Raw genomic sequence first — 68,025 nt, 5'->3', positions numbered from 1 at the left:
CGCGGCCGGACGCGCACGCGCGCCGGTCAGGCATGACTCGCGAGACGAGGGCGAACAGGGAGACAGGACAGCGATGTATTCGGATGTCGGGTCAGGATTTTGGGAGATCGGGCAGGGAATGATTTTGATTGGATTGAGCTCAACGATTGAAAAGAGATTTTGAAATTATTTTTAGCGCGTGATTTATTTTGGTAATTTTTTCGGGATGTCACAAACCTACCCCACTTAAAATGAATCTCACCCTCAAGATTCGGCTGGCTTCTAAAGAGGTGGGGAAACTCCTTCTTCAGAGCATCTTCGCGTTCCCACGTAGTTTCTTCTACTCCGTGTCTGCTCCACTGAACTCTGCAAATCCGTACTTCGGAGTTTCTTGTCCTCCTAGTGACAGTGTCCAAAATCTTGACAGGTACTTCCAGGTATCGCAGGTCTGGTTGTAGGTCTATTTCTTCTTCTGGCACATGCTCTTTCTCAGGTACCCTCAAACATCTCTTTAGCTGGGATACATGGAATACCGGGTGTATATCTGACATTCCTTCTGGTAGCTCCAGTCGGTATGCTACGGCTCATTGGTGTGGGGGCGAGGTGTCCTTCAAAAATCCGGTACAGATAACGGAGTGCCTTCCAGAACGGCCAAGGGATAGGTGTCTTGGTGCCCAAACCCTGTGGCGGTCACTCGCCATGGCTGGATGTCGGGGTAACGGTCACTTCTGGCGATGACCAGGATCATCCTGTAGCGGAGAGTACCATGGTGCTCGTACTCTCTGCTGTAGTACCTTGGGCGTTCCGTAATGCCAAGGCTTTCCAGGGCGTTGATCAAGAGGCTGGGGAAGCCAGGTGCAGCTTGGCAATTGCCCTGGGTCCATCCTTCCTCAGCCATCTGAAAACAAAGATAGGGTGAACAAATTTTGCATAAAAATGGTCTGTGAGGTTAAACAGGGAAGGACATAATGGGAAAGGCTTGGAAAAGGGGTCTCGCTCCTAGGGATCACGTCCTACGGCCAACCTACGGCTCTGATACCGCCTGAAGCGTCCCCTCATAAGAGAAGACTTAAAAGTGATACAATATCAGTCCCAGGAGGCTGATAACACTTTTATTACATCAGATGGTACATCACCGTACAACTCTACGAGGTAATGGGTAGTGAAGCGACACTATCGCAAGGATAACCACTAAAACCCACACAACGATATTAACTACGAAGAGGTCATCAGAGTCTTGCGCCATACGGAGCTTCCTGCGGATGACTCTATCCACAAGCAAGGTTGGGTGCAGTACGGAACCTCTACTCAACGTCTTCGAGAACGAAGTCTGGATCTTCCTCTGTAAAAATTAAGAATGGGGTGAGTACAAACGTACTCAGCAAGTCCAACCACACCCACGGAGAGGGTATAAACAGAATATAATGCACAGGGTAAATCAAGGATAAGGCTAGGGTTTAATTTGCGTAAAGCTAATTTTTGTGCAGGGGTTTATTTGAAAGAAAGGGGTTTTCAAAAGCCATTATCTTGCACTGAGTAATACGTAGGGTTGATCCACACAGGATCCCAGTTTTAAGTTGCTACTGGACTCCTCATCCGCCGTAGCACATGGCACAGCTGCAGGATACTTTTCCAAAACAACTCACGCCAACCCATCCATTCCCAGAAGAAACACTAGTTGTGTGACCAAATCGTGACTCGCCCAGTACCGTGGGCACGGCTATTTGAATAGATTTTAACTCTGTAGAGGTGTGCAACTTTACCCACAAACGGGGTACCACAACACGATCACTTTAGTGTCGGTGCAGATCCCAACAAATCCATTACCCACCTTAGCTAGACCTGACTAGCCAACACGGGATCCACCAAGGGGCCATCGATGAAAGGATCTTAAGATGCCTAGAGGGGGGGTGAATAGGCAATCTGCAATTTAAAACACTTAAACAAAAATGTCAGATGCAGACTATCCCGGATACTCTGGGTATATGCCCGGATACTCCGGGTTTGGTGGTCCGGAGTATCCGGAGCTATATCCGGAGTCTCTGGGTTTGAACGACCTGAAATGAAACTGCAAGAGACTCTGTAAGAGCCTTGAATTTTTCTCTCTCAAGTCTAAGCAATTCTTCTTGTGTTTCAAGAGTCTCATCCGCTTCATCTAGTTTCATAACTAATTTCATCATTTTAGTTGCGGCCCCTTTACCATATTTCTTAACTAGTTTAGCAACTTCTACTTTATTATCCATTTCATCGTCCGATGAGATTGGAGATGTTACCTTGGAGTTTTTAGCCATGAGGCACATGATGGGATCTTCATCCTCATCGTCGGTGAGATCTTCAAACAAGCTTGGAGGATGTGGATATGATGCCTTGAAAGCCATGGTTGCAACATCTTCTTTCTCGGACTCACTTTCTTGTTGTGAATCTCATTCTTGACCAAGATGAGCTTCTCCGGCTTGCTTCTTGTATCTTGAACTATCTCTCTTGGATGTGCTTTCTTTGGTGTTTTTGTTCTTCTTCTTCTCTTCCGGGCAATCGGCAATGAAATGCCCAACTTTGTTACACCCAAAACACGGCCTATTAGATCTTCTTCTTGGTTCATACTTTTTGTTCTTCCCAAAGTTTCTAAAGTTTCCTTTCTTCAATACTCTTGTGAAGTTCTTGATAAAGAAAGCCATTTGCTCATCATTAAGCTCTTCATCATCATCACTACTAGTGCCTTCATTTTTGAGGATTGGTTTGCCTTTTCTTTGCCTTTTGACTTAGCTTGAAGTGCCAACCCACTATTCTTGGCCGCTTGTTCTTGAAGCTCGGCTAGATCTTGGTTGATCTTGACACCCCACTTGTCACCACCAAGAGATTTGATTTGGTTTGTGATCTTCTTCATACGGTTATACATTTCTTTCACACCTTCATCCTTCTTCATGGAGAATAAGCTCAATTCATCTTCCAAAGTTTTGATTCTTGATTCACATACTTTCCTTGACCCTTGATGGTTCACTAGAAGAGTGTCCCAAGCATCTTTGGCGGTTGGTGCATCCTATATCTTGTCAAACTCTTCGGGACTCACGGATGTGTGTAGGATGTTCAATGCTTGGAAATTCCTTTGTAGCACATATGTTTGAATCGGTGTTGGAGTTTCATCTTCATCCGGAATTTCACACCCAACTTCCACAACTTTCCAAAGATCCTTGTGGATTGCATTCATATAACCGAACATCTTAGTCTTCCATTGATTATATCTGGTACCATCAAAGAAAGGTGGCTTGCCCATATGAATTGATGCATTGTGCTCACTAGGTAGAGAAAAAGTGTAATCATGAGCAACTCTTCGATAATCACCTTTGCCTTTTGACTCTGATGAGATGCCCTTGTTTGAAGAGCGTGAGACTCTTCTCTTGGAATCGATGTCGGAGTCATCACTAGAGTCAATGATAACTCGGGAGCTAGTCTTTTTCTTCCTTTGCTCCTTCTTCTTTTTCCTCCATGCCTTCCACTCCTCATAAGACATCTCATCGTCAGATGTCTCTTCATCACTTTCATCTCCACCATTCTTTTTCTTATCTTTCTTCTTGTTGTTGGATGGCTCTGCCTTCTTATCTCTTTTATCACCGGTATCGCCTTTTTAACCTTCATCAACCGGATTCACCGAGTTCTTTTCATCATCCGACATCTTGACCTCTCCGGACAGTTAAGCCCTTTGAATGGAGAGCCAAGCTCTGATACCAATTGAAAAGATCTTAAGATGCATAGAGGGGGGGGGGGTGAATAGGCAATCTACAATTTAAAACACTTAACAAAAATGTCAGATGCAGACTATCCCGGATACTCCGGGTATATGCCCGGATACTCCGGGTTTGGTGGTCCGGAGTATCCGGAGCTATATCCGGAGTCTCTGGGTTTGAACGACCTGAAACAAAACTGCAAGAAACTCTGTAAGAAAAGTAGATCGAGCTAGAGAATGAGTACCAGGGGTTCCTTAAGGTTGATATCCAAGAAACAAAGTTCACTAGAAACTCGTGAGTGAGTAGATCGAGCTCAAACCCTAGAAATGAAGTCTCACAAGCAAAGGGCAATGAAATCAAGTAAACTAACACGAAGGAGATAAGGATTTGTTTCCCGAAGTTCACACCCGAAGGTGCTACGTCTCCGTTGAGTAAGGATTCGAGAGACGGTGCTCAAGAACCCCTATGCTCCTCTTCCAAGGGCGAGATCACCTCTCAAGCCCAAGGTTACTTACTATGGATTCCTCGGCGAGGAATGGAGATTACAAACTTCTTGTGCAGCTCACAATCTTGGTTGAGCAATCACAAGTATGCCTAGCCGTCTAGGAGCCCAAGGCTCCAAGAGTAACAAACTTGAATCCGCGGGCTTGACCAAAACCAAGTGCTCAAGAGATGGAAATGAGGCTCACTAGCACTAATCCTTGCTCTTGCTTGCTTCTCACTCAAATCCCTCAAGGGAATCACTCAAGAATGGAGAAAGGGGAGTGAGAGGGCTCTTTCTTGGCTTAGGTTTGAGTTCAGCTCGTCAAAGTGGCAAGAGAGAGGGCTGAAGGGGTATGGAGGGGGTATATATAGTCTTCAGCCCAAAAATAGCCGTTGGGCGAAAGGGTACCCGGAGACTCCGGGTATATGCCCGGAGACTCCGAGCAACACAGGTTTGTCAGCTCGGAAACGGCACCCGGACACTCCGGGCAAAGGGGTCCGGAGTATCCGGCCCTATACCCGGAGTATCCGGGTATGGCAAGGGAAAAACTCTGGTTTTTGCTCCTTTGAGTTGTTTTGTGGCTCACAAGTGTTTGTCGAGGTTCTCTTGAGCACTAGTTTCAAATCAAAGCCTTTGAATTAAGTCCCTCTTGATAGTACGGCGTCCCTATACTCAAATTTCAAATTTAAAATCTAATTTCTTGAGTAAACTTGAACTCCGCTTTTTCATTTCCTTTTTGAGGGTCGTATATCGTCACTTGATTTACCTATACATGTTCACCACCTGCACACATGCTCAATTACACGATTAAATGCACATGTGTTTTGTCATTAACCACCAAAACCCACTTAGGAGCCTAGATCACTTTCAATCTCCCCCTTTTTGGTGATTGATGACAACCCACATGTAACTCATTTGATAATCATAAAGCGATAAACATCTAGCATATAAGAGGTCCCCCTAAATGTATGCCATGAACTTTAAATTTCAATTTTGACTTGACATGTCAACAATTGGCATATATATCGAGAGAACCACAAAAGCTCTTATAAGTTTTACAGTGGGGTGAACAGGTGAGTGCCAAGAATATGTGTGATGCATATGACATGTTATCCACTCAATAAAATGTGTATCTGTCAGCTGGACCCGGAGACTCCGGGTATAGGTCCGGAGATTCCGGATAAGGAATCCGGAGAATCCGGCCTGTAGCCCGGAGTATCCGGCCCTTCTGAGCCAGAACACACAAAAAAAACAGAAAAACAGCAGTCAGTGAGCTCAAACAAGACACATACTAGCAGAAATTTCTTAGAATAAACCCAAGTTCGATAGCTAAGCACAGAGTAGCACACATTACAAGGTTCTCACACTACATAGTCCTTACAAAGGATCAAGGAAGTTCAAAACGTAAAAAGAAACGACATGAGTTCGAAACAAAGGGATACAAGGGCGACACATGCCCAAATGAGTACATAAATGGCCTTTCACTCCCCCTTTGTCATCAAGTGCCAAAAAGGGAATGAAAAGAAGCATGAAGTTCATCTACTCATCATCTTCATCTTGAGCGGCATCCTCGGAGGTATCCTCATCTTCATCGGAGTCGGGGTGCTCACGATAGCCTATGGGCTCATCTTCTTCGGTCTCCTCTTCCTCATCAAAGATCTCTTGGCCACTTGGAGGACCACGGCGGGAGGAAGAAGAAGCACGGCGATGAGGAGAATGGGGCTGATGACGAGCACGTGGAAGTGGAGCATGAGTAGCGGCAATAGAAGCCTCATCGGCGGCATCCCACTCAGCAAATGGATCATCAAAGTCCGGGAGCTCGCGGTGAGGATCCAAAGGAAGTCCCAAATGACCCCGAATCTCATTGATGGACCTTGAGTTCTCATGCACATCATTTGCAATATTCCTACACATTCCAAATAAGCTGCGGAGGGCCCTCTTCACAAAGGAGTCATGATGACGGTGACGAGACGATGAAGAGGCACCCACAGAAGATGGAGCAGGATCATGTCTTGGGTTCCTTGTTGCACCGGCATGAGCTGGAGGAGGAGGTGGTGCATCACCTGAGCGGGCACACAAGTGAAGAGGCTCATGCTTAACTGTCTTTGGAAATGTGACCTTGGTCACCCTCTCTATCATATACATGATGTATGGTGCAGCAGGAAGGGACTTCTTGGCCTCAATCATAGTCCTTCTTAGCTCATTCCAAATGAAGTCCATAATACAAAAAGGTCTACCACTTGGCAAAGTCCGGGCTAGAAGATTCACTGCATAGTATCTAAGTGCCACGGGATCACCATCCTTTGCATCAATGGTTGCTCTAAAGAATTGATTCATTGCATAGTAAACCGGCAAGAGATGATTTGCCTTTCCTTCTTGAGCACAAATAGGATTGTAGAACAAGGTGGGTACTTGATATGACTTGAGTTGTTCCTCAACATGAATGGGATCTCTCTTCTCATCCTCAGTACCAAGTCCAAGTAACCTAGAGAAGGTCATGTAATCCACTCCATATTTTGGTCCTTCGGTGGTCCAATAAAATGCAATCTCATTTTCATCATAATATAAAGAAGAATGAAATTGAGCAAGGATCTCCTCATTCCAATCATAGCGAAAACCCATAATATCATAGAGACTCATATCCTTGCACTTTTCCATATCCTCATTAAAGAATGGATCCTTCATATTCTCATAATATTTCCAATCCACGTACTTGCAATGAACAGTGGGAGCACGAGACTTACGCATCACAGCTGAAGAATAGAAGTCTTCATGAAGCTTGCACCAAAAGAGCCGCTCAAGACCTTCACTCTTGTCATATATGTAAACTTTCTCTTTGCGTGCCTCCCTAAGTGCCACATCTTGCTTGTAATAGTTTCTTTCCATCTCTACTGTGAAGCCAGGCACTATCCCAGGTCGATGAAGCCTTGGAATGTTAGGATAAGTGCGCTGCCCGGGAGAGTACTCTACTACCAAACGAGGAGGGGTCTTAGGACATATGTCATGAGCAATACCCTTACTTGTTGGATTCGGACGGGATGGAGGAGCCGCGGCTCAGCTTTGCAAAATGTAATGAGCTTTCCTTAGCTCCTTAGAACTGCTCCCAGCGGGTTCCTTCCCGGCACGATGACGTGGACGCAACTCCCTTGGAGGATTTCGAGGGGCATCTTCCCTTTGAGTGTGAGGATCATGACGGCGCTTTTGCCTTCTTTGTTCCGCATCCTCCAAGGATTCACCAGCACATGGCCTCACCATGCCTAAGGATGGATACGAAAGATCAAGACCAAGCTGGATAGAATTGGGAAGAAAAAGATGTGCTGGTGGTGATCAAGTCCGGAGACTCCGGGTATATCCCCGGAGACTCCGGCCCAGAGGGTCCGGAGTATCCGGGTGTATATCCGGAGTATCCGGACATGTGCACCTAAAACCCTAAGTTTAAAAAATATAAGGATTTGACCATGGGATTTGAATGAAACTTGAGCCAAAGGTTCCTACACATGCTAGGAAGAGATGCCCTAAAGATTTTTCAAAGAAACCTACGACATTGGGAGATCGGGCGATCCGAAGTTCAAAATACCTTTGAGACCGTTGAGAGCGCGGGAACTTCAAATCCAAGGCCTCCCCGGAGTTTCCGGAGGGGAGAAGGGCCTTCCTTCAAAGATTGACGAGTTCGTGATGCTTGGAAGGTAAAAATCGCCCCTAGGACGTGACTGGGAGAGTAGAGAGAAGGGGGGGGGCGGCTGTGGTAAAAAGACTGAAGGGAACCGTTTACCCCGACCCTCCCCGCGGTATATATAGTAAATTTCAAATATCTAGAGTATCCGGCCTCAGGGCCGGAGTATCCGGATAGTCCGGATTTTCCGGGCCCTGCGCCGGAGACTCCGGCTCCCCTTGAGACTAAGCAGAAAAGAACTCCAAGGAACTTGATCTAGATGGATTTGATATAGATAGATTTTGAGGATCTAATGGTGTGAGAGAAATTACTCAACTTGAGATCAGCCAACATTCAATCAAGGAGAACAATGATCTCAAGTGAGCAAAGTGAATAACCAATCTTTTTTTATAAAACAATGGTCACACAATTTGAAAGATTTCAAGATCTTTTTTTTAGAACCACTTAATCTATGATCACTCAAGTGTATGCAGTAATTCAAGCTAGGTTACGAGAATCCAAGATGTTTAGTTCACTCCTCAAAGCACAAAACATTGACTCATCTAGAGGCTTAGTAAAGATATCGGCAAGTTGCCCATCGGTGCTTACATGTTGTAAAGCAATATCTCCCTTAGCCTCATGATCCCTTAAGAAGTGATGACGAATATCTATGTGCTTTGTTTGGGAGTGTTGTACGGGGTTGTTTGCTAACTTGATTGCACTCTCATTGTCACAAAATATAGGAATTGCATCAAAATGACAACCAAAGTTACTGAACGTTTGTCTCATCCACAAGAGTTGTGCACAACATGCACCGGCGGCGACATATTCGGCCTCCACCGTGGATAAAGCAAGCGAATTTTGCTTCTTAGAGCTCCAAGCTACTAAGGACCGACCAAGAAATTGACAAGTCCCCGTAGTGCTCTTTCGATCCACTTTGCAACCGGCATAATCCGAATCGGAATAGCCAAGTAAGTCGAAAGATGAGCCCTTAGGATACCATAAACCAAGGTTAGGGGTGAAGACCAAATATCTTAGGATTCTCTTAACCGCCATCAAATGACATTCTTTCGGATTAGCTTGAAATCTTGCACACATGCACACACTAAGCATAATATCGGGCCTAGATGCACAAAGGTAAATAAGGGATCCAATCATGGAGCGATATACCTTTTGATCCACGGCCTTGCCATCTTCATTGAGATCAAGATGCCCATTGGTTGGCATGGGAGTTTTGATGGGCTTGGCATTTTCCATGTCAAACTTCTTGAGCATATCCTTGGTGTACTTGGTTGGACAAATGAAAGTGTCATCCTTGAGTTGCTTGATTTGAAATACGAGGAAGAAGGTCAACTCACCCATCATAGACATCTCAAATCTCTTTGTCATAATCCTACTAAAATCATCGCACCAAGTTTTGTTAGTAGAGCCAAATATAATGTCATCGACATATATTTGGCACACAAAGATATCTTTATCAACTTTGCGAGTGAAAAGAGTAGGATCGGCTTTGCCTATTTCAAAGCCTTTCCTTAAGAGAAAGTCCTTAATGCATTCATACCATGCTCTAGGGGCTTGCTTGAGCCCATAGAGCGCCTTATGGAGCAAGTAGACGTGGTTTGGGAATTTTGGATCTTCAAAGCCCGGTGGTTGCTCAACATATACCAATTCGGAGATTGGTCCATTAAGGAAAGCATTCTTCACGTCCATTTGATATAGCTTGAAATCATGGTGAGTAGCATAGGCAAGCAAAATACGAATTGACTCAAGCCTAGCTACGGGTGCATACGTCTCACCAAAATCCAAACCTTCGAATTGTGTGTAGCCTTGAGCAACCAACCTTGCTTTGTTTCTGGTCACCACGCCATGTTTATCTTGTTTGTTTCGAAAAACCCATTTGGTTCCAATGATATTTTGCTTGGGTCTTTCTACTAAGGACCAGACTTCATACCGAGTGAAGTTGTTCAATTCTTCTTGCATAGCCATCACCCAATCTGGATCATCCAAAGCTTCCTCCACCTTAAGAGGTTCCAAGGAAGAAATAAACGAGTAATGTTCACAAAAGTAGCCAAACGAGATCGAGTGGTTACCCCTTTACTTATGCTTCCAAGGATATTATCCACGGGATGATCCTTTTGAATTATGTGATGAACTCTTGGATGTGGAATGGAGGATTGATGTTGGATTGGTTCAGCGTCTCTATCATCTTGAAACTAATCTTGATGTTGAGTTGATGCCTCGGCTTGAGTAGCCCGGATACTCCGGTCTGGAGTCCGGATACTCCGGTCATTTTGTCCGGAGTCTCTGGCTTCATATCCGGAGTTTCCGGGTTTTGCAGCGGTTGTAGAGGTAGATGGCCCTTGAAACATCATCTCATCATCATTATCATTGTCCACTTGTTCTTGAGGTTTTATCTCACCAATCGCCAACTTCTTGATAGCTTGACTTGATGATTCTTCCATTCCTACAACATTATCAACTTGCTCCCCTTGAGAGCCATTAGATTCATCAAATGTCACGTCACACGCTATTTCAACACAACCGGAGGTTTTGTTGAAAACACGATAGCCATGAGCATTTGAGGCATAACCAAGAAGAAAACCTTCATCAACTTTAGGTGCAAACTTAGATTTCTTGAGCTTCTTGTTAAGAATGAAGCACTTACTTCCAAAAACTCTAAAGTAAGACACATTAGACTTTTTACCAAGTAGAAGCTCGTATGCCGTCTTGTTCAAGATCTTGTGAAGATATAGGCGGTTGATTGCATGACATGCCGTGTTGATTGCTTCCGCCCAAAATTGATCCAAGATCTTGTATTCATCAAGCATTGTTCTTGCGGCCTCGATGAGAGTTCTATTTTTCCTCTCAACAATTCCATTTTGTTGAGGAGTGTATGGAACCGAGAACTCATGACCAATGCCCTCTTCATCTAGAAACTCTTCTACATTAGTGTTCTTGAATTCGGTGCCGTTGTCACTTCTTACTTTCTTGATCTTAGTCTCGAATTCATTTTGAGCTCTTTTTGTGAATTTCTTGAAAGTCTCTTGCACTACACTTTTGTCATGCAAAAAGAACACCCAAGTGAAACGAGAATAATCATCAACAATGACAAGACCATATTTGTTACCACCAATGCTAATGTACGCCACCGGGCCAAAGAGATCCATGTGTAGAAGTTCAAATGGCTTGACGGTGGTGATGATGTTCTTTGATGGATGTGGAACACCAACTTGCTTCCCGGCTTGGCATGCACTACAAACACGATCTTTCTCAAAAGAAACATTTGTTAGTCCTAGGATGTGATCCCCCTTTAGAAGCTTGTTGAGATTTCTCATCCCAACGTGAGCTAATCGGCGATGCCATAACCAACCCAAGCTAGACTTTGTTATCAAGCAAGCATCAAGTTGAGCCCTTTCTTGGGAAAAATCCACAAGATAGAGCTTTCCCTTGAGCACCCCCTTGAAAGCAACGGAGTCATCGTTTCTTCTAATGACGGTTACACCCTCGTTAGTGAACAAACAATTGAAGCCTGAATCACAAAGTTGTGAGATGGACAACAAATTGTAACCAAGTGACTCAACTAAAAGAACTTTTGAGAGAGAGAACTTTGAGTTTAGGTTAATGTTACCGGTACCAAGCACTCTTCCTTTTTGATTTCCCGCAAAAGTAATGAAATGATCTCCACTTGATGCGGTTATAGATTCGAACATACTCCTTTCTCCGGTCCTATGATTTGTGCATCTACTATCAATCACCCAAGTTGATCCACCGGAGGAGTATCCCTACAAAACAAAGTTACTCTTTTCTTTTAGGTACCCAACAATACTTGGGTCCTTTAATGTTAGTCACAAGAACTTTGGGCACCCATACAAGGTTTTTCACTTTTGTGTTCCATGTACGGTGTCCTACAAACTTGGCAACCACTTTACCACGGTGATTCCTTGTCAATACATAATCGGCATAAAAGGATATATGAGATGATTCTTGTGCCTTGATCTTAGTTGGATTAGAGGCCTTGAACTTGTCTTCTTTGAATGAGGATGCAACAATCTTAGCACCCTCATTTCATGTTGTGCCTCCCTTGATGAAGTTGACATGACCACTTTTTTGAATCACATCATTTGTCTTGTGAATGAGAGTGGTCATGTTCACTAGACCTCCTTGAGCACCCAAGGCGGTCTTGTTCTTGTTCTTGGTAAATGGAATAGCATGTGGAGTACCTTGCCCATTCCTACCAAGTCCCTTACCCACTTCAAACCCAAACTTGCTCATATATCTTGACCCAAATCCCTTGGTGTGTTTCTCAAATTCACCTACCCTTGTAAAGGGAATTTTCTTTGGGACTTGAGTATGTGATGGAGCCTCTTCTTGCAACAAATGAGTGAGTCTAGAGATTTCTTCTTCATTGCATTCATCTCAATATGGTTAGTAGCACAAGTTTGAACTGCTAGAAACTCTGTAAGAGCCTTGAATTTTTCTCTCTCAAGTCTAAGCAATTCTTCTTGTGTTTCAAGAGTCTCATCCGCTTCATCTAGTTTCATAACTAATTTCATCATTTTAGTTGCGGCCCCTTTACCATATTTCTTAACTAGTTTAGCAACTTCTACTTTATTATCCATTTCATCGTCCGATGAGATTGGAGATGTTACCTTGGAGTTTTTAGCCATGAGGCACATGATGGGATCTTCATCCTCATCGTCGGTGAGATCTTCAAACAAGCTTGGAGGATGTGGATATGATGCCTTGAAAGCCATGGTTGCAACATCTTCTTTCTCGGACTCACTTTCTTGTTGTGAATCTCATTCTTGACCAAGATGAGCTTCTCCGGCTTGCTTCTTGTATCTTGAACTATCTCTCTTGGATGTGCTTTCTTTGGTGTTTTTGTTCTTCTTCTTCTCTTCCGGGCAATCGGCAATGAAATGCCCAACTTTGTTACACCCAAAACACGGCCTATTAGATCTTCTTCTTGGTTCATACTTTTTGTTCTTCCCAAAGTTTCTAAAGTTTCCTTTCTTCAATACTCTTGTGAAGTTCTTGATAAAGAAAGCCATTTGCTCATCATTAAGCTCTTCATCATCATCACTACTAGTGCCTTCATTTTTGAGGATTGGTTTGCCTTTTCTTTGCCTTTTGACTTAGCTTGAAGTGCCAACCCACTATTCTTGGCCGCTTGTTCTTGAAGCTCGGCTAGATCTTGGTTGATCTTGACTCTCTTCAATTGATCATGGTGAGCTTCAATTCTTCCAAGGACATTCTCGGCGGTGAAGTATTTGAATCCTCTTTCGGCTCTAATCAAGCTAGGTAGAGTAACATCCCTAGCCATATACACGGTGAAGAGCTTGTCCACAATCTCACGGTCACCCCACTTGTCACCACCAAGAGATTTGATTTGGTTTGTGATCTTCTTCATACGGTTATACATTTCTTTCACACCTTCATCCTTCTTCATGGAGAATAAGCTCAATTCATCTTCCAAAGTTTTGATTCTTGATTCACATACTTTCCTTGACCCTTGATGGTTCACTAGAAGAGTGTCCCAAGCATCTTTGGCGGTTGGTGCATCCTCTATCTTGTCAAACTCTTCGGGACTCACGGATGTGTGTAGGATGTTCAATGCTTGGAAATTCCTTTGTAGCACATATGCTTGAATCGGTGTTGGAGTTTCATCTTCAACCCGAATTTCACACCCAACTTCCACAACTTTCCAAAGATCCTTGTGGATTGCATTCATATAACCGAACATCTTAGTCTTCCATTGATTATATCTGGTACCATCAAAGAAAGGTGGCTTGCCCATATGAATTGATGCATTGTGCTCACTAGGTAGAGAAAAAGTGTAATCATGAGCAACTCTTCGATAATCACCTTTGCCTTTTGACTCTGATGAGATGCCCTTGTTTGAAGAGCGTGAGACTCTTCTCTTGGAATCGATGTCGGAGTCATCACTAGAGTCAATGATAACTCAGGAGCTAGTCTTTTTCTTCCTTTGCTCCTTCTTCTTTTTCCTCCATGCCTTCCACTCCTCACAAGACATCTCATCATCAGATGTCTCTTCATCACTTTCATCTCCACCATTCTTTTTCTTATCTTTCTTCTTGTTGTTGGATGGCTCTGCCTTCTTATCTCTTTTATCACCGGTATCGCCTTTTTAACCTTCATCAACCGGATTCACCGGGTTCTTTTCATCATCTGACATCTTGACCTCTCCGGACGGTTAAGCCCTTTGAATGGAGAGCCAAGCTCTGATACCAATTGAAAGGATCTTAAGATGCATAGAGGGGGGGTGAATAGGCAATCTGCAATTTAAAACACTTAACAAAAATGTCAGATGCAGACTATCCCGGATACTCTGGGTATATGCCCGGATACTCCGGGTTTGGTGGTCCGGAGTATCCGGAGCTATATCCGGAGTCTCTGGGTTTGAACGACCTGAAACGAAACTGCAAGAAACTCTATAAGAAAAGTAGATCGAGCTAGAGAATGAGTACCAGGGGTTCCTTAAGGTTGATATCCAAGAAACAAAGTTCACTAGAAACTCGTGAGTGAGTAGATCGAGCTCAAACCCTAGAAATGAAGTCTCACAAGCAAAGGGCAATGAAATCAAGTAAACTAACACGAAGGAGATAAGGATTTGTTTCCCGAAGTTCACACCCGAAGGTGCTACGTCTCCGTTGAGGAAGGATTCGAGAGACGGTGCTCAAGAACCCCTATGCTCCTCTTCCAAGGGCGAGATCACCTCTCAAGCCCAAGGTTACTTACTATGGATTCCTCGGCGAGGAATGGAGATTACAAACTTCTTGTGCAGCTCACAATCTTGGTTGAGCAATCACAAGTACGCCTAGCCGTCTAGGAGCACAAGGCTCCAAGAGTAACAAAATTGAATCCGCGGGCTTGACCAAAACCAAGTGCTCAAGAGATGGAAATGAGGCTCACCAGCACTAATCCTTGCTCTTGCTTGCTTCTCACTCAAATCCCTCAAGGGAATCACTCAAGAATGGAGAAAGGGGAGTGAGAGGGCTCTTTCTTGGCTTAGGTTTGAGTTCAGCTCGTCAAAGTGGCAAGAGAGAGGGCTGAAGGGGTATGGAGGGGGTATATATAGTCTTCAGCCCAAAAATAGCCGTTGGGCGAAAGGGTACCCGGAGACTCCGGGTATATGCCCGGAGACTCCGAGCAACACAGGTTTGTCAGCTCGGAAACGGCACCCGGACACTCCGGGCAAAGGGGTCCGGAGTATCCGGCCCTATACCCGGAGTATCCGGGTATGGCAAGGGAAAAACTCTGGTTTTTGCTCCTTTGAGTTGTTTTGTGGCTCACAAGTGTTTGTCGAGGTTCTCTTGAGCACTAGTTTCAAATCAAAGCCTTTGAATTAAGTCCCTCTTGATAGTACGGCGTCCCTATACTCAAATTTCAAATTTAAAATCTAATTTCTTGAGTAAACTTGAACTCCGCTTTTTCATTTCCTTTTTGAGGGTCGTATATCGTCACTTGATTTACCTATACATGTTCACCACCTGCACACATGCTCAATTACACGATTAAATGCACATGTGTTTTGTCATTAACCACCAAAACCCACTTAGGAGCCTAGATCACTTTCAATCGACCTATCATCGAGGTTTAACAGGGGTATCAGTCACACAGAGCTTATCCCTTCTCCTTGGTCACCCGTTGCTCTCAGCTCTCCTGATGGCTATCAGACTAACTAGTGGGGTTTATGCTAAGCCGTTGCCCATACAACGGTCGAGTGGTTTGCACGATAGTGGTGTTAGGCAAGATGACACACCAACTCGGTCCTTAATTGTGACAAGATGGATATCTCCCTTCCTTGCTCAACCACACAGGTACGAGCACACCATTCGGCAATTCACACAGAAGTGCCATCCATCCCGTCTAAACTCATCTTTCGAATATTTCACATTTTCCCTTCCCACACGCACTCACACATTTTCCTTTATAAAACAAGTTGTATCGTATTTAAGGTCCCAAGCGTTCTAGCAGTGATTAATGTCTAAACAGATCACATTCAGACATTAATCTAGGTGGTTAAGGAATGATTATAACAAATCAAGGGGTGACTATCCAACCATGTTTTCAGCAGGTAAAACATATGCAGTTTTGTAAAACAGGCCAATAGGCCGTGTTTATAAAACTAGGACAAAACATGCATCAAAGGGCGGGATTGAACTTGTCGTTCTCAAATCCTTCCGGGAAGTCCTGATCGATGTACTTGTTGTCGGTCGAAACCCACCGGCGAGTAGCGACAGGCAACACGAAGAGCCGGGAGGTCGCCGGGGCGCTGGCAGGCACTGCTCCCTCGTCAACAGCCCGCAATTCCAGCACACGCCGCGGCTTGTGAAGACGCAGGGCGTGCCACCTGACCTATACCCGATCAGGAAGGTGCGAACGTGCTTGCAACGATTTGCCTGCATACACAAATACGTGGAAACATAAGTCCGAGCCATGGTCGGCTCCCCGGGACAACTCTTGCATCGGCTTTAAAGAGCCGATCGGGTCCCGGTGTCAGATTGGATCTGCATCTATCCGAATATTTATAAATAAAGCAAATAACTGTAAAGCTGTTTCAATTAAATCTAACTAATCTAACCCACGATGGAAAAAGCTTCACTGCTAGATCGGAACGTCCTACACATGATTGGTCCTAATGAACGCAATAAATAACTAAACCTTAACCAGAACAGAGGCCTAAGAACAAGCTAAAGCCGATTCCCGGATCAATTCCCTGTTAAGACTACGTCAAAACATCTAACACGACACCGGATCATCCAATCCGTTTGCAAGGCCTAACCTAGCAGATATTACGCCAACTCTTATGAATAAGAGCAAACCATAATAGATTAGATCTATTAGATGGAAAAGAAGCAGGGTGTTATCTCCATGCAACTAATTCTACGCAACAAGAATTAGCATGAGATTGAAACGTGAATGCACAGGAACAACATGATATTCGTAGATGATAAGCAATAAAGCACAATAGATCTACTAAAAGCCATGCTACGAACACCAGGATAACTAGCATTACTCGCCGTCAAAAATGCTTCAGTACGAGTAATACCAAGGTAAAAGCAAGAACAACGCTGCCCTGATCGCAAGAAGGAATCAGGGCAGCATGGCGCTTACTTGGATGAAACCCTAAGATTAGGGGTGGCGGTGCGCCGAGAGTTGTTGTTTTCGAGACGTGATGACGTTCTTCTTTTCATGAATAACATAGGGTACATATTTATAGTCCGGAGACTTGGGAAACAATCTAATTCTATCTTGTCCCGATCGGACTCTATCTCTAATCTTGAACTAAATCTAAAGATACACGGCCCATGTGGCCCAAATGCTCACGCAGGAGCCGATTTACAAGCCTTCTTAATCTTCTGCTTTAAGCCCAACTTGCTTTCGGCCTATAAATTAACCCTGTTAATTTATGGCAATAACAATACTGTCCTTCGGGATCGGGGTCGCGGAACTAGTCATCGTTCACTTGTTGCTCGTTGACGGGCTCTCCCTCGTTCACACAATCAAGAAAAAGAAATAAAAGTTTTATCGTTGAGCTCGAATCGGAAACAATTAAGATATGAAGTTAGGAGTAATATTTTTGGGCTATTTCCTAATGGCATGGCCAAAACTATGTTAGAAATGGCGTGGTAAAGTTTTAGGTCGATCAGAGGTTGATTGTCGCATGAAATGATAGGTTAAAGGGAGGTTTAAGGGTTAAACCGGGATTAGGGGCCTATTTGTAATTATGGCAAGGGCTTGATTATAATTTCTGGAAAGATCAGGGAGGCCATAGAAAATAGGTAGGGGTCTATTTGTAAATAGTTTTGGGATGACAGGGGCTTGTTTATAATATTCAAAAATGTCCGGGTCACTCTTGGAAAGAGCAAGGATCTATTTAGAATTATTTTCATTTAGTGGAAGGGTTTGCTTGCAAAAAGGAAAAATAGGAAGGCCTCTTTTGGAAAAAATGTTATAAAGGGCGGGGGCTCTTTAGAGAATAGAAAGAAGGGCGGGGTTTTTTTTGGGCAAAATGCCCTTCTTCTTCCTCTCCCCCGCGACCAAAACAGGGGAGGGAGAGGGGCGGCGTATGGCGGCCGGGGCCGGCGGCCCTGGGGGCTCGGCGGTGGCCATGGGGAGGGGGAAAAGGGAGAGGGGGCCATGGGGAACATGTTCCCCACCTCGATTTGGGCCGGGGTGCAGCGAGGAGGTCGGTCCACGGCGACGGGCGGCGAGCAGCAGAGGCGACTGTGGCGGCGGCGCTGCGGGTTGGGAAGGAGGGCACGCGGTGGCGGATGTGGTCGCGGGGGTGGAGGGCTACGAGGAGCGCCTATTTATAGGCGGAATAAGGCGGTGGAGGGGAGGGGCAGCGGTGCTCCGCCGGCGGGGGTCGCGGCCGGCTTTAATGGCGGTGGGGGCCAGTGCGGTGTCGTGGAGCGGTGGCGCGCGGGCGGCGAGGTAGGCACAGGTCAACAAGATGTCTCGAGCAGTGAGGAGGTGGTGCTGTGCAGGGCGAGCGACGCGGCAAGCTCTCCGGGCACGCGGAGCGCGTGGGGACGGCCGGCGGCGAAGATGGGGCACGCACGTGGCCGTGCTCATTGGCGGATGCTGGAGCTCGGGCGTCGAGGCGGTGGCGTTGTGCCGGGCGGCGCGGCGAGCTCAGAGCGGCGGCGTGGTGCGCGTGGGCGCACGCATGCAGCGCATGGGGCGCGTGGAGGGGAAGGCGGCGGCGAGCTGCTTCGTTAGCGTGCAGGAGGGCGAGGTCGGGGAGCCGGGGGCCGGGCGTGCGTGGGCCGAGCGGCGCTCGGGAGCGCGCGGCAGGGAGGAGAGGGAGGAGGGAGGGAGAAGGAAGGAGGAAAAAAGAAAAAAAGAAAAAGGAAATGGAGAAAAAGAAAAAGAGAAAGAGAGCGAGAGAAAAAGAGAGAGATTCGCGGCGGCGACCGCGGCCGGACACACACGCGCGCCGGTCGGGCGTGACGCGCGGGACGAGGGCAAACAGGGAGACGGGACAGCGATGGATTCGGATGTCGGGTCAGGATTTTGGGAGATCGGGCAGGGAACGATTTTGAATGGACTGAGCTCAATGATTGAAAAGAGATTTTGAAATTATTTTTAGCGCGTGATTTATTTTGTTAAATTTTTCGGGATATCACATAGGCGAGCAATTCTGAATGCTTCTAGGCTCTTATATAAACAATGTCATAATTGTAACATGGTGTCTCTCTTTGATTAAGAAGCTCATATCAGAAGCCACGTGAATCATTAGTCAAGATATCAAGAAAGAGGCGAGTGCTTTTACTGTCATTCTCATGTCACACTCTTATGAATACGCGTACGCAAAACTCTACCCTTATGAGCATCTTCAAAGACTGAGCCGATAAATTCTCGAGATCGACGAAGTCACCACAAACGCCTCGCTGTCAACGAGAATGTTGGCTACCTCATGCACAACACCGTTAAATTTCAGAATATTCGCTCACATGGAGAGTCAAATTCAAGACCTCAAATGCTACCGCATTAATTTCCCATGTCATTCCAAAGATGATGACCCGTAAAAAGCAGATGGGCGCCGGCCCAATAAAAGGACACGCAAGTTCTAGCCCATCGATTAACGAAGCCCAAAGACGGAATACCAAAAATTGTGAGCCTCACGTTTCAGAGGGAGAAGCCTTCTGCAACCCCCATCCTATTTATTTTAGTTTTGTTTAATTAGTATTTTTCATTCATCCGTCACAATCTCTCTCTCTGCGTGTGTGTGTGTGTGCGGGCCTTTTGTGATAGGGAACGAGGCAGCGAGGCGGCGGCCTCCCTGGTCGGCGGCGCCCCCCAACCCTCCTCTCTCCGGATTCTTCCCACCTCCAGCCCAATCCGTTTCCACCTCAAATACGGCACGCCACGTCGCCACGGCACGGCTCGGCTCGGCCCGGCGCGGCGCCCCACCCCCCCGATGGCGCTCGCCTCCGCCACCGCCGCCGCCGCCACGGCCTCCTCCCCCTCCCGCCTCGTCCGCCGCTTCTCTTCCTCCCCACCTCCTCCCTCGCTCCCACCCCTCGCCGCGCGCCCAGGAGCCGGGAGCTCCCCGCGCGCCTGCAGCTACCAACGGCTCGTGGTGCGATGGAAGGGTAGGTCGCGAGCGCTCCTCGGGGGGTTCTCGGACGCCGGCGCCAGCGAGAGCGACGACGATGAGGAGGATGACGCCCTGCGAGGGGGGCAGCGGGAGGGCGAGGGCGAGGGCGCCGTCGAGCCCGCCGCGGCGGCCGCCGAGCCTGAGCGATGGGACGTGCTCGGCCTCGGCCAAGCCATGGTGCGCGCATCTTCTTCTTCCCCTTCTTTCTGTGCGTTCGGTAACTGTTTCTTGTTATTAGTATGGCTTACGGAATTAGTAGTAGCCGCACCCGAAACACACTTGTGATGGCTAGTATGCTTGGTGACAAGAACGGCTCGGTGTGCAACATTCAAACATCAGTGGTTCCTCATCTGTATTTTATCTGCCAAATATGCTAGATAGAACTTCTAAACTGTAGCTCAACATTAAGCCAGTACGGATGTGTTGCTGAGATCAATGCTGATTTGTAACTGGTTTGTGGGGGTGGGGCAAACAGGTTGATTTCTCAGGGATGGTGGATGATGAGTTCCTCGAGAGATTGGGCATAGAGAAGGGCACGAGGAAGGTTGTAAACCATGAGGAGAGAGGACGGGTCTTGCGCGCCATGGATGGGTGCAGCTACAAGGCTGCAGCCGGAGGTTCCCTGTCCAACTCACTTGTGGCACTGGCCAGGCTTGGAAGTAGCCGGTCTGCTGGGTACCCTGAGCTCAAAATTGCGATGGCTGGCAGTGTGGGCAGCGACCCACTAGGTAGTTTTTACAGGTAATTTACTGATTTGGCACTATTTTTGTTGCATCTGATGCCCGTGTCCTATTTCTGCACAAAGCCTTGAGAGCATTGGCTGACATTGTGCTTTTTGTTCAATCATGCAATTAGGGCGAAATTGCGTCGTGCTAATGTGCATTTCTTGTCTAAGCCGGTCAAAGATGGGACCACCGGAACTGTCATTGTTCTAACAACACCAGATGCGCAGCGAACTATGCTTGCGTATCAGGTCAGTTCCTTTGCTGACAGCTCATCTTTTTCTGAACTTGGTAGATATACTCCTATTTACACTTTGCTTATGCTATGCCTTCTTATCCCTCCTACTTTATTTAGATACCTCAGGGTAACAACTTGTGTCTGGAAATTAAACAGTTCAGTGTCTGGCTTCTTATGAGTCTTTTGTATCTGAACTATGGATATTGATGTGCACTTCATCAAGTGAAGTTTCCAGATTTATTTTGTCATGGCACTGTTTGTAGTATGAATTGGGAAGCAAGAATTACCGTGAGATTTTAATTATACATCCTTTAGTCAGCCTGTATTTTGGCTAAGTATTCATTGGCCAATCATCTAGATACGCTGCTGCACATGCAATTAAAATGTGCCGTAACAACACCATGCACTTTCTGACTTTGCAGGGTACATCGTCAACTCTGAGTTATGATTCAGACTTGGCCGATTTAGTGTCCAAATCAAATGTACTAATTGTGGAAGGTTATCTATTTGAGCTGCCTCACACAATTGAAGCTATCAAGCAAGCGTGTGAAGATGCTCACAAGAATGGTGCACTCATTGCTGTTACAGCATCAGATGTATCTTGCATCAAGCGTTGCTACAATGATTTTCGGTGAGACTAGCCTCCTTTCAAAGGATTTCCTGTCAGTTTCACAGCTTGCGACCACCTAGGCCCAGTTACATTCTCAAATCTCCATGAGCAATCTTTAACTTGCCTCCATTGATAGTGCATGTCCACTCTAAAAAGACGAGTGCTACGCATCTAAAGTCACCTTAATGGGCTACACAAAGGGCTCCTTATTCTATATCTGGTCATATCACTGAAAGTAGCAATAGAATCTTAGGGCATAATTGTTCATTGATTAGTACCATTAAATTAAGTGTTGTTTATGGTTTCAAAACTCATTATTATTAATGTATATCAAATGCATCTATACTATGGCATCACTGTGTAACACTAATGACCATGAACCGAACCATTTTCAGGGATATTGTAGGAAACTATGCTGACATACTGTTCGCCAATGCCAACGAAGCAAGGGCGTTCTGCGAGCTACCCTCAACAGACAGCCCCATGTCAGCCACAAGATACTTAAGCCACTCTGTTCCCCTAGTATCTGTGACCGACGGCGTGCACGGCTCCTACATTGGGCTGAAAGGTGAAGCAATATACATCCCTCCACCACCCTGCATACCTGTGGACACCTGTGGCGCCGGCGATGCATACACTTCAGGGATTCTATATGGCATCCTCCGGGGTGCTTCAGACCTGAAAGGCATCGGCCTGCTGGCCTCACAGGTAGCTGCTGTTGTTGTCGGGCAGCAAGGCACACGCCTACGGGTTCAGGACGCCGATAGACTGGCTGAATGCTTCGCTCATCACCTGGATAGTTTGGAGTTCTGTTCAGATGTTTGAATATGACGTTGCAAACATCTGATTGTTTCTGGTTTAGTCCAAACCCTAGACATCTATATGTACATACAATCCCTTCCCTTTTTAGTAGGTCTAGTACATTTGTTCAAGGCAGGCAGCCGAGCTGGAGCTGGGAAAGGCCTGCCAGCCCATTTGGTACCCCTTACCATCATTGCCCATAATTGAAAACAAACAGATTTCATTGGACACGGAAAATACCGCGGTATAGTTCATGTTTTTTTTTTGTTCAAATGGATTGGATGAATGCTACACAGTGAGCGAGACTATGAAATTGCGGCGTTGCAATACGGCCTTGCTGGATCGGATTCGACCTGGTTGGGTCAAACATCGCCATCGCATGCGAAAGGTTGCTATATATATATTGTCATTAGGCTTTAGCACTGGTTGGTTCACCTAAAGCAACAAATCCCCCCTGCCCCCTGTGCTTGTTCTAACCGATGCTCTAACTTTGTTTGTTTCGATCGAGTTTTATTATGGATAAAGAAAAGAAACAAATCAGCGGAGATGCAGCTTGCAGCACACGCAGCCTTTCAAACTGAAGAGTGAGAGCAGAGGAGGGACTGAAGAAGAATCAAGAGAGCAAGGAAGCTACGCAACATGTCATGGTCGAAAGCCTTCCATTTTCGACGGAGAGAAGTTTGGGAACGGAAACAGATGACAACGGTCTCAACGTTAGTTCTCCACGGAATCCAAGTAATAAACTTTGAGGAATCAAGCAAATGTACTGCCGGAATCGTTGACGTGTCAGAGTCACAATATTTAGTCACTCTATTCTGTTGGTAATTAGTAACAATATTTTTTCTCACATCAAATTAGTACCAATCATCAGCCACCAGCCAGCCAATATTACTTTTCTCTCACAGCAAATCTGCACCGGCCACAGCAAACCAATCAGATCAAGATGCTGCTATACATCTCAAAAACTGATCGTGATCTATTTAAATCTACATGTAATGACGGGTTTGGATTATGAGCCTGTGATGCAATTGAAAATCTATTTAAATTTATTATAAATTTAAAGTTGAAGTTGGAGACGAACACGAACAAATTTCATTTCCAGCAATAGTAAGAACAGCAAGGACTGTGTCTACCCACACTCCCGGGGGCAAAATCGTCCATAGAAAAGGGAACCCCGCTCAGGCAAAAAGCCCACGCCAAGGGGGATTTGAGAGAAAGAAGAAACAAACGCATCGCTTGCTTCCGCCTTCCAACCTCCTCTTCCCCCACCCCACCGCCCGATTCCCGAGGCGGTCGCCGCCCCCGCCGTTGTCCCCCCGCCCTCGGGGGAGACGACGTAGCCCGCCGCGGCAGGCTCCACCGGCGATCGGCAGGATGGTGGTGGCCACGGAGGAAATGGCGGTCTACTGCTTCGACACCCTCGTCGCCCACTTCACCGGCGACCAGCCGCCGCCCCCCGCCTTCGAGGACGGCAACCAGTAAGCCCCCACCCTCCGCGATCGAGCGCGGGCCGCGCTGCCCCCGTCGTAAGCAGGGGTTTCCACGGCGATTCCGATGTGGGTTTCCGGTCAATTCGTGGTAGATTTGGGCAAAAGGCTGCCTTGGTAGATTTGGTTCCACTCGGCTCTTGTGGTAACAGGTTCGCCATCCGATTCGATTGATCACTTGTTGGTCCCAGCGATTGAAGTAACTGATCATATCGCGCGCCGCTAGTTTCGGTTGCATAGCAGAGGGAACCGTAGTAGCCAGTTCACACTGCGTGCCTCGCCTCTCGCCTATCAGTAGAGTGCAGGTTTCCTACCCCTTGCAGTTATCTGTCCGAGAGTATGGGAGACAAGGAATCTCACTGCTCCACAGCTGGTCCTTTTTAACCATGTCATCTGTAGTGCCTATCAAGGCTGTTCAACTGTTATATTGAAGAGTTGTAGTCTCGGATAGAGGTTTTGTTGTTCTATCATACAATGACTGAACTCATTTGGTCAAATTTTGTAACTTCAGCCCATTGTTTGTGACCTGGAAGAAGGCTACCAATGGTTCAGAACCACGCCTCCGGGGATGCATAGGAACCTTGGAGCCCCGGCAAATTGTCAGTGGCTTTAAGGACTACGCATTAACTAGGTAACTATTGTTTCGGCATTGAAATCTTGTTTGGTTTTCTTACTGAATTGCCTGCTCGGTGCTCAAAACATTTGGTGGACTTGTGCTAGTGATTAAAGCAATTGTGCATTTTGTATTGAGTAATGATTAGGCATATGGTTAAGCTTGGTATCCTCTTGTAGTGCCCTGAGGGACCGGCGCTTCCCCCCGATACAATCAAAGGAACTGCCAACCTTGGAGTGCGCAGTATCTATACTGACTGATTATGAAACTGCAGAGGGCTACCTCGATTGGGAGGTTTACTTCCACACACTGTTCTCAGATATTAATTTCCTTTCTGCATGTTCTGCTGCTCTCACTCAACATTAGGTATTATTGTTTCACCAACTTTTACATCAAAGTCATTTTCTTTCTTGTGAATGCAGGTTGGAAAGCATGGTTTAATCATTGAATTTACAGACCCAGACTATAACATAAGATGCAGTGCAACCTATTTACCTGAGGTTGCCAGCCATGAAGGTAAATTAATTGTTTTTCATCTATCTAACTAATGCATGCATTTTTATTTTACGTAGATTGTTATGTACATATGAACACCATCTTTCAGATCCAACAACAACAACAACATAGCCTTTTTTCCCAAGCAAGTTGGGGTAGGCAATGAAGATTAAATAAAAATTTGACCAGTACATTCCCCATCTGTATAAACAATCTGTAGCTTGAGGCTAAATTGTTTCTGGCAGGATGGGGACACATAGAGACTATTGACACGCTGATGAAGAAGGCAGGTTACCATGGTGCCATCACTGAATCCTTGAGGAAGAAACTCCGTGTCACCCGCTACCAGAGCACCCTATACACCATGCACTACAGTGAATATGTTGCATATGTCAAGAAGAATAGAGGTGCAGCCCCGACAATTAATGGGGTGCCTGTAGTTAATGGCTTCAAGCCAGGCCATTGATTTATCCATATTGCAAAAGCTGAAAGAACAGTTTATAATTTATCTAGGAGCAATTGGGGTGATAACTTGTTTAAAGAGTTCCCACCCCTCATAGCTCATTGATCTAGCACCATCTCATCCCAAGGAAAGGGGGGCGCCATACCAACATGTCCCCAAGAATAATGTCTTCCTGTGATGGATGGTGCTTATGTATCTTTGAATACTTTATGTGCTTCAACAAGTGCAAATTGTCTGGTGAAATTAATTCATTCGAGGTGGTTATTCCTATTAATCTGTTGTTTGCCTCAAGTCATAGTCTTTTTATCTGATCTTGCACCAATGTCTATGTAATCAGGACAAAATATAGTAGCAACTTACAGCGACGGTCTGTAGCATGGCAATGCCCTCCTGTTCCTTCATTTCATGCAATTGGACGCAGGCACATCGCACAAAGAACAGTAGCACTGCATTGCGCAGAACAGTCGATGTACATATGAATGTTATAGATACCTGCCAAGAGATTTAGGAAAAGATGCATGGGATGAATGATAAGATTACCTTGCCGCAAAGGCTCTCATGAGGGGTCTTGTCGAACGGGAAATTACCACACAAGTGCCTTGGATGAGGAAAGTCTCTCAGTGCCACCTATTTAATTCGCCATCACCAATAAGATGTTAAAGATTTAAGTATGCCGTGTATTTGCGATGAAATCATAGAAGATGAAACGATCACAAGAAGTTATAATCGTGCATGGTATTAATGCGAAGAACATTAGATAGTTTAACGTGCCGATTGTTCACATTGGGGGCATGCTTAATACTGAATACACACTGAGGACTTGGTAGATTCATGCAAGAGATCAAACGCTCACGGCCGGAACCTATTATCAGACTACAACGACGTCCTCATCATCTTCCTCGTCGAATATCCTTCTCTTAGGGGACATCTCAAGGCAGTGGTCATATGAATCTTCTTCAGCACCTTCGACGGCATTGTTGCCAACAGGTTCACGCTTCACCACCGGTTTGTCAGGAATGACTTCGACACCGATGCTGTCAACTGGTTCGAGCTTCACCACTAGCTTGCCAGGAACAATGTTGACATCGTTGTAGCCAATCTCATCTTTGTATCCGCGGGAAAATTGGCCGTCGTTCTGATTATGGCCATGGAGTTTGGCAGAAGGCTTGTCAATCACAAACCTGTCCGCATCAATCTCGACATTAAGAGGACACATTTCATTTTCATCGATCTTGTAGGGGTTGTCGCTGCGATCACCAGCAGCAACATGTTTAGTCAACACTTTCGCGGAGCCCTCCGGTTGATCCACTTCAACTTTAACGATCTACAGGTCATGACAGGAAAGATGCTGTTGCAGTTTGTGATTGAATCACATATGACTTTACAGTCTTTCAGAGAGCAAAAATTTCCTTGGATATCGGTTATAGAATTTCCCAAGGAGCTAGAAAGTTAACAAAACAAAGCACTGTCTACTCCAAAGGGATGCCTACGACTTAACAATATTAAATCATTGTTGTACAAACTTTTAAGAATAATTGTTCTACAAAATTTTAACCTCCAGGTAGATTTAACGGTGAAGAAAAAAGGAACAAGGGATTAGAAAGGGCTAACCTTCCCTTTTGCAGCAACAAGAATCACATCATCAGTTTCCTTCAGATTCAGCTTCTTCGCGAACTCTGCAGGGTCTATCTCTACGCAGTCGTCGTCATCACTTCCATCAGGCTGTTCTTCGACATCTACTATCTTCACCATTTTTTCCTGTCAATGCCTTTTCCCGTGTCCACTTCGATGGGAAGAAAACCCACAGAACATGCCCGTTTATATAAGCAGAGGGCAGCGAGACTGATTTACATCTCCAATAAAAACAGGTTGCAGAATTCGAAGTGGCATACCAGGCAACGAGGAGCCTCACGTGGGAAACCAAGGGGCGCACAGATACTAATAAATGCAAGCCACTTAAAACAGTGGGCACTGCGGTATCTTGAAGAATTTGCAGGTCCCTTGGGTTAAAGTAAACGCACGGCAATTGAAGGGAACAACTCAGAAACCAGGAGGCGCATGGATGATGGACTTTGATTTAACACAAGATGTTTTGCTCATATTACACCTTTCATTCAGTTTGTGATAGGCTACCAGCATTCATTAAATTGATCCTGCATTTGAGACAGGATCTATCGCGGGTACTAACCCTCTGTACAAGTTGCTGCAAAATAACGTTCCTATCAGAACAAGCTGATGAACGCTTGCAAAATGACAATTGCCAGACCTAGAGTCAGGATCAATTTGACTTGGCCAATTACATCGCCTGTTTCATCATCAATCTCTTAGTCTTCCACTTCCTGTCCTTATCTGAAGCGTGGCAGTGCCCTTCATGACCCTTCCAGGACATACATGGAGCAGCGACATCGCACACATAGCAGAAACACTGCAAACAAGATGAGCACAATATCAGCCAAATCTGATATGTGATGGCAGTAATGCAACTTTAACATTGTGGGGTTTCCGATAACAATAAAAATCCTTATTGCTATTTTAAGTTCTAGGAGGGCAAAGTAACCTTATTGCTATTTTGAGTTCTGGAAACAGGGAAAATTTACCTTGCCACAATAACACAAGTACTAGAAAAGGTAGTAATGCATTTCAGTTCTTATCCAGATAAACAACCAAAATAAACAAGACAATACAGAGCTAAGGCCTAAAGCAACATGGTAATCTAGTCCACTCAACCATGCTACTCAAAGAATCAATTATAGGATACTGTTACTGGCATGGCAACTGACAGGTATGTGTTACACATGCAACTTGGGAAACTAATTAACTGATCACCATACAGCGAATAACTGCTTATGATGATTCGCACAAATCTTCAATTTTCTTCCTTGAACTTAATGAAGCTACATTAATTAATTCATATAGAAAAAGAACTGCGCTAAAATGCCATCACAATAGTGCTTGCTACTACTTACAAGACCCATCAAACTTGTGAAAAGCAAAGATATGCAAATGGCTTTATTTTCATACCTTGAAGGCTTGAACTTAAATGGATGCAAGCATGCACACAGTACACCTATGCTGTCAGCAACTACCACTAAGTTAGAGTGTAATGTAGTAAAGATCGTTAGATTCTTAGTGATCTCATAGCATTTCATTTTTATCTTCTTGTTCGAACCACAACAGTGCTTGCCAGGAGCCTTGAAAAGCACACACGGACAATGATGTACCATCAGGGAGTCTGCTAGGAAAGATGAACACTATTTGGTGGCATTCTGATAAGTGATCAGCCTTAGTAGTAATGCAACTGTAAATTGTGGAGCATCCAGTAACAGGCAACAATTTATCATTTGGTACATGGGAACTAAGCAAAGCAAATTTATATGGTATTGTGTTTATACCATAATAACAAACAAATTTATGTCTATTGGAATCCAAATAGTTAAATAAAGTGAACATGGTGCAATAAGATAAATGAACATGGTAAATGGGTGCCTTTTGACGAGAAGATGGAATAGCAAGTTGTTGCAGCCAACATTTATAGACATGAAAATAAAAAATGTATGTTCTACTTTGCCACTTTAGCAACTAATCTGCATGTCATAGTATACCAAACAATTTCTCGTAGTATGATATTTACAAAAAGCTTCATTTTCATCCCCGGACTTAATGAACAATGTGCACGATAAGCCTTGCCAGTCTGTAAAACATCACGAGCAAGGTGTGGTAGGCTTGGACAGTTGGACTGGCAGTACCTTGTCACAGTGACGCTCATGAGGCGTAGTGCTAAATGGGTTCTTGGCGCAAGCAGACCTCGCATGTGGGTAATCTCTGCACGCCACCTGCAATATCGCAAGACCGCACATTTCAGATGGACGGCTCGCCCTTTCGACAGCACATCGGAAAGATCCTAAATTTCAGATCGACGCCTCGCCCCCGCGCTACCACCCAAACAAAAACGAAAAACAGAGACCGTGTTCTGGAGTCCTGTCGCGCGCGTACCTTGCCCCGCTCAGCGACGACCGCGATTTCGTCATTGGCGGAGGCGGCGGGGCCCAGCTTGGTGGTGGCTGAGAGGGGATCCTCAGAGAGAATCTGGCATTCCTCGTCGAGTCGCCGCTTCTGCTGCGGGGACCACATTTCGATCTCGTCGTCGAGGACGAGCGGCGCCGCCCTCTTCCGCCCCTTCTTCTTGGAGCCGCTGCCCCCCGTGGGGCCTACCCCCACGGACATGTCGGGGGACGACGGGATTTCGATCACAACCGGCGGCGACGCCTCCGCCGCGGGGACCTTCGCGGCCGTATCCGCCGGCCCCGCGGACGCCGAGCTCTTAGCCTTGGCCTTGGCCGCGGGCACTGCCGCGGCCGCGGGCGTCGACCGCTTGACCTTCGCCATGGGGAAGGAGGGCGGGGGCCGAAACCCTAGACGGCGGGGGGCGGTTGATCAGGTTGGGGAACGTTGGGTTCGGCGGGCGAGCCACCGAGGAAGAAGAGGGAGGGTTTTGAGTTTTTTTTCCCGATTCGAAATGCGTAGCGCCCGAACCGAATGCCGGCACGTCTGACTGACGCGTGGGCCCTGGAAGCTCGGGACCAGTGGGCGGGGGCGGTGGCGGCATTCTGACTTGTGGGACCGACGCAGTGGTTGGGCCTTTCGGGCATGCTCGGATAATTTGGGCCTAGAGCGATTGCATGGATCGAGCCCTTTTACACACATGTCTGTACTTCCATTGCAGCCAAGCTCTATATCGGGGGCTTGTCAAGCCATACTCGAGTAGCATGCCCAGCTTGAGCCGACACGAATTGTTAGCAGCTAAACATATTATTTGAAAAAAAGACAAACCCTTTTCTTTTTCAAAAGGAACTTCCGTTGCACTAAACAGAACAATATGCTAGATCACTGACCACCAGATCATTACAATTTGGAAACCTTATTAGGTAATAGACAGACAGTCAGATTCCACTTATCTAGCGCAAGTAGGCGTTTTCTTTTGAAACACAGTACAGAACACATATGCTCACATACATGTAAGCATACTCACTTTTATGAATACATATATACAATCCAATCCTTATTGTGAGTATCTATCTCCGAGAGACTGAGCCGGCTGATCATCAAGATTGATGAAGTTACTATAGGCATCTCGCTATCAATGGGCATATCCCTGCCACTGGAAAGTAGCGCCGGCTAAATTTTGGAATAAATTCAGAAAAATACGAGCAGCCGTGCTAGGTCGAGAGCTCGAATCCGGATAGGTAGGGTCCACCATAAGAAATCTTACCAGCTAAGCTACGCTCAGTTCTCTAGCACTAGTTGGTGGTTATAGCTTAATTTTAGCAGATGATTATACTCAGCCATGTTAAATAGAGGGAGGCGCCATTTGCATTATTGGATCACCTGGAGCTAAATGATTTTTTTCCACAAAACATGGCACATACATGAACGTTCACAACTTCACATAAACAACACACATAATTACCATATGAACATCCTCAAGAAATTTGATGAAGCTACTAGACATACTTCGTTGTTGTTGACGCGTAAGAACAATTAGCAGTACCAGTACCAAGCCAAAAACTAAAATGCAAGTGGTCAGGGGTCGCAAGATTCGTTTCGTCGTCGGGAGCCACATGAAAATGCGTAGCTTTGGTAACTTCCAGTGTTGTTACATTAAGAAAAATGAGAACGGCGTCAGCTCTGCCGTGCCTTTGCGTCTGATGGCGAGAGGTAGGTAAGGGGAGCAAAAGAAGTATTGTTTTTTTTTTGAAACGAAAAGAAGTATTGTTAGGTGTACACCAAATTAACAATGCCGTGTGGAAGTACCCTCCTAACCTAGTTTACTATCCAAAAGGTATGAGGAACTCTGACGAACTCGACACGCACCTCCCGGTCAAATCTGGCTTCATCAGCAGGAATACCCTTTACCCGCAAAAAAAAAAAGCAGGAATACCCTTCTGAAGGGCAGGGCATGGGCAAAGAAAGCCTGAGACTCTGAGAGGGTAGTAAACAAGTGTGAAAGGCCCCTGGTATTGGCGGCGGGGTTCCTGCTGGCCTCCAAAGGTCAGCTCGATCAGGACCTGCAGGTTGGCAGCAAGCAATGGTGGGCTTGGGTAGGGCAGGCCGGCACCGGCAGTGCATGGGAGGACCACCCACACAGACACAAGTCGCAGTAAGGAGAGAGCAGTGCCAGCCTCGGTACGTGTAAGCGGCGGATGGTGATGGGAAACGGCACTAGACCGATCAGATGCAAGTCCTAGGGGTGGTAATGGGCCATGGCCCTAATGGCCTCTTCACAGCCCAATAAAACCCTTAAAATTTTTAGTTCAAAAATACATATATTTAGAGCCCGGCCCTTTTAGGGCCCGATCCTTAGATTTTCTAGTTCAAAATGTTGGGCCCTTTACCACCCCTAGATGCAACAGTCCAGGCAGGCTGTGGCTCCGCCCCTGAGACAGGTCAGATAGAGGGATACAGTTTAAAAAAAAGGGGTACTGGGTACATACACCGAGTTATCGACTACTCCTTGCAGTGCATCCTAAGTTATTAGTCATTTTGATTTTTTTTATATTTAAAAACTTCATTATACATCTAGGCATAATAAATAAATATAGATACATAGCAAAAGTTATAAATCTAGAAAAGCTAAAAACAACTAATAAATTTGGACGGAGGGAGTAGTTGGTATTTTTTGAACTGGCTTTTCCAATAAAAGAAGTGTCCCTTTTGACATTACCCTGAGCCGTGCAAGAAATAATGAAAGCAAGCATAAACTTTTGGCCAACTTGGCTGGGAAACGGTGACGACACCACGATTTGAATGTTCTGCTTTGGCGTCCAAGTCGCAACTGTCGTTGCTACACCCAAATTCTCGATGCGGCGGGGCCTGCGCGTGCCAGGCATGCGTTGGTGGTGGCCTCCCGCTCGGCTCCTGGCTGGAGCTTCTCTCAGGCAGGCCCACCCCAGAATTAGCGGCACGCTGATTGGAGAGCCCGCTGGGGCCCCCACATGCTCGTATCCGGACCGAAAACGCCTACTCCGGCCCCACCCCCATCATCCCACGGCCACGGGCGACGACGGTCGCTTCCCCCAATCATCTCGCGATAGCATTTTTTTTTTTGATGAAACATCTCGCGATAGCATTGTTCTAGCAAATTAAAACAACAAATGCTGACAAACCTAGAATACCTCTTTTAGATGAAATAGCACTTTCAAAGTTAAGATGACTAGAGACTCGCCAAACTTTGGATGTTTATTTGTCTTGTGAACTCATGGTGATAATCACGGCTACTAATGACCCGTCACTAGTTCAACAAAGCCTAAGAGTTATTAACAGCTCACCCGCAAGTTAGAAAATTGGTGATAATGGTACAACTAAAAAGACTAGTATTGTGTTTAGAGCACCTCTAGTAGATTACTTATCTCTCTCTAGAAAAAACTATCCTTCAGTAATGGAGGTGATCCAACAGATCACCAATTCTATGGCCGATACCAAAATAGTTTTTGTGATCGTCAAAACACACTTTTCTCTTACTCAAATGTAGGGGATTCTTCGCTCCACTCTATTCTTTAAGTAATCTACTACATCACTTGCTACTAAAAATATAAAAATTATAATTGATAATGGTATCAGAAAATATATGTAGAGGGAGTATAAGAGATAATCTGACAGAGATGCTCTTACAAACTTGCTACCTTTCATAATTGATAGCTCACGTTGCTTTAACACGTCCACGATCTTTAATGCTAGAAAAGAAATACAATTACTATTTTCTTGATAACTTAACATTGCTATACTTTGACGAAATCATGACCCTTTATGCTAGAGAACTAAGCAATCGTATCTCATTACCACTAAAGAAACCATCACTTTAGCAAACTCTCGGCCCTTGTGTCCGAGAACAGCCAATTGTTCCAGCTAAAAAGAGCTCTGCTTTAACAAACCATATCTTTTATGCTAGAAACATACAATAGTTACAACTAAAAGTGGGGCTGCTGGCACTTGGAGGCTCCTCTGCACCCTTCCCTCTGAAAAAAAGAAAAAAATAGTTACTATGACAAGCCGTATGCAAGAAACCCACTAGCTAAAAGAGTGGCGGTGTTGAATTACAAATATGATGGTTTTAAAAACCTTGCTATGTTTTTAACGGACAACTAACAATATTACTCCTATAATTATGATGGTGCTAAAGACATTTGCTTAAACAACTTTTGCAGCTTAAACTTTCATAATTTTAATAAACTCACTTGTTTCGAGCCATCAAAAGTTAACAAAGAAGCCATAAAGACACTGATGGCTTTTACAGTTTAAATAGGCATAGCTTTAGTAAACTCTCTTTTTTTCAGTCATTAAATAACCAAATCAAGAAGCAGTAAAGAAACTAGTCTTTTTGGGGCTTAAATTGTGGTAACTTCAAGGAACTCTCATGTTTTCGAGACACTAAAATTTGTAGCTTAAACTGTTAAAACTTTAAGGAACTCCATTGTTTTCGAGGAATTAAAATTATAGGCAGCCCTTGCATTCGTGACTTAAAGGTTGCAACTTTAACAAACTTTGTTTATTTATTATGAAATTAGCAGAGAACCACTATAGAAATTGATGGTTCTTGTGGCTTTAATAGACACAATTTTAGTAAGTTTATTTGTTTTTAGGCTTTTAAGATTACCAAAGAACCCCTATCTAGTTTGATGCCTACTGCAACTAAATTTTTACTATAAACATTGACAATGAAACGGGCAAAAAAATATTGAAGATTATACTATAACCAAGCCAAAGCTCTGAATAGAGGGCTTTTTTACTAACTAGGAGAAACTAATATATTTGGCTCCCTAGCTATGTCACTCACACTACTTATTGATTGAAATTAGAACATTTGTCTTACATACTCAACATACTTAAGAACTATCCTTACAGCTTAGAAATGGCTCTCCCACTACTAAATAAATGTCACTCTTAGGACTAAAATAGTGGTTAGTACCCTATAGAAATAGAAAATATTTATCTCTTTAAGGGCTGCCACCATAACAAGGTTGCAGTGTATGCTCGAATCTGACAATCCCCTTTAAAATCCTCATGGTGAATACTCTAGAAGTGCAAGATTTTCATAGCCTAAAAAGTCAAAACATACAAAAAACGCTTGTTTTTGAGCCATAAATTAATAAAGAGACCCACATACTTTTGTGACCTAAATGGTGGCAACTTTAACAAACTTTCATGTTTTTAAGCCATCAAAATTAATAAAGAAATACATTTACTTTGTTTTTGAACCATTGGAACTTACAAAAAAAATCCTAAAAATGCTGATGGATTTATGGACTTAAAATGCTTGCAGCTTTAGCAAACTCCCTTGCTTTCGAGCCATTACAAGTAATAAATCCATACATGAATGTATGGATTTTGCGGCTTAAATTTCTACTATCATAGTTGCTTCCTCAGTTTCCTTTTCTATAAGCCATACATGTATTTATTGAAGCCTCACGGTCTTAATATAACAATTAGCCTCACATGATACAAGTATTGTTATATGAGAATTGACATCATTAGGTTCACATTTGGGAAATGCTTTTCTTATGGTGATTATTTTGTGCTACAAACATAATAATATAAGAAAAATAAATATTCAAAGCCTGCTTTTGAAATAGAGGGACTAAAAAACACCTCAAGAAACCATAAGACCCTTAATAACATACAAAATTACTGCTAAAAAAGGGCAAACTCATAGTAGAGTGTTTTTACCATCAAGGAAATAGAGCAAATTTTCTTTTATGGCCCCTTCATTGTCACTCATATTATTACTTATTGATTGGTAATTAAACATGTATTTTATAAACTAATCATGCTCAACAACTATACTCTACAGCTCTAAAATGGCTCTTCCCACTCTAGACAAATGCCACTTATAGCTACAATGGTGACCAATACACCAGAAACAGACCATCCTTATGTGTTAAAAAGTTGTCAGCTTGCCACACTATAACAAACTAGCCGTGAACATGAACCAAGGATCATTTTTACAACCACACACGATGTACACACAAGAAATGAACTTATTTTTATAGCCTAGACTGTCACAACAAACTTTAACAGATTTGCTTCATTTTGAGCTATATTATTAACAAAGAACATTGAAAACACAGAAACTAAAAACTTTTATATATAGCTTAAATTGGGGGAAACTTGTAACAAACTCACTAATTTTTTTACCCATTAAGATTATCAAAGTACCATTACAAAAAAAATAAAAACTATTACATAAACTGTCATAGATTTGATAAATTTGCTTGTTTTTTGTCCATACAAAATACACAATAACGATGGCTTCTATGCTTTTAATGATCAATGATTTACCAAACTCACTTGGTCAACGGCTTAAACGATCTGTTCATTACCAAACTCCTTTGTTTTCGAGTCACTAGAATGATCAAATAACCCCACAAAGGTGATGACCTCTGTAGTTTGAATGGTAGCAACTTTAGCAAGGTCACTCGCTTTCAAGAATATAAATTTAAAAGCTTTTGCAGTTTAAATAGTTCAAGAGGTTAAAGTTGGCAAAGAGCTTTTTGCGGAGATGTTAAAAGTTAAAGAGGACCTCTTAGAGCTTAAATAATCATGATTAAAGATGAACATTTTACGGCTTCAACAGCGCTAGAGTTCACATGACAGCCTTGAGAAGAAAAAGTCGATTACTATAGTGGTCCAGCCTGCTGCTTGAACAAAATCTCCTTTTTTGGCCAATAAAATAATGAAAACCTACAAATAGTTGTAGATTACAAAAGAAGACAGACTAGCCAATTCAAAAGAAGAATCATCAAAAAGGAGATTACCATATAGTAACATATAAAAAAAAACTACTATAATAGACCAGGCCCAGAGTGGAGGGATGGTAGAACCAGAGGAGAATTGGTCTGGCCCCACACGTCGGTGACACTGTACAACCCTCCTCCAAGAAGAGGAGCGAGAAAGAGGAGAGGGTGTGAACTGAAGGCAAAGCAAAGTGAAGGGCGAGAGGTAAGCAAGAGGGCAAGAGGTAGAAAGCCCAAATCCCAATTCCCCATCTTGCCCCCTGTGTATTTATTAAATAAACTTGCGCTCCAGCTCAGTGGTTCTGCTCTCCGGCCCTCCCTCCCCTTCCCACCCCAGCGAATCCAATCGAGCCCAAGGCGATGGAGCAGCCGGGCGCGGACGGCGAGGTGCCGGCGGGGCTGGGGCTGACGGCGGCGGAGTACGAGCAGCTGCGGTCGACGGTGGAAGCGCACCACCGCTACGCCGTGGGGGCGGGCCAATGCTCCTCCCTGCTGGCGCAGCGCATCCAGGCGCCGCCGTCCGCCGTCTGGGCCATCGTCCGCCGCTTTGATTGCCCGCAGGTGTACAAGCACTTCATCCGCAGCTGCGCGCTCCGCCCGGACCCCGAAGCCGGCGACGCCCTCCGCCCCGGCCGCCTCCGCGAGGTCAGCGTCATCTCCGGCCTCCCTGCCAGCACCAGCACGGAGCGCCTCGACCTCCTCGACGACGCCGCCAGGGTCTTCGGCTTCTCCATCACTGGCGGCGAGCACCGCCTCCGCAACTACCGCTCCGTCACCACCGTCAACGAGCTCGCGGGCCCCGGGATCTGCACCGTCGTGCTCGAGTCCTACGTCGTCGACGTCCCCGACGGAAACACCGAGGACGACACCCGCCTCTTCGCCGACACCGTCATCAGGCTCAACCTCCAGAAGCTCAAGTCCGTCGCCGAGGCCAACGCAGCCGCCGAGCCGGCGGAGTAGCGGCGGCCGGAATGAGCAAGTGAAGAAAGCAACAGCAAGTTTTGGGTGTTTCTGTAATTTCGCTTCATTGGGAAGGGTTTCTCTGAATTGAATCTGATCATGGATGGACTCGGACAGGACGAGGGGGGATCAGCTTGAATTAGGTGTCATTGCAAGGGTGCTGCACTGCTGCTACCTGTAATAATCTCTCTTTCTTCTGCTGGATTCCTTCCGTTCTTCTTTACTTATTATTCTGGAATTTGGTTAATTTCAGCTTTATGTGATTGGAATGATTCCTTAGGAATTGCAGCGTCCCATATGTCTTTGCATTGCATATTGCCATTTTGTGTTCAACTGCATTGCATATTTGCATGTGCCTATCTCATTATAATGTGATCCATGCATAGTTTGATGATCCTCATAGATGGCGAAGTACAAATGCAAGAGGAGCCTGCTATTGCTAGCACTACTGAACCAAAGATTAATTGTGTCCATTATGTAGTTCCATTCGTGTCTTAGGCTCTTAGCAGTTGTTGTCTGGTGATGACTATGCATGGTTACATGCTGTGGTAGCAACTGAATTTTTTGAATTGTTTGAGAATGCATGGATCACTGTGGTGTTCAATTCTTTTTCTGTCAAGATTCAGATGAGCTGGTAGCCTGGTTCTGTATTTTGTGCAGGCACCTTGGAGCTGGAGTTTTCATTGCCTTGTAGGGGTACTAGCATCATACTTTTGAGTAAATCTCAGGTTGCTCCAGCTTAGCAGTACGTGAGGAAATAGCAAGTGTCATCGATTCCTTAAATTTGATGGGCTATCTTGAGATGCTCGTTTAAGTATTGTGGCTGGCAGAATGTTTGTCTCTTCTTGCCATATTTTGCTGCTACGTGTACACTGTACTCCTTCCAAGGCCAGTGTTTTGGAACAAGCGTCAGATGTGCTATGGCGACGCTTGTTTTGTTTTTCATGGAATGGTGTAACATCCCGAAAATTTACCAAATCAAATCACGCGCCAAATAATTTCAAAAATCTCTTTTCAATCGTTGAGCTCAGTCCACTCAAAATTCATCACTGTCCTGTCTCCCTGTTCGTCCTCGTCCCGTGCATCACGCCCGATCGGCGCGCGTGCGAGTCCCGCAACGCCGCCACCAGAACCGCCACTGGCCGCCACCGCCCGCCGCCGTGGTGACACCTCCACGGGCCGCCTCCGCCCAAATTAAGGGGGGCATTCGATCTCCCGCGGGCCCCTCTCCCTTTTCCCCCTGATCCCGGCCGCCGGCGAGGGCCATCGCCGGCGCCCAGCGCCCCTCCCCTATTCTGCGTCGAGAGGAAGGGGATGAAGGGCTATTTTGCCCTTAAGCCCCTCCCCTTCTTCCATTTTAATTAAGAACCCCCACCCTTTATAACCTTTTTTGCAAAAGGGCCCTTGTCTATTTTCTTTATTCACAAATAAACCCTTCCACTATAAACTTAATTTCAATTATACCCCTACACTTTTCCGGAGTGGCCCCGATGTTTTCTAAAATTCCAACCAAGTCCCTGTTATCTCAGAACTAATTGCAAAAAGGCCCCTGATCCCCGGTTTAACCCTAAACCCTCTCTGACCTATCATTTCATGCGCCAAACAACCTCCGATCGACCTGAAACTCTACCACGCCAATTCTAACATAGTTTTGGCCATGCCATTAGGAAATCGCCCAAAAATATTATTCCTATCCCCAAATCTTAAATTGTTTCCGATTCGAGCTCATTTTATTTTATGTTTATGCTTGCTTATGTTGTTCGTCGGTTGTGTTGTTTCCGCCGTGTATGACGAAGTAGAACCGATTCCAGAGGAGAAACCAGAGGAGCCGGGAGACCAGGAAACCGCCGCCGCCGCCGCGTACGAAAGCGAAGGCAAGTCTCATCGATCCCTTACGTTGACTATGATTGATCCCAAGTAAGGTTAAAAATAAAATTTGCTAGACTTAGGGATTGCATGAGACGATACACTGAGGGATTGAGAGAAACCATTGACTGAAGCCATGTTGCATATCGATTTACTGTCAGACTGGCATATTATCAGACCTTGTTAATTGATGAAACTGAAATGGGAATGAGACCAGGGCAGTGTGGAATGTGTTGGAGCATGCGCTACCGTGGTGGTAGACTTGCGACCGAGCGTTGTCGTGGTGACACCTCGGGTTTGGTTGGTTATGGTTGTTGACTGCCCTGATGAACCTTAAGGACCGTGTGTTGTGGTGCCATCTCACCTAACCTACTTTCAGTACTCACATGAGTTTGTATGGGCAAACCTTAGTCTAATCCCACTGGCTAACCTGGTAGTCGTCCGGGTGGATATATTTTGGGGTGATACATGGATTGGTCAAGACTCCGGGGGTTTGTGGGCGACTAGTCGGGGTTTGAGCCACGGCTGGGTGTCGGCTATGACGGAGCCGTCTCTGGACGGTGAAGTGCGTGTGGGTAAAGTGTACAACCTCTGCAGAGTGTACAATCCATTCGAATGGTCCGTGTCCTCGGTTTGGACAGGTTACGGTGTGGACATCTCAACTAGTGGAGCAAACTAGCCCCTGAGATGGATGACTGTTTGGGTTATCTTTAATACTACATCTGTTATTTATCCTGGTTAATTAATGGACCTTTGCGTATTAATCTGTAACTCCCTCCCCGTAAGGGTGAGGTGGGACTTGCTGAGTACTTTCGTACTCAACCCTTGTTGATTTTTTTTCAGAGGATCCTAACTTTGTGCCTGAAGATTACGAGTAGATCGTGTCCGCACCCAAGCTGATCGAGTGGAGCCGTGATGGACGAAGAGCTAGTCTTGCATGTTGTTATGCTACTCGTTATCCTGGGGTTATTTGCGGTAGCTTTGTGTTGTCACTTTACTCCTCGTGTACGGGTTGAATAAAGTTCTGTATGACTTTGGACTCCACTTGATGTAACATGTATTGTACCGGAGACTTGCTTCGGTTATTAATACATGGTTTAGCCTCGATTTTTGGGGTCTGGGCGCTTCAAATGGATATCACAATCTTTCTGTTGTGGTTCCCGAGCAGTTTTTTTTAATCAGATCAGTGTACTCATCTTGTACACATTTTCTGGCGTTTTGCTTGAGCTTGGCATGGTCATGTGCCGATTGGGTTGTTAAACTGTAGTTAAAAGAAAAGGAGTAACCATACTTGCTTACACCTTTCTGGATCCATTTCAGTGATATGATCGTTAAATTGTTTATTGTTTTAATGGCGTGATCGTTGAATTATTATTATTATTATTATTATTATTTGTAAAATTCTTCCCTTCCGAAGGTTTTACAAAAATTGTACTATCTCTTGTCAAGTTTGTAACTATTTCTTGTAAAGTTCTTTTTGTTCCGAAGGCCGCTGCACCTTCGAGAAGCCATATCTTGCAATGCCTAGGAAAAGCGATGGGAGATTCAGACAGCGAAGGGGGGAAGCATGTATAAGATGCTCACAAAACCAATGGGCATTTCCTTTTCTATTCTGCCACACAAGACCATACCAGAGAGGTACAGTACCTGCCACAAGTGAAAAATCGAAGAGATTCCCGGGAGCAATGACACTGCACAAGCCACCGGAAATAAAGCCTAGGGTGCTTTGGAATGACGAGTATATTTATTTAGGTGCTCCACTTCCATCTCACCAATCCCCTTTGCTTCATCAGCGATTCGGCATCACCCAAAGTTATGAGCGATCAACAGTGTCTTCTCATAGCCTTTTCCACGTCTTTCTTGCCAAATCAGTTCCATCACCAACTGGTTTAGATTCCTTCTGCTTTGCAGCCACAATTGAAATGAAAAGCTGGTGGAAAATCCACATATCCCTGAATAAAAAATTAATGGGCTGTGATCATATGCTTGTGCTCCAAAAAATGAAAAAAGAAGAAGTGGTCCCTAGATCAACAAGTAACCTAGCGTCCTGGTGATGAAATTGCTCGAGACTCTCATCAAACATTCAGACCTGATGAGATCAATCTTGGCTTGTCCAAACGAAAGGAAGCCTAACAAGGGTCCACCACATTCTAGCTCATAATATACATTTCTTGAAAACAAAAGTCGCTATCCGTATCGGAGTCTTCATAGGCTGACTTTGAAACGCGGCTATTTCCTTGTAACCACAAATTCACTGAAACACAAGTCCTGCAATTCCAATCCATTATAAAAAAATTTTGCAGCATAATTTCTTATTCTTTACATGGGAGAAGCAGAGGTGTACTGCAGGCTGCCGTGCCGTCGGAGATGATGAGAGAGAGAATTAAAAGTCTTGGAAGCAGTTGCACCCACATGGCGCTGTCTTTGGGACACTGACCTCCCCTCATCAACTTGCTCAACTTGCCCTAATAATCAAAAGGACAAGGACTAGGACTAGGCATGGCATGGCTGGCGAGGATACCATCATGTCAAGCTCAACTCATACCATTAAATATTTCTCAAAAGTCCAACAGCTAGTGATCACTAGATCACATCATCGGGGGAAAAGAAATCTTCAAAAACTTTTAGTCTGGAAATTTAGCTTGTGGCCACGATGCAGACAAAGTTGCAGAGGCAAAAAAGAAAAAAAGTTGGGGTGAGAGAGGCTCGAACTCTCGACCTCAGGATCACTCACGATTAGCTATGAGACCTACGCGCTAGCCAACTGCGCCACCACCCCGTTGCTGGCACCTCTAATCTATGAATTTATTTAATAAAATAATCAAAATATAGAAATTCAGATCAGGCCGCAATTTTTTTTGAGGGTAGATCGAAATTATGAAGTCAGCATTAGAAATTAAACAACAGATTACTACACTACAACTGTGAGAGCTGAGAGGCCAGAGTCATTAGCTCTGAAATTTAGGACAGACGCTGTGCGCACCAACCAAAGTCGCTAAATATTCGCAGCAGCAGGACCTTACCAGCTTCATCATTAAATTTCAAGGGAACCCTTAAGCTTCATAAATCCCATTGCGCCAAAGCGAAGGCATGAGCAAAGCTCCAATCCAAGTGAAATTAATGCAGATTTCTCATAAATAAACTTTTATTTTACAGATGAACTACAGTTCCGACACGATCGTTATTGTCGCCATCATGACATGGATCCGTAGAAGTGGGAAAGAAAAATCAGAAGAAACTGAAACGGGCGAGATCGATCACCCTAGCGCGGACACCTGGTCATCCCGTAGGCCAAGGAAGCAACCGGCGTGGGCCGGCACGCTGCGCGCCATTGCGGGGCCGCCGAACCCCTTGTAGAGGCCCCTCACGCCGTTGGCGGCGAGGTTCGGATCTTCCTGAATTCGTCCATGGAGCCCGGGTACTTGGGGTTCTTGTAGTCGTCCACCTGGAGCACGCTCTTGACGACGTCAGTCGGGTACGCAGAGCCAAAGAATGAGGCGCTGGTAGGAGTGGCAAAAGACTGTCAAATTTGATCTAAATAATTTAAAGATTGGACCCTAAAAAGACCAGACTTAGTCTTACACAATTTTAAATTAATAAAAAATTAAAAAACTAAATTGGATTGTGAAATAACCACTAAAGCTATAGCTTATTGCCACCCCACCCCTGGGCCCGATCGCCACGATCATGGAGCCCCGGCCGAGATGCAACGTGCCTTGCCCGCGCGGCGATGACCTGCTTGATCGCCTCGTCCATGCCGAACATGAAGGCGCTCTGGCCTTGCAACCTGATGACACGGCATCAGCACGAAAGGATCAGTGCTCCGGCAAATGTTGGTTGCCTACCTCATTTCCGATATGTATTATGAAACTAGCAAGACGGTACAAATAGCATGGGTATCTAGTCTTTTTTCCTATGCTAATATTTTGCTTCAAAAATTAAATGTATGCCAACAATTCCATGTTAAAAATTATATAAAAAAATAACTTCTAACATGGAATGAGTAGAAAAGATAATAACTTATATGGAATATATATTGGTATTTATTTAAATTAATAAAAAAATAGTTGCATATTTAACGGGAATATAATTCATTATTTTTTATGCACGATATACATCTTTGACTGAGGGTTTTTTTATACTCATATATTATCCTTTTATTTTTAGATAAAGATCTAGTTGAGTGGTTTAATGTTTGCCACCAAATGTAATAATTATAATAGTTTACAGTTCAAATTGAAATCTTAAAAGAGCATACATATATTACAATTTTGATCGACATTATGTAGCTATTTTTCGTATTTATTAATTGTTTTCAACGTTAACTTTTTAACACTAGTTCGGCCCGTTTTGAACGAGTTTCGTAAAGCAACCAAACGGTCCCAATGCACCTAAATAGTACGAAACACACCAAAATATTAGTTTAGGGTCCAATAGGGTGGATCGGTTGCGTTCGTTGTGAAAAATTTCGACGCATCTTCGTGGTACGAACTTTTGCACTTGTTCGGCCCGTTTTGCACCGAGTTTAGTAAGGCAACCAAATGGTCCCGAATGCACCAAAATAGTACGAAACGCACCAAAATATCAGTTTATAATCCAATGGGGTGGATCGGATGCGTTCGTTGCGAAAAACTTCGACGCGACTTCGTGGCACGAACTTTTGCATTAGTTCGGCCCGTTTTGCATCGAGTTTCGTAAGGTAATCAAATGGTCCCAAATGCACCAAAATAGTACGAAACGCACCAAAACATCAGTTTAGGGCCCAATGGGGTGGATCGCGTGCGTTTTTGTGAAAAACTCTTACGTGACTTCGTGGCACGAACTTTTGCACTAGTTCGACCCGTTTTGCACCGAGTTTCATAAGGCAACCAAACGATCCCGAATGCACCAAAATAGTTCGAAACACACTAAAACGTCAGTTTAGGGTCCAATAGGGTGGATCGGGTGCATTTGTTGTGAAAAAATCCGACGCGTCTTCGTGGCACGAACTTTTGCACTTGTTCGGCCCGTTTTGCACCGAGTTTCGTAAGGCAATCAAATGGCCCCGAATGCACCCAAATAGTACAAAACGCACCAAAATGTCAGTTGAGGGTCTAATGGGGTGGATCGGGTGCGTTCGTTGCAAAAAACATCGACACGACTTCGTGGCACGAAGTTTTGCACTAGTTCGGTTCGTTTTGCACCGAGTTGCGTAAGGCAACCAAACGGTCCCGAATAAACTCAAATAGTACGAAACGCGCCAAAACGTCAGTTTAGAGTTCAATGGGTTGATCGGGTGCGTTCGTTGCGAAAAGTTCCGACGCGACTTCGTGGCACGAACTTTTTCCCTAGTACAGAAAAATCTAATGGTATAGATTTTTATATTTTTCTTTTTATTTTTTTCAAAAGAGAGGGCTGTATTAAACAACAACACAGTACAACCCTGCAACTTTGCAAGAAACACCCCAGAATACAAGATAAACACACGCGCAATCCGAGTTGGTTCCTGCTTCGTGTTCAACGCCGGCCACTCCGGACTGCCGGAATCAGACCGACTCCACCATCCTCCTCGCCATGGGACTCCAAGACCTTGGACATGTCGCAAGAGCCGTCGCCGCAGCACATCGCCACAGCACATCTACGATGCGTTGAAGTCGCTAAAAGAGCATCGACCATCCCATCGACTGACCGAGAAAGAAAGAACAGAACCATCCCACCGCCAGCCAAGAAGTCGACGGCCGAAAAACCATTCCGCAGTCGTCGAGGTCATCAACAACCCGGAACCCCATCACATCCCAACACAGGGCAATTTATTTTCCCTTCTCTCGCAAGGCAGGAACAAACTAACCTCACGAAGCAGCCAGAGAAGGAGACCTTGCCGGACACACCTCGGAGGATCAAAAGCCTCACTGCGACACCGGCAGAGATGAGGAAGACAAGCTCCCATAGCAGCGCCGCCATGGAGCAGATCTTTAGCACCTAAAGATAACCCTAACTAAACAGAGCTAAACCTAAGCCTAAACTACACAGCCCTCGGTCGATCCAGCCTCCCCTCCATCACCGGCATCGATGAGGACGCCGAGAGGAAGGGGAAGTGAAAGTGCATCTCGGCCCCTAGTGTGTTTTGGTGGATTGATTGACACCACGATTAAAGGACTAACTATCTTGTTGAGTATATGAGCAGAAATTAATTATCATAATTGTAATCTATGTGATGAAATGAATCAAGATTCAAGGCATATGCTTATATGACAAGATGAATGCCACAACATGATCTAGTATGAGAATGATAACAAGCAATGAGTATTGTGTGAATTGGGATATGTGTTATTGGTGAAGAATTCACTCCCATATCTAAATGAAGCTTGTTGAAGTATGTGGTACTCAAAATGACAAGTCAAGGTATTGAGAATGAGACAAGGTTGTATGCTTATGCATAGTCTCATATATTGAAAAAACTGTCATAAGAATTGCACGTGATATTTGATGATCAGGCAAGTATGAAAGAAATGGTTTTCATTATAATGTAAAAATCAATGTGAGTTCAAGAGGGCTCTTGAGAATAAATGGTTGGGATCGAAAGGCGAGTTTCTAGAGGCTATGTAAGCAAAGGTTTGGCATGAGCAAGGAAACCGATAATGATTAAGTCCAAGAATTCTAAGAGACAAAGAGAATTTCACATTGAGAAGCATTATTCATTAGAAGAAGAAAAATAGCTTGAGGATCAAAATGGATTTCATTGTAAGTTAAATGTGATACAAGTCTACATGAAGCTATATGTGATGCAAGGATGAAGAGTTGGAATTCGGGAATGGGTTTCTAGGTACTAAGCTTGGAGAAGGGCAATTGTGGTTGTGCCGAGGAACCAATGCTAGGGTGACGAAACGTTCTTTGGGTTCAACTTGAAGAATCTTGGTCATGTGTGGTGTTCATGTTGGCAAGTATCAATCTTTCTAGAATCTTATTGTGAAGACGGTGACTTGAACTAGAAGTGGATTTCATTCAAGGATAAAGGTTCAAGGTTATTAGCTCAAGGATTGATCAACACACGGCATAGGATGAAAAAGAGAAGCTCAAGAAGTTGAAATGTAATTTATCTTTGATCTTGAGTTTAGGTATGCCGTACTATCAAGAGGGATGCATCACAATGGTCTTTGGCTTAGTCTCAGTGCTCAAGTAACCCATGTGAGTTGAGAGAGACACAAAAGCCTCACGTACACATTTTAACATTGCTGCCAGGGCAAATCCGGAAGTTTCGGATTTGGCACACATGGCACTAATGGCTAGTTGGTTTGAAAACCCGGAGGTTCCGGGTTGTAGAATCCGGAAGTTCCGGGTTCTAACTGTCACATAATGGCTAGTTTTGTTAGGACCAGCTATTTATACCCCTTAGCTCCTCCTTAGTGGACTGCTATTCTAGGCTCTATTCTGTTCATTGTTGGTCATCCCAAGAAGCTTGGTAGCCATAGTTGAGCTCTCCCCAACCTCTCTTTGTGAGATTGTGTGATTAGTGTATATCCTTGAGTTGGGTTGAGAGAGTGAATGCTTGAGAGCACTAGAGAGCACAACAAACCTTGAGCACTTGAGATTAGCCGTGATTTGTGTGATTCGCATTTGTTACTCTTGGAGGTGAAGCCTCCTAGACGGCTAGGCGTCGCCGGTTAGCTCCCAAGGATTGTGGTGAGCAGCGGCAAGTTTGTTGCAGCACCGATCTTGTGCCACGAGGACGCATGGTCATATAGTGGAAGGAGGAAATAGCTTGACCTTGGGGTCGATATAAGCTTCCTCAACGGAGACTAGGATTCACACGTGTGTGCACGAGGTGAATCTGAACTTCGGTAAAACAAATCCTTGTGTTCATTGCATTTACATTTGTTTTGTGGATTTGAGGAGCTCTCCATTAGACACTTGTGTCATGGAGATATTGTTGTTTCGTATGTGCAGGATCTGCGTGAACCTGCTCAAGGAACTTCTCTGAGCACACTCTACAATTGGGGTTTGAATTTACATTCATTTATTAGCACTACTCTTATTGTGTTCACTCTGTTCTGAGTGAACTCGGAAGTTCCGGATTGACAAACCCGGAAATTCCGAGTTTACCTACTGTCTAGGCCAAATCCGGAAGTTGAAACCTGAAAGTTCTGGGTTTGGCAGACAGTGAATTTAATCCGCTGCATTTGAGTGAAAATTTGTAGGTGCGCATATTCACCCCCCATCTAGGCGACATCACGGTCCTTTCAGGAAGGCTGGAATCGCCACAAGAGCCGAGGAAATCGCCTATCGCCTTTTCTTTTTTTCCTTTTTAGGAAAAAGTCCAAATTACTACCTCCAAGTATATGGTAGGTCCAAATAACCCCCTAAACAATTAAATGGTTTACTTAAGCCCCTCTTTTCCCGAAACCAGATCAAAACACACCTTTTATACATATTTGAAACCGGTTTTGCTGATTAGGAGGAATGAGAAACCTGGTTTGCTGACTAGGATGAACACGTCAGTAGCCCAACGTGGCTGGTTGGCAGCTATATTTATGTTCATATCACCCCCTGCCGATATATATAGAACATTTGTGTCTCTTCCCATTTATATCTTGTTTGACGATGCCTAGCTCCGCTGCAAAGGCACCGGCACCCTTCTGCTTGGTCTAGAACGTCTGTAACAGCAACCTTTGCCGTGGGTGGCATCTGGCTCTTGCCTCGCGGCCGCTTACTGCTCGGCGCACGGCTGGAAGAAACGTAAAAGATTGAAACACTGAATTTTTGAAAGCAACAATGCAGCTCTGAAATGTTCGAAGTGACAATGTACCACTGAATTAAACTAACATATCCAAGTAACAAATCAAGAGTAAAGTACATTGATTTACTGGGCTACCAGTTAGCAATTATTACATCGAAATATAAGGAATGCTGGCATATTGCAGAGCATGTTACTGCCTGGAAGTTTTTTTCTTTTGCATGGCAGCAGCTAGTTTCTTTTTGTTGCTCACGGTCACTGTTGAGGCTGCTTTGGAAAGACATATTAGCTGACTCATCTTGAGTGTTGAGTGGAGCTACTGCATTATTTCTGAACTTTTTTTTGTGGCTTACTGCAGTCCAATAACTGGAACAAAAAATTCAGTTAACAACACTTGAATAATGATTAATTGTATAGCAAAAGAATGAGAAATGTTACTTGCCTCTTTTTCTTTCTCCATGATGTTTCTCTTCTTTGATTTAGACTTTGGTCCACATGTTCTACTATTGTGACCTGGTTGATGACACTTGCTGCAGTTACCTCTCGAGCCTACCCTAGTGACTTTTGTGGCCTTTTTTGCTTCACCAGGTTCCCTTCTTCTCTGCTTTTTTGGCCTACCTGGCATCTTCACATAGGCTGGAGGCTTAGGCTTGCGGGGATCTCTTGGCCACTGTTGCATTCCCTCCATTGGCATCATGCAATGATCATATGTCTTGTTGTAGTGTTCAACTGAATAGTAGTCAGCTATGTAATCTTCAGGTGCTTTTGAGCTGAGAAAAACTGCAGTGATGGCATGAGCACAAGGGATACCCGTCAGCTGCAAATATCTGCAAGAACAAGTTCTTCTCTCTACATCAACTCTGAACCTCTTGTCCCACTCTGTCACCTCAAAGCCATCTTTTCCATTCCAAATTGCAGAGCATTTTTGTGCAAGATTAATATACTTGTTAAGTTTCTTTAGAATGTTTGGACAGATCTTTGAAGACCAACTATTTGACTTGGTTCTATTTTGTTGAACCCTTACATACACCTTGGTCCTGATGCCCTCTAGCATGGAGATAATGGGATGGGCCCTAATATCAACTATCCAATTGTTGAACCTTTCACACATATTGTTGTCGACACTATCACAGTTGGAACCAAGGTTGAACCATGCTCTGTTCCAATGCTTCGGGTTGGTGTTCATCATGTCTTTGGCACCCGCAGGAGTTAATTGTGCTAGTTTTGCTCTGCAAAAATTAAAGAATGGTACACTTGATGCCTTTGCACATAACCAAAAGGGTTTCTGAAAATCTTTATCTTTATAAGTTTTTCTCCAGTTGGAATATATGTGTCTTGTACACATCCTATGCTCGATGTCAGGAAACAATTCTGCCACTGCATTGAGAAGACCCTACATGAATCAAAAATGAAATTAGCATACAAAATACTAAATTGTCATGGGTACACCATTATTTCGATATAAACAAGGTCATTTACCTTTTGCTGGTCAGATATTATAACCCAGCCCCTCCCACCAATTGTAATTTGCAAATCCTTTTGTAGGAAACCCAAGAACCATGACCAAGAATCTTCAGTTTCTTTCTCTACTACTGCCCAGGCTATTGGGTAAATCTGGTTGTTTGTGTCCCGACCTAGAGCACATAGCTGCTCACTGTTGCAAGCTCCCTTGAAGAAGCATCCATCTACTCCAATTACTTTCCTCCAGCTTGGAAACCTTTTTGCAAGCATCAAAGCATACATAAATCCTCTGAAAAACTGGGTCAATATACTCAGGATCCAAATACACGGCAACCGTGCTCCCTGGATTGCTTCTAAGTATTTCTGCTTGGTACTCAAAATATTTTTGCGTACTCTCCTCTACATGACTCATATATCCTTCTGATCACAATGGCCTTTGCTCTCTTGACCTTTGATAGCGACACATCTACACCCATGTCAAGCAACACAGTCTCCTTGATGTTCTGAAGCTTCCATGATGGGTTTGGTTTAATGATATGCTCATACTTATCAGCTATTCTTACTCCAGTGACTAATCTATTGTCCTTTCTTTTGGGACAAATGTGTTCATTATTGAATGTCTTGACCTGAAATCTATCACTGTTTGTCTTGTTAGAGGCAAATATGAACCAGGGGCAGCCCTTCCATGAACATTTTGCTCTAATCCTGTCTTTCTCATCTTTAGGAAAACTCAAGTGTCTTTGAGTAGCCAACCCATACTTGATCAAGGCTTGCTTAAATTGCACCCTGCCACTGAAAGTCATGCCAACACAAAAGTTTGGAAAAACAGCTTCACTGTCATACCTTATAAACCTGCTTTTTCTTCTGATTCCTTCACCGTCATCACCATCCTCATAGCTAGCTTCTTCACTTGAGTCCACCATTGGGGGATCAAATTCATCTAGAGAACCATTTTCTTCACCACTTTCATGAATTAGTACATCAGGAATATAGGCTTTACGAGATATTGCAACAACAGCGGTTGGATTCTTTCTCTGGATCCTTGCATTCATCAATAATTCATTTGCTTCTTCATCATCTCCAGATGTATCATCGTCACCTTGCATATAATCACTATCTTCTAACTCGCTATCACCGGCTCCATCCCCCTCTACGCTTTCATCACCAGAATTGTTATTTCCTACATCTTCGTTGTTCATCGTATAATCCTTATTTGGACTACCTAAAATTAGCATATTGTTCTCTGGTTCGCACGTCCACATGACTAATTCAGCACCTACAGTCTTGTATATCTCAGCATAAACTTCAGCTACTTCACCCACTATGATACAATCAGACATATACCTGCAACTCTGATCATCAGCTAAGCTCCGCACACCGTTACTCATATCAACTCCGGGGGGCAGCCAATGAAAATCAACTACACCCTGTGCTGTCAAATTGACATGGTCACCAAGAAAACCCCTAAACTCTGGCAGTGATAGCTTATCCCTCTCTATGTGTGACAATGCATTTCTACCTCGCACATAGTTCAATGAGTGACCATCAAAATCAAATTCGCCTCCAAAGTGAAATCTTACTGGCAGTACCTCCAAAGGGTCCATATCCCCTATTCAGAATTGTAAAAAGCAAGGTGTATAAGCATACGATTTTTTTACAGAAAAAAGTGAAATCAGACTTCAGTACTCCGTGCCACTAACTTGAATAATAATTATCCCCACAACCAGTAATATCCATCTACACGTTACTACACATCATTTGCACAAATGAAAGGTCCCGCTCCAATTTCTCTCTCAACTCACGACACCATCGATAGTTTCTACCTGTGCTATGAAGACACGCTCCCGGCTGCTATGTCACAAATACACGATCCTACGGATCCACATCTCTAGCCGCAAGTGCAAATTAATATGTCATATTTGCATCACACGAGGGAGACTGGGAACATACCTGCTGCCTGTTTTCGTTTGTGCTGATGAACTTGTCCACTGTATCATTCACCTAGTTGATCGATCTGATTGTGTCACGCAGAAACTTAAGGCGAGGGCCGGCGGCCGGCGGGCGAAATAAAATTGACGAGCAAGAGAAACAGAAGTCACGGGAGGGCCTGTTTTGGATCTAAATATACTTGCCATGTATGACTGCCAAGCTGTCAGTCCTAGTCATCAAAAACCGGCCAAGTCAGCAAAACTGGTTTTAGTTTGCGTAAAAGGTGTGTTTTGAACTGGTTTAGGGAAAAGAGGGGGTTAAGTAAACCATATAACTGTTTAGGGGGTCATTTGAACCTACCATATACTTGGAGGTAGTAATTTGGACTTTTTCCTTCTTTTTATGTTCCCACAACAAACAAACTAACAAACAAGGTGACTTTTTTTAACACCATTGTATTAAAATAACAGATTATGCGGCTTCTTGTTAATGTAATAATGTTGACTGGGAACATCTATGAAAGTAGGCAGAACAACTTCGTTCTGATGAGAGGACACGAGGGGAAATGTAGATGTTCAGGCATTGTAACTGAACAGCACACCCCACCACCCGGCGAACCTTTTTCGCAGCGAGCAGTGCCTCAGCCTCGCAGGGGATAAATCTGGCATGCCAGAGGTGCAACAGATTGCTTTGCGACTTGCGAGGTATACGAAACAAATTAAACGAAGAACACTTGAGCTGATTCATGAAAGGGCACAGGGCCAATGGTGGGCTGTGCAAAAGGAGACGTCGCCACCAGACATCACAACCCAACAAAGCAAAGGCCACCACTCCAATGGCAAGTCGCAGCCAATCAACCGAGCGCCGATCTTGTTATCTCGTACGCCACGAACGTCGCGGCATTGGCAGGGACGCTGCGCGCCATGGCCGGCCCGAACCCCTTGTACAGGCCCTTGACGCCGTCGGCCGCCACGATCTTCCTCAGCGCGTCCAGGGACCCCGCGTACCGCGGGTTCCGGTAGTCGTCCACCTGGATCACGCTCTTCACCACGTCCGTCGGGTACACCGACAGCCACAGGGCGGCGCCGGCGAGGCCGCCGGCCAGGACCTGGGACCCCCGGCCGAGGCCCGACGTGTCGGGGCCGCCGGCGAGGTACTGCTTCGCGGCCTCGTACACGCCGAACATCACCGCGTTGCCGGGGACCTCGCGCCCCAGCGTCGGCACCAGGCCCTTGAAGAGGCCTCTCGCGCCGGCGTCCCGGACGACGTGCTTCGCCACATCGATCGGGCCTTTGGGTACAGCCACGCCGGAGGCGGCTGCTGCCTCGGCTAAGGAGCTCTGGGCTTGCAACCTGCAAAATGGAAGCTATCTAGCATTTGATTTGGAGAATTGTGTTTCATTTCATTAACAGAACAGCACCTGCATTTGAACTGGATCACAGTCAATTCTGTATGACTATGTCTAGCATTAATGTGCTGAAAAGATTTGAGGAGAACAGTCAATCACAGCAGGAGACAGCACAGCTCCTGAAATCTGAATGTAATTTTGAATCACCATGCATTGTACATGAGCCTGACTAGCGGGAGATCTACTTGCAAACTGAAAATAAGCACACAAATAATTTTTAATTTGTGTTGACAGTAGACATAAATAGTTTTTTAGGCTCCTCTTAATCTCTTGTGAATTAGAGCATTATTCCCAGAAGATGTTTATGCTAATGTAAGAGATGATATGGTGCCAGTGAGTTAAGCTGAGAACACTGGATGCTTGGCAGTTTAGTTCCTGACTGCAGGAAGTCTAACATCCACAGGAAAGTGCATTAACTAGAAGGACAGATATCATACTATCATGTTATTCTGTATGACTCTAGTTTTCAGGAACTTCATTTGTATGATGCAAGTGAGATGAACTGGGACACATGGATATTCGGTATCTGACATGTATGATGCCCAAAGATCTGCAGGAAAGTTTCATAGAAGGGCAACTATGTTAACCACAAGGAGTCAAAGTTAAGACATGCGAAACCAGACCGATCGAACATTCACCATTCAAGCGAGAACAACAAAGGGATGTAAAAATTGGCCTGGCCTGGCTCTACTGACCTGCACTTGATGAGCTCGGTGGGGCACGCCAGGAACGAGACGGCGACCCCCGCGCCGGCGCCGGCGACGACCTGCTGGCCGACGGTGAGCGGCGCGCCTGGCTCGGAGCGGAGCACGGCCTCCATCTGGCCCCTGACGGTGAACAGGAGAGCGTTGAATGCCGCTACAGTGGCTAGAGGTGCCCCCATTCCCTTGTACAGGCCCCTCGGCCCTTCAGCCGCGATCGTCTGCTTGACAGCATCGATGGCGCCTGCATACTTGGGGAGCTGGCCAGGAGCAGGGGTGGGCTGGCTCTGCAGCTTCACCTTGATGGTGTCGAATGGGTGCCCAACAAACAGGTTGGCCGCCCCTCCTACGGTCCCGGCTGTCAGGTCCTTCACAACGTCCCCCATCTGCTAAATGCAACAAAAATCAGCTCCATGTAATTCAATTTGCCAGTAAAGATGATTCATGGCAGAATTCTGCATCAAGCACCGGCTGTCTGGATGGTAACTAAGTAAGAACAAGCCAAGCCAAGCCGATAAGCAAAATAACAACCATCATAGTAGCATGCAAAGAATTCTACACTGGCATATTGACCCTATTACAGAAAAACAAGTCAGCTTGGCTTTTCAAAGGAACAAACAAACAAACAGCACAGAACAGGTCAGCTGGTTGGTTCAGAGTTTAGAAATTTACAATGTAGCATCCATCAATGGAGATGGCAAAGGAAAGGGCACCGTGGCATGAACGCTCGCCACTTTTGCCAGGACAGGGGTGCAGAACCCTTTCCTTCAGAAAGCGTCAATGGTGAGCGGCACGCCTGGCCCGGAGCGCAGCACGGCCTCCATCTGACCCCTGACGGTGAAGTGGACGGCGTTGAAGGCGGCGACGGCGGCGAGCGGCGCGCCCGTGCCCTTGTACGCCCGGGGGCCCTCGGCGCCCAGCGTGCCACCCGCTGCGCTGCGCCGCGCCGCCAGGTCCTTGGCCACGTCACCCATCTGCGCCGGACACGGTTTGCAAGTTTCAGTGGGTGCTGCTGAATGAGACTCTGCTCGGTACTCATTTTCAAGGTTTTTTTTCCCCGACCGGTTAACCCAAACCGCCGGCCACCTGTTCCGGTTTACCTGATCGGTTGGACCGGTAACCGATGTCCAAATTCAAATAAATTCAAAAGCTCCCGTGCAACCGGTTCCGACCGGTTTACCGGTCGGCTTGACCGGTTTGAATTCAAATCTAAATTTAAAAGCTCCCGTGCAACTGGTTTACCGGCCGGTTTGACTGGTTTGAATGGTGGGCCTTAATGGGCCAGCCCATTTTTTTATTTTTATTTTTTGATTTAACTTCAAATCCCCGCAAACTATACTAAATGAACGAATTTTTTAGAAAATTTGACACCATTAGATTCATCGCACCTTGAAGTATTTTTTGGGATTTTTAGAATTCAAATTTAAAATTTGAATTTGGGCCGGTTTCTAACCGCCTGATACCGGAACCGGTCCGGGCCGGTAGACCGGTAACTGCGGTAACCGGACCGGTTCTGGCCGGTTTTTTTAACCCTGCTCATTTTCAGATGTTTTCCTCGGGGCGTCAGTTTTCTCTCTGTCACCTCACGTGTTTAGTAGGTTGAGTAAACACAAAACACAGTTGAAGAAATGCAAAGGTCACGTTCACAATCCCCAGCGGCGGATCCACAGTTTCAGTGGCCGCCGGTCGGCTCGTCGGCGAAACACGAAGGTGACAGACTTTCTATTTTCTAAATAAATACTTACTAGACGTAAGTGATGATGTCTAGATGCCTCAGCTTCACAGGGGAGGCACATCAGATTCTAGCAGGACAGAGGTGAAGAACAGATTGCTTTGCGAGGTACTCCATCCTCCATCCTTCTCAAATTATTAGTCATTTTGATTTTTCTAGATATATCAATTTTGCTATACACCTAGGGATGATATATTTAGATACATAGCAAAAACTATGCATCTAGAAAAGCTATTAGCGAATAATGTACACATCACGTTCCGTGGCTCCCCTTGTTTATAGCTAGGTTAGCTGAGTTAGTTGCTGACTTCTTCAGCTTGTACTCGTGTAACTCAGAGATCATCATGACAAACGTTGTTGTTGTGCTCATCTTCGTTTCCACCACTTACATGGTATCACACAATTTACAATTCAAATAATTAATAATTTGGAACGAAGGGGGTAAAAAAATAAACGAAACCAAGAAAAACGCTTGGGCTGATGCTGATTCATGCTACCATCTGATAAAAATATACAGAACCGTGTTTGGTGGACGAATCCAAATCGGAGAGAGATAAAGCACCAGCAATACCCACACGCAACCAAATGCACACATTGGTCTGGGTCTGACGACGAGCAAGGTAATCGGCAGGGGAACAATCCTTACTTGTGCAAGGAGAGGAGCCGCGGCGGCCGCCGGCGCCGGCGGCCGATGCCGGCAATGGAGGCTGAGCCTCTTCCGCACCCAACGTCTCGACTGGATTCCACCCACGTACCACTGAGCTGGCGGCTCCCCCAAACCAACCAGAGCGGCAACTTGGAGCACCAAAAAGCACGGGAGATATTCCGCTCCCAAACAAACAAAAAGAAAACAATATGCAGATAGAGAGGGAATAAAATTCAGGCTGCGAGGGGGACAAGGGCACAAGGCCAATGGTGGGCCGAGCAAAGGGAGACGAGCTGACGAGGGCCGCTCGCCACCAGACGCCACAACCCAACAAAGCAAAGGCCACCAGTCCACCACCATCAGATCACTATCACCAGCACCACTACTCCAACGCCATCGGATCACCGTCAGATGGGCAAACCACTCCAGACCAGCCATCACGGGCAGTATTATTTTTCTATCAGCAACCACACACTCACTCAATCCATCCACGACCATCTTATTAAGCTTGAATATTAAACAATCTCACCATTGCAGCGAGAAGTTCCATCTTTTTTTCTCCCTAAAAATGCTTGCAATTGTACAGTTCTGGGTTGCACTTGCAAGGCGTGCCTGTGTTTCCATCCTGAGTAGCTATGGAAGATGCAGCAGCTCCAGCCACCAGCCGTGCCAGCAGAAGGAATGGCAATGGCACTGGAGTCGCAGCCAATCAACCGAGCGCCGATCTTGTTATCTCGTACGCCACGAAGGTAGCAGCATTGGCAGGGACGCTGCGCGCCATGGCTGGTCCAAACCCCTTGTACAGGCCCTTGACGCCGTCGGCACCCACGATCTTCCTCACCGCGTCCAGGGACCCCGAGTACCGTGGGTTCTTGTAGTCGTCCACCTGGATCACGCTCTTCACCACATCCGTCGGGTACACTGACAGCCAGAAGGTGGCACCAGCGAGGCCACCAGCCAGGATCTGGGATCCAATGCTGAGGTTCGACGTGTCAGGGCCGCCGGCGAGGTATTGCTTCGCAGCCTCATACACGCCAAACATCAACGCGTTGCCAGGGACCTCACGGCCCATTGTTGGTACAAGGCCCTTGAAGAGACCTCTTGTGCCAGCGTCCCTGACGACATGTTTTGCCACATCGATCGGGCCTTTGGGTAGAGCTACGCCGGAGGCAGCAGCTGCCTCGGCTAAGGAACTCTGTGCTTGCAACCTGCAACAGGGGAGGCTATCTCAGAAGCAGTAAAATGGCATGGCCAGAAGTGGTAATTTCTTAACATTCTCTTTAGAAATAGATCTCAGAAAACATAAAATGAACAAGAGATGCCTGCACAGCCCTTGAATGTTATCTGAACCAGGGTCTGTTCTACATGAGTATGTCTTGTAGGAACTCATTGCAAACAGAAAAGCGATTTGTATTGAGACAAATAAATTTCGAGCAGTTCAATTTTATGACCTTTGGTAAAGATCACAAGCCATGAAGGAAATTAATACTAACAGACTTACATGGAGGATGCTAATCTAATGCAGTTAGGCATGGTACAATGCGAGTATGGCAAATTGTCTTACATGTATGATTTCTAACACCTGCAGGAATGCACATTCTATAAAGACTTTACAACATCGATTCCAATTGAACATTGAAGAGAAGAACAGAATTGAAGAAGATGGCTAACATGCCTACTCCCTCCGTCCCATGAAGAGTGCAATTCTAAGTTTTTTCAGACAGATTAGTGGTGGCGTGAAAAGACTCTCATACCCTCATTTGTTTGCCACATATGGTTAGTTTTGGCATGCAATTCAAATCTAACCACTTAATTAGGCAGGTAATTGAGATCCAATCTCTAGAATTGCACTCTTTGTGGGAATTTTTTCAAACTCAGGATTGCACTTTTCATGGGACGGAGGGATTACATGGTATGATGCAAGTAGGATGAACAGAGAAACACTGCTTGTCTGAAAAGATTACTCAAAGAATGTAAGATGCACAAATGATAGCACAGCTCCAGCTCCTGCATTTTTTTTCCTCAGAAACGCACGTGAACTGTGTTTCATTTCATTAAGGGAACAGCTCCTGCATTTGATTTGGATCACAATCAATTCTGCATGACTATGTCTAGCGCTAATGTGCTGAAAATATGTAAGGAGACATAACATGCACAACAGTTGACAGCACAGCTCCTGAAATCTTAATGTAATTTGAATCACCATGCAGTTTACATGAGCCTGACTAGCGGGAAATCTATTTGCAAACTGAAAATTAGCACATAAATATTTTTATTTGTGTTTGACACTAGCCATAAATAGTTTTTTCAGCTGTCTCTTATGAATTAGAGCATTATTCACAGCAGAAGTTTATGCTAATGCAAATAGTCATGATATCGTCCAGGAGAGTTAAGATGAGAAACAATGGATGCTTGGCAATTTAGTTCCTGACTGCAGTATGTCTACCATCCACAGGAAAGTGCATTAACTAGAAGGACAAATATCATATTATCATATATTCTGCATGAGTGTAGTTTGCAGGAACTTCATTTGTAAGCTGAATAGCACAAGCCAGAGAAAAGATATGACTGAGTTTATTTGTTCATGGTCACACAAATACACGGATACTCTTTAGTTGTTCAATCTTAAGCTGCGTAGAAAATTCTCAATAGACTTGATTCAATTGAGGATGCCGCATCATTAATTTGATGTTGTATGATGCAAGTGAGATGAATTGGGGTGCATGGATATTCAGTATCTGACATGTATGATGTCTAACATCTGCAGGAAAGTTTCATAGAAGGGCAACTGTATTTACCACAAGAAGTAAAAGTTAACATGCAAACCAGACCGACCAAACATTCACCATTCAAGCAAACAACAAAGCAATGTAAAAATTGGCCTGGCTCCACTGACCTGCACTTGATCAGTTCTGTTGGACATGCCAAGAATGAGACTGCAATTCCAGCACCACCACCAGCAACAACCTGCTGCTTCACAGTCAGCGGCGCACCAGGTTCCGACCTCAGGAGAGCCTCCATCTGCCCCCTCACACTGAATAAGAGAGCATTGAATGCCGCAACAGTGGCTAGAGGTGCCCCCATTCCCTTGTACAATCCCCTCAGGCCTTCTGCCGCAATCGTCTGCTTAACAGCATCAATGGCGCCTGCATACTTGGGGAGCTGGCCAGGAGCAGGGGTGGGCTGGCTCTGAAGCTTCACCTTGATGGTGTCGAATGGGTGCCCAACAACCAGGTTGGCAGCCCCTCCTACGGTCCCGGCTGTCAAGTCCTTCACAACGTCCCCCATCTGCTAAATGCAACAAAAATCAGTTCAATTTAATTCAATTTGCCAGTAACTATGAGAAAAACTATAAATGGCTCGATGCAAGTAAAGATTCATGGCAGAATTTTGCACCGTATGTCTAGATTGAAGCGAAGAACAAGCCAAGCCAAGCCGATAAGCAAAATAACAGTCAACTTACGAAAGAATTCTACACTGGCATATTGACCCTACTACAAAAAAAACAAGTCATCTTGGTTTTTTTTCAGAGGAACAAGCAAACAAGGAATTCCAACAAACAAACAAGCAGAACAGGTCAGGTGGTTCAAAGTTTAGAAATTTACAATGTGGCAACCATCAAAGGAGATGCCAAAGAAAATTACACCGTGGCATGAACGCTCGCCACTTTTGCCAGGGCAGGGGTACACAGAACCCTTTCCTGCAGAAGCGTTAATGGTGAGCCATCAGAATCCTCGGGCGCATGAGGCCATCAGGGATGAGGATATTCCCTGGCTTTAAGACAGAAGCGAAAAGCTGTGGTCTGTGGAGTCGAGAACCCAACAATTCACGTGTGTATTTCTCAAAAAAAAAAAAAACAATCCGAGTATGTCGCGCTCAACGTTGCCGTGCCATCCCGCCTCACCGCTCGGCAGTAGAGGCCACGATCCAAACCTCACGAACACACCGTATCCGAAGGTACCTGCAAATGACGACACGGCGCAGCGAATCGCAGGGGCGCCCGGCCGCCCACCGCCGCCACGAACAGAAACAGCAGCAGCGCAGCACGCGCGCGCGGCTCGATACTACACGACAACTAACCGGGGGTGGGTGATACGAAATGATCCGTGCAGACGAAGCCGGCGCGGACCCAGCACCGGAGCGGGGACGAGCAATGCGGCGGGGCGTGCGGCTGCGGAGGAGGAGGAGGAGGAGCGGGGCGGGGCGGGCGGATCACCTCGGTCCTCGGGGTCGGGGCCGGGCGCCGGGGTGGTGGAGATGGGCGCCGCCGCCGCCGCCGGTGCCGCCGCCCGGGGGTCTCCTGCCTGGGTTGGTCCGATTCGATTTTCCGATTCGAATCGCGGGCGCCGATTGATCGGGGGCGTCTGCCGGACAAAGACAAAGCCCGAGCCCCCGAGCGGGGAGGGGGGTCGGTCGCTCGCGTGCGCGGCGCGCGTGGGGCCACTCGCTTGGTTCACGGGGGTCGTTCTGCTCCGATCCGGGTGGGCGGCGAGCCGGAGTAGAGTGCAGCAGCAGTGGGCGCAGAGTCACACCCGGGGGGGTTCACCTTCCGGCAGCGGAGCATCGCGCGGCAGCCAATCCGGCGGCGGAGAGCGGGAGGGGGTTGGTGTGGCCGTATGGGTGAACGGGTTGGTGGATGCGGACGGGAACTTGGCCTACGTGCATCCAGGCACCACCACCGCACGCGCTCGCGGCGCACCTGATCGAACCGGACCCCGTTCCTTCGCTTCCTTCCTCCCCGCCCGTTTCTCCTCTAGCCGTGCCGCCGGGGCGGTTAGCCTGCCTGGCCCGCAGGTGAGCTCGGGAACCTGGCCACACGCACCGCAGCGTCCATCACCATGGCGCACATCGCGCGCGCGCGACGCGACCTCTCGCCCGCGCTGTGTGAGCCTACTGCCTCCGTTGCTGCGCTGACCAGCGCTGCGCACTGCCCCGCGCCGCACGTGATCTTGACTTGTTGGCACGCGCGCACGTTTCGGGGTCGGGTCAGCTCCGATCGCACATGGAGAGAAACACTACTACTCACGGTGCATGCACGCGCGCCACGCGACACACACTACTACTACTACGCGTGTCCCGGCGGCCGGTTGCTACCAAGTGTGCAGGATCAGTCAGGATTATAAAAGAGTATTGTTGTTTTCTTTTTAGAAGGAAAAAAAGAGTCTACACTGAAGTCTGCACCAGAGAGACACACAATAATTTTTTCGGCATGATTATCTTGAAAGGAAATACTATACAGTACTCCCTCCATCTCTATATGTAAGCATTTGTAGCATTCAATTTTTTTTACCAAAATATAAGTATTTGTGGAGACTCATGGGACCTACCATTCCTTGGATTCCTCTGCCTCCCACCGTCGTGCACAGAGAAAACAGGAAGGGAAAAAAAATTCCCCGAACTCTATCCTCTTCCCCAGCCGCACACGGCTCCCTCCCATAACTCTCCGACCCCTGCTCCACCAGTCTTAAATCGGCCAGTCGCCACCACCTCTCCACCCTCCGTCGCCCCATCCTCAGCCTTCTCCCTCCCCCATGGACGACCCCTCCCTCCCCCATGGACGAGAACAGTGACCAGGAGCGTCGGAGCCGGCGAACTGAGCATCACTGGCGTCAGATCCACGAGCGGCGGCGGCTGCGGAGCCAAGCCTTGGCGCGGTGAAATAGAGCTATCGCGCGACAGAGGGGAGGTCACGAGGCGACGATGCGTCGTGCTATTGCGGCGTTGGCGTGGCTCCCTAAGGAGGACGCTGGATCTAGTGCGGAGGCACAGGTGGACTTCCTCATGCGTTGCAGGCGGGAGAAGCGGCGGCGGGAGACGCGGCGGCCGCGTTCGCGGCACGCGCGGATGCTGCGGCGTCGGCGGCAACTGGGACGGGGGCGGGAGGAGCCGTGGCATTCGCGGCTGCTGCGACAAGGGCGGGAGGCACGGCCGCGTTTGCTGGAAGCGCTGCGGCGGCCACAGCGGCACCGGCACCTGCGGCGTTGACGGGCGGTGCGGCAGCGGCGTGCGCAGGCCATGCGGTGGCTGTGTCGTGGCCGGCAGCCTTCGCAGGGCGTGCTGGAGCCCTGCCGTCTCTAGCCTCAGATGGCAGCATCAGGGTCATTCTTGATGAGGACCGAGTCGCTGAGCACGAGGCCATGGAGTTCCATCTTGGAGGACGCCACTGGCTGGACCTTGTGCCTACGAACAGGACCTCCACTGACTTGGTGTCCAACCAGCCAAGCAGCGATGATGGTTCTGCCTGTGGCCCGTCATCAAATGGGTAATGGACTACATCTCTCCTTCATGACCATAGCTTGCAAAGTAATGTGGCATCTTTTGTGTCAAGCTAGATGTAGAAAGGATGATGGTAGTACCAGTACATTAGAAGTGTTGACTGGGTTGTCGATTGGATGATGCTTTTGGGCGTTATGTTGACATGCTTTTGTGACTTATGGTGACATGCTTTTGTGACTGTGGTAACTTATGTGTATTTCAATGGAAAATGATGTGAATGTTTTTCACATATGATGTCATATCCTTATGAATAATGTTCTTTGTTTGGTCATAAGCCACATCCAGATACTACTAGTGTTATGTTTCCAAAGTCCAAAGAAATATTGTGCTGCTACAACCGGTCATTTACAAAATACTGCAGCCGTATACATACATGCAAACGAGTTGCGCAGCCACTTCTAAACGCCTAGGCTGCAATATACAAAATATATCCAGCAAAAGTCCTACTCCCCCTCGCATTAATATCTACAGCAAAAAACATATGTTCCCTCCTCCAGGCCTTCATGAACCAGCATCATGTACAGCAAAAGACACAACTTTCCCTCTTCCCTCATCATGCAGCGGCCAGTTGTTGTAGAACAGCATGGTACATATCATGATCGACGCCAAGGCTATTGGGAAGCATTCCTGCAGCCTCTAGCGCATCCTTGTTCATATGGGGGATCTATAACCATTTCCTCCTCTTTTTTTCATGACTTCTATCATGTACCCTTGTAGAGTTAAGAAGACATTTCTAATTTTGGATTCATCATAAGTACTGAACTCTCTTTGAACATTCTGAATTAACTCATCCATGTTCTTGGAGTTTGTAAGAAAGGTCTTGGATTGTAGGGATGCGAAGAAACCCAGGTCTAGAACATTCAAATCCGGTGAGTTAGCTGGCTGGTTAAAGATGCGAATGTCTAGCTCTGTTTGGCGTACTGCGAGACAAAATGCTTCATCATTTGGTTCTATGTGTGTGTGCATTATCTTGTTGGATCCAGATTGTCTCTCCTCTAGCTTCCCGGGGCCACTTTGCAACAATAGCTGGAAAGAACTTTTGTGATAATGTAACTTCTACTAACATCCCTTGTCACATTAATTGGTTTTGTTATTAGAGTACCCTTTTCTCTGTATTTGCTGCCTCTTTGTGCTGGTTCCTAAAACAGGGGACAACAGAATTAAATTTAGTACCTTGGTCAAATGCAAATAAAAAACATCTGCATTGGTGATTAGAAGTACACCTGTCTCACAAAGGGCCATATGCCTAGTTTGCCATCAAAGTAGCATTTCCTTTCAGCATCATATTGTGGCTCAGTTACAACACAAAATAGCATACATTTAGGAATAGAATTCTTGTTATGAATTGTTCTCAAAGGATCCTCTTCCTCGGGGAGCATGTAGAACTTTCTTGCTTTTTTGTGGTGTTGAACCATTTCTCATCTGAGTGAATAATATTTTTCATATCAATAAACTGCAATCTACTAGCATCTAGCATAGATAGACAATACTGCAGTAGTGCCTTCTTGTTGTCATCCCTCAAATATGGCTTGAGAGTGTTAGAGTGTTGATGGATCTTGCCTTGTTTGAAGCAGCGGTGCAGCATGGACCTTTCCACACCTAGTTCATGAGCTAGAGCCCTAAGAGTGGTCCTTTTATTCAAAGGTATTGTTGCAATTCTAGACAAATCAATGGTAACCTTCTTGCGACCATAATTTTTTTTCTTTTGCATGATACATCGACTGGTACACCTGCAGCAAGGCACTCCTTTGCTGTCCTCCATATAGATTGCACATAGCACCTATTAACATTAAACAAATTGGCTATTATTGTGGTGGTTCTTTTTTTTCAATTTGTCATTCACGCTACGGAGAAGTAAAGCTTCATAAATTTCCTGACGTTCTTTGTCCGACAAATTCTTCCTTCTAATCACCATGTTTGCATGTTGAGTTTGGCTGCCTGCAAGATTATTTTTATTTCAAAGTCATTATGTGATTATTGATGAAACTACTAAATTTTGTAATGTTGTTTTAACCTTGTCCAACATGTTACATGTCACTGGCACCATCGAGCACCTCTTCCTTCCAGGCATGGTTCAGATCAAAGGAGGTTGTTTCATCGGCGGCATGGAACACATCAGCTAGATGGACAAATCAATGAAAAATCAGAGGTAAAACATTTACATGAAGACTGAAATCCTAAAGCTGCTGAAACTAAAAAAATCCATTCATTGCATGTACCTTGATCGCCATTGGCTGTGGACCCTTGGAGCTCCTCCTCGGCAAAGATGACATGAAAATCAACGGCATACACATCGGCGTCGTCATCTAAACGGTGGCAGCAACAAGAAATGTAAGACACAAAACTGTATGGCATGAATTAGTTGGAAACTACAACTTTCTTGCATGTACTCTACCTGCCTCCTCTTCCTCCAAATCAATGTTTGAATCAAAGTTAGTTGCTGCTGCAGGTGCATTGAACCCATCTAGCACATCTACATGGAAGAGTGAGAAGACTCAGGTAAAACCCATAACCAAAGCAAACCAAGTGTATGCATGCATGAAAACTGTGTGCAAAGTCCAACAAATTCTCTAACCTGATTCGTATGCTGCCATGTTGAGGTCAAAAGAAGGTGCTCCATGTCCATCTCCCAAGGGGTGGGCTCCAGCACGTGGTAGGAGGTCATGGCCATGAGCTAAACCTCCTAAAGGATCATCTTCCTCCTCTGCTTCTTCTGGTGGAACGTTGAGGTCTAGGGCCATGGGGGGCGTGGTGTGGCTGTGGGATTCTGGAGTGTTGGTGGTAGAATGCTGGTGGTCCACAGCTTTATGTACTGCTGCCACTTTTTGGTTGTTTGAAGTTGGCCCCTGCATTTTTGGCGCCAGTAGAAAGATAGTGCTGCTGTACTTTTCTTTTGGATGGTGCTGGAATGTAGCAATATTTTAGTCCTCCTTGCATGCACCGCTGTCTGGAGCCCTAGATATGTCAGAATAACTTGGGGGCACGCGTAATTTTATCTCTCCACTATTTCTTAGATTTGAATGCTCCAAATACTTACATATTGGGACGGAGGGAGTATATCGGTGTGGCGACAGGCCGCACTGCGACAACCACGAACCAGAACCCAAACTCCACCTCACATCAACTTTTCAGTTTACCAAAAGTACCAGCTGGGACCCAGTGCTGACGCACACTTTAGAAAGAAAAAAAAAGGCGCCATGACAAATCATAAGATGAGATGGTGCACACCAAGTCATCCGCCACCGCAACACAGAGCCACCAAATACACTTAAGCGCGCACAGCTCGATTCTATTATGTCGGGCAGCCAATTAGGTTCCACTAACTTTTGCAATACGAGAGTGAAACGGAGGCGAGGCGATGTAGGTATGCCCATAAATATTGCGCAACATGATTATTGCGAACACTTAACTTTCTAATATATGGCACCTTTTAGTTTTAGTAGCTCAACATTCTGACCATTTATGTAGGGATCGGAAGGACAACTTCATTACTGACACTAGTAGATGCACGTGCGGCACGCACGTGTTCGAAGATTGATATTGCAAAAAAAATGATCAAATTAAATTTTAGGGACCACCAGCAACGAAAACTCGGCTATGGTGAAAACGTATATAATTTCGTGGCGACGTCGTCTCGATTATGGGCCTAATAAAAAATTATGATTTCAATATATGGAAATGAAAACCTAATCAACAATCGTGATTTTAGAAATCCTGGAGGACAGACAAATTATCTATATCAACTTGTGGATGCAGTGTTTACATACTTCTTATTTAGATGTACAGCAAGTTGTACAATATCCGAAATATGCAGCATGCCCATCAATCGTGTTCGTGATATCAGAAAGATGGAGGCGATGTTCAATTGGACTGGTATCATATAGTTGAACACAAAGTATTACGATAGGGTTTAGAAGAAGAACAGCCCAAAGATGTGTATACTCACGTAGCGACTCCTGATTCGGACGAACTTTCATCATTTAGTCTTGGCCGCTTACTACCGCGGCGTTCCTGTTCATCCATCGTTGATCAGGGTTTAGGGGTTGACAGTAATAACCGCGACGGCGTCTCCGCTGTCTGCGGCGTCGCACGACGCCGAGGCGACGTCTCGGCCTCCGACGCCCCGCTCTCCCTGCGTCTCCGTGGCCGCGACTCTATCTGGGGCTGGGGCCTCGCGCAGCGCCGGCGCTAAGCCGCGGCCTCCGATGCCAACCTTTCTGACTGCGTCGACCAGGCCAGATCAATCACAACAATGGAAGAACGACAAGACAGGCTCGCGTGTGATGGAGATGTACCTCTGCCGCCGTGTGGTCGAGCGGTAATGAAAAAGATGTGCAACGAAATAGAGAAGATAAAAAATGCTCGACAAAATTAAACTAAGACGATATTTTATATGATATATACCTTGGAGATGACGTTCGTCAAGAATCGCTCCCTGAACTTGCAGCCGCAAACGTGGTTCAATCGCGGTCACTGTTCGCCACGGCTGCTATCTCTGCTGCGGCGAGCTACCTGGGGCTGGGCCCTCGCGCAGCGCCGGACGGACAGTCGGGCGGGAGGAGCAGCGGCACCGCGGCAGCCTCCGACGTCTCGTTTTTCAGGCGTCTCCGATCCGCAGCGCGCCGCGCGCGATCAAAGGAAGGGGCGCGCGGTTGTCGCCGCCTCAAATTTGATCGTCGATGGTGGGTATGCGCGGCCGGGTACACAGACGCCAGGTGACAAAAAAACTTTTCATTTTTGGTGGAATCATTTAGCATCACTCATTTTTTATAGGTCCACTGTGGGTTCACTAAGTTTGACACCTGACAAGTGGGGGCACTGTGAGAGGTATAGATATATTAATCTTGGTAAAAACTGTTTCAATTCTTTTGAATTCTTATAGTATAGAAGTATAGATAAGTGAAAATGCACCGATTTTACCCAGAGACGATCCATTTTGGAGCGTCATTTTCGCTGCTGTTAGCATGATGCTAAGATCTTAGTCTACTACTATCATCTCCTGAGACACAACTGTCACTTCTTTATTTGCAACCGGCAAGTGAATGCACAAAGATCACTTGCTCACTACAGTTCCTACAAATATAGAATGACTCGTGAAATATATCTCCAAGGAAATCAAACCTCCAAGTGGCGCAGAAAAAAAAATGAAGGGGAATTATTGATCAACCGCAAGTAAGCAAGTTGGCTTTCGAGCCAGAAATGACAGTGGGAGCTTTCGATACATGTTTTCTTTATGGCTTCCTACTCAGTAGTACTTGTTATTAGCTCCGCTTTCGGGCCTGTAATTTTTGTTTTATCCTTTTCCCTTGCCCCCTGCTGTGTGATTTCGCGTATCTATCTTGTTCTTAGTTATTGGGCAGACCTTCTGCTTCTTGTTTTTTTTTATAAAAAAAGTCAAACCATGTTAGAATAAAGTATGTTTTCCCAGAGATAAAAGAAATGCCCACCTCAACTATGATTCTTCCTTTTGCGATAAAAATTAAATTCCTTTCACTTTTGGCAGCCCATTGAATCGAATATGCACGAGGAGATTCTGAAATAATCTTTGGATGACATCATCAATTGGGTACATAGTGTTCGCTATTTCGTTCTATGCTTGCTCAAATTTGTATCACTGACCTCGTACGTGCCTGCCATGCATACTACTCGCTTTGATTTTTTTAAATATATAATATTTACTATGCATCTAGATCATAATTTTCAAGGTGAGGCTGTGATCGATAAAGGGGATGATGATGACTTCCATCTTTCTATGGATTTTCTCTAATTATAAATCGAAAGATCAGGTTAAAGCCTTCCAAAGGTCCGCCATTGGTCAGTTTTTTTTTTTGGGAGCAAGGGGTTTCACCCGAACTCTGCACACCTTCTTCTTCACGTTGAACAATTTTGACGATCGAAACAAAGACCTAATATTTCAACTACACCCGTCAGTCAAATTCAATGCAATGCTAGTAAGGTTCAATTCACCAACCGGCTAACTAAGCAACCTACACAAGCTATAAAAGATACAAGCAAGGTAGAGCTAAGTTATGATCTCTAGGGTCAAGCACATGAATAAATTGCATGAAACTAAGTGCTTGAATGTAAAGAGTTGGCAAGAGACGTCCGAATTTTTTCCCGTGGTGTCGATGTGTTGGCACACACCCCTAATCC

General features: G+C 45.6%; 8 protein-coding genes, 1 long non-coding RNA gene and 1 other non-coding gene across 20 annotated transcripts; 3 read left to right on the top strand and 7 right to left on the bottom strand.

Moving 5' to 3' along the window:
* The first annotated feature begins 19,600 nt into the window (after window positions 1-19,600).
* Window positions 19,601-22,604, top strand: LOC120651583 (uncharacterized sugar kinase slr0537-like). The gene is made up of 5 exons (XM_039929125.1): window positions 19,601-20,144; window positions 20,443-20,708; window positions 20,823-20,940; window positions 21,350-21,558; window positions 21,933-22,604. The coding sequence occupies exons 1-5, from the start codon at window positions 19,788-19,790 to the stop codon at window positions 22,360-22,362; spliced, it is 1,380 nt and encodes a 459-aa protein (XP_039785059.1). The 5' UTR covers window positions 19,601-19,787; the 3' UTR covers window positions 22,363-22,604.
* Window positions 22,605-23,536: 932 nt separating this feature from the next.
* On the top strand, window positions 23,537-25,670 carry LOC120651584 (uncharacterized protein At2g38710-like). The gene is made up of 5 exons (XM_039929126.1): window positions 23,537-23,816; window positions 24,337-24,456; window positions 24,618-24,732; window positions 24,861-24,954; window positions 25,179-25,670. Exons 1-5 carry the CDS (start codon window positions 23,713-23,715, stop codon window positions 25,397-25,399), a joined length of 654 nt encoding a protein of 217 aa, XP_039785060.1. The 5' UTR covers window positions 23,537-23,712; the 3' UTR covers window positions 25,400-25,670.
* A 24-nt stretch (window positions 25,671-25,694) lies between these two features.
* On the bottom strand, window positions 25,695-27,207 carry LOC120651585. Of its 2 annotated transcripts, XM_039929128.1 has the most exons (3): window positions 27,008-27,207; window positions 25,937-26,023; window positions 25,695-25,842 (listed from the first exon to the last, which is right to left on the bottom strand). In XM_039929128.1, exons 1-3 carry the CDS (start codon window positions 27,146-27,148, stop codon window positions 25,795-25,797), a joined length of 276 nt encoding a protein of 91 aa, XP_039785062.1. In that variant the 5' UTR covers window positions 27,149-27,207; the 3' UTR covers window positions 25,695-25,794. The 2 variants fall into 2 exon arrangements, with proteins under 2 accessions (XP_039785062.1, XP_039785061.1); XM_039929127.1 differs by lacking the exons at window positions 25,695-25,842; window positions 25,937-26,023 and adding an exon at window positions 26,041-26,720.
* A 227-nt stretch (window positions 27,208-27,434) lies between these two features.
* LOC120651582 lies at window positions 27,435-29,884 on the bottom strand. Its single transcript, XM_039929124.1, has 3 exons — window positions 29,390-29,884; window positions 29,143-29,229; window positions 27,435-27,821 (listed from the first exon to the last, which is right to left on the bottom strand). Exons 1-3 carry the CDS (start codon window positions 29,780-29,782, stop codon window positions 27,693-27,695), a joined length of 609 nt encoding a protein of 202 aa, XP_039785058.1. The 5' UTR covers window positions 29,783-29,884; the 3' UTR covers window positions 27,435-27,692.
* Window positions 29,885-36,423: 6,539 nt separating this feature from the next.
* Window positions 36,424-37,451, top strand: LOC120651581 (abscisic acid receptor PYL10-like). The gene has a single exon (XM_039929123.1). The coding sequence runs from the start codon at window positions 36,544-36,546 to the stop codon at window positions 37,141-37,143; it is 600 nt and encodes a 199-aa protein (XP_039785057.1). The 5' UTR covers window positions 36,424-36,543; the 3' UTR covers window positions 37,144-37,451.
* A 4,249-nt stretch (window positions 37,452-41,700) lies between these two features.
* TRNAM-CAU lies at window positions 41,701-41,788 on the bottom strand. The gene is given in 2 exon segments: window positions 41,701-41,736; window positions 41,751-41,788. It is a non-coding gene; the product is annotated as a tRNA-Met (tRNA).
* A 6,379-nt stretch (window positions 41,789-48,167) lies between these two features.
* On the bottom strand, window positions 48,168-51,460 carry LOC120651578. Of its 2 annotated transcripts, XM_039929114.1 has the most exons (3): window positions 51,131-51,460; window positions 49,199-50,789; window positions 48,168-49,112 (listed from the first exon to the last, which is right to left on the bottom strand). In XM_039929114.1, the coding sequence occupies exon 2, from the start codon at window positions 50,782-50,784 to the stop codon at window positions 49,555-49,557; it is 1,230 nt and encodes a 409-aa protein (XP_039785048.1). In that variant the 5' UTR covers window positions 50,785-50,789; window positions 51,131-51,460; the 3' UTR covers window positions 48,168-49,112; window positions 49,199-49,554. The 2 variants fall into 2 exon arrangements, with proteins under 2 accessions (XP_039785048.1, XP_039785049.1); XM_039929115.1 differs by lacking the exon at window positions 51,131-51,460 and having other exon boundaries at window positions 49,199-50,804.
* Window positions 51,461-51,765: 305 nt separating this feature from the next.
* LOC120651577 (mitochondrial carnitine/acylcarnitine carrier-like protein) lies at window positions 51,766-56,131 on the bottom strand. 4 transcript variants are annotated; one of them, XM_039929110.1, is made up of 3 exons: window positions 55,597-56,131; window positions 53,213-53,607; window positions 51,766-52,461 (listed from the first exon to the last, which is right to left on the bottom strand). In XM_039929110.1, the coding sequence occupies exons 1-3, from the start codon at window positions 56,092-56,094 to the stop codon at window positions 51,963-51,965; spliced, it is 1,392 nt and encodes a 463-aa protein (XP_039785044.1). In that variant the 5' UTR covers window positions 56,095-56,131; the 3' UTR covers window positions 51,766-51,962. The 4 variants fall into 4 exon arrangements, with proteins under 4 accessions (XP_039785044.1, XP_039785045.1, XP_039785047.1 ...); XM_039929111.1 differs by having other exon boundaries at window positions 53,213-53,604; XM_039929113.1 differs by lacking the exon at window positions 55,597-56,131 and adding an exon at window positions 53,891-54,149.
* Window positions 56,025-60,113, bottom strand: LOC120651579 (mitochondrial carnitine/acylcarnitine carrier-like protein). 6 transcript variants are annotated; one of them, XM_039929116.1, is made up of 3 exons: window positions 59,813-60,113; window positions 58,493-58,884; window positions 56,025-56,804 (listed from the first exon to the last, which is right to left on the bottom strand). In XM_039929116.1, exons 2-3 carry the CDS (start codon window positions 58,882-58,884, stop codon window positions 56,306-56,308), a joined length of 891 nt encoding a protein of 296 aa, XP_039785050.1. In that variant the 5' UTR covers window positions 59,813-60,113; the 3' UTR covers window positions 56,025-56,305. The 6 variants fall into 6 exon arrangements, with proteins under 6 accessions (XP_039785050.1, XP_039785053.1, XP_039785055.1 ...); XM_039929119.1 differs by having other exon boundaries at window positions 58,493-58,887; window positions 59,813-60,084; XM_039929121.1 differs by having other exon boundaries at window positions 59,820-60,084.
* Window positions 60,114-63,096: 2,983 nt separating this feature from the next.
* Window positions 63,097-64,757, bottom strand: LOC120648724. Its single transcript, XR_005665059.1, has 4 exons — window positions 64,448-64,757; window positions 64,092-64,345; window positions 63,887-63,991; window positions 63,097-63,810 (listed from the first exon to the last, which is right to left on the bottom strand). It is a non-coding gene; the product is annotated as an uncharacterized LOC120648724 (long non-coding RNA).
* Window positions 64,758-68,025: the final 3,268 nt, after the last annotated feature.

Source organism: Panicum virgatum, chromosome 9K (genome assembly GCF_016808335.1).
Source record: "Panicum virgatum strain AP13 chromosome 9K, P.virgatum_v5, whole genome shotgun sequence".
Lineage (NCBI taxonomy): Eukaryota > Viridiplantae > Streptophyta > Magnoliopsida > Poales > Poaceae > Panicum > Panicum virgatum.
The sequence above is the reverse complement of the archived record's forward strand: the minus strand, read 5'-3'. Positions and strand labels throughout refer to the sequence as shown.

What these genes read in the sequence shown, in the direction of transcription:
- LOC120651583 (XM_039929125.1), top strand. Translation starts at nt 19,788, where the DNA reads ATGGCGCTCGCCTCCGCCACCGCCGCCGCCGCCACGGCCTCCTCCCCC. An exon ending in GAACTATGCTTGCGTATCAG is followed by an intron (nt 20,941 to 21,349) that starts GTCAGTTCCTTT and finishes CTGACTTTGCAG; the next exon opens with GGTACATCGTCAACTCTGAG. An exon ending in CGTTGCTACAATGATTTTCG is followed by an intron (nt 21,559 to 21,932) that starts GTGAGACTAGCC and finishes AACCATTTTCAG; the next exon opens with GGATATTGTAGGAAACTATG.
- LOC120651584 (XM_039929126.1), top strand. Translation starts at nt 23,713, where the DNA reads ATGGTGGTGGCCACGGAGGAAATGGCGGTCTACTGCTTCGACACCCTC. An exon ending in GCCTTCGAGGACGGCAACCA is followed by an intron (nt 23,817 to 24,336) that starts GTAAGCCCCCAC and finishes TTGTAACTTCAG; the next exon opens with CCCATTGTTTGTGACCTGGA. An exon ending in TGAGGTTGCCAGCCATGAAG is followed by an intron (nt 24,955 to 25,178) that starts GTAAATTAATTG and finishes TGTTTCTGGCAG; the next exon opens with GATGGGGACACATAGAGACT.
- LOC120651585 (XM_039929127.1), bottom strand. Translation starts at nt 27,148, where the DNA reads ATGGTGAAGATAGTAGATGTCGAAGAACAGCCTGATGGAAGTGATGAC. An exon ending in TTGTTGCTGCAAAAGGGAAG is followed by an intron (nt 26,721 to 27,007) that starts GTTAGCCCTTTC and finishes CATGACCTGTAG; the next exon opens with ATCGTTAAAGTTGAAGTGGA.
- LOC120651582 (XM_039929124.1), bottom strand. Translation starts at nt 29,782, where the DNA reads ATGGCGAAGGTCAAGCGGTCGACGCCCGCGGCCGCGGCAGTGCCCGCG. An exon ending in TCGTCGCTGAGCGGGGCAAG is followed by an intron (nt 29,230 to 29,389) that starts GTACGCGCGCGA and finishes GCGATATTGCAG; the next exon opens with GTGGCGTGCAGAGATTACCC. An exon ending in ATGAGCGTCACTGTGACAAG is followed by an intron (nt 27,822 to 29,142) that starts GTACTGCCAGTC and finishes TCTTGTTTGCAG; the next exon opens with TGTTTCTGCTATGTGTGCGA.
- LOC120651581 (XM_039929123.1), top strand. Translation starts at nt 36,544, where the DNA reads ATGGAGCAGCCGGGCGCGGACGGCGAGGTGCCGGCGGGGCTGGGGCTG.
- LOC120651578 (XM_039929114.1), bottom strand. Translation starts at nt 50,784, where the DNA reads ATGGACCCTTTGGAGGTACTGCCAGTAAGATTTCACTTTGGAGGCGAA.
- LOC120651577 (XM_039929110.1), bottom strand. Translation starts at nt 56,094, where the DNA reads ATGGTCGTGGATGGATTGAGTGAGTGTGTGGTTGCTGATAGAAAAATA. An exon ending in CGGCTCCTCTCCTTGCACAA is followed by an intron (nt 53,608 to 55,596) that starts GTAAGGATTGTT and finishes TGTTGCATTTAG; the next exon opens with CAGATGGGGGACGTTGTGAA. An exon ending in ACCGAGCTCATCAAGTGCAG is followed by an intron (nt 52,462 to 53,212) that starts GTCAGTAGAGCC and finishes TCCATTTTGCAG; the next exon opens with GTTGCAAGCCCAGAGCTCCT.
- LOC120651579 (XM_039929116.1), bottom strand. Translation starts at nt 58,884, where the DNA reads ATGGGGGACGTTGTGAAGGACTTGACAGCCGGGACCGTAGGAGGGGCT. An exon ending in ACAGAACTGATCAAGTGCAG is followed by an intron (nt 56,805 to 58,492) that starts GTCAGTGGAGCC and finishes CCCCTGTTGCAG; the next exon opens with GTTGCAAGCACAGAGTTCCT.